Raw genomic sequence first — 72,089 nt, 5'->3', positions numbered from 1 at the left:
GATAGCGAGTGGGTCAGGCATGTCCACATGGTTCCCAAGAAGTCCGGGATTCAAGTGGTTCAAAATGAGAGGAATGAGCTGATACCAACAAGGCTATTCACTGGTTGGCGGATGTGCATAGAATACCGAAAGCTGAACGCCGCAACCAGGAAAGACCACTTCCCACTACCGTTCATCGATCAGATGTTGGAGCGACTGGCTAGGAAGAAGTACTTTTATTTTTTGAATGGGTATAGCGGGTATTTTCAAATCTACATGGACCCTGAAGATCAGGATAAGACCACCTTCACTTGCCCATTTGGAACCTACGCGTACAGACGCATGCCGTTCGGTCTTTGCAACGCTCCGGGAACATTTCAGCGATGCATGATGAGCATATTTTCCGATCTAATTGAGGAATGCATAGAGATATTCATGGATGACTTCACAGTCTACGAAGACTATTTCGACTCATGCCTTCATCATTTGGATATAGTCTTGGAGAGATGTCAAGCGAAGAGCCTAGTCTTGAATTTTGAGAAGTGTCATTTCATGGTCACAGAAGGTATCATCCTAGGGCACGTGGTGTCAGAGATAGGTATCCAGGTGGATCAAGCCAAATTGGACGTCATTTCCAAACTACCTTTCCCTACTGACCAGAAGGAAATAAGGGGTTTTCTGGGGCATGCAGGATTTTATCGACGATTTATAAAGCACTTCGCCAAAATTGCCCAACCTCTTACCAGACTTCTTCAAAACAGGTGGAGTTCAATTTTGATGAACAATGCAAGGCTTCTTTCAACCTTCTCAAAGAAAAGTTGGTATCTGCACCAATTATCCGAGCTTCTGACTGGGAGCATCCTTTCGAAATTATGTGCGACGCCAGTGATTACGCAGTGGGCGCTGTTCTAGGCCAGAAGATCGAAGGGAAAAGGTATGTGATTTTTTATGCATCTAAGACATTGAATCAGGCCCAAAGGAATTACGACACCACGGAGAAGGAGATGCTGGCCGTGGTGTATTCATTCGAGAAGTTTCAACAATACTTGTTGGGATTCAAGGTCATTGTCTATACTGACCATGCAGCCATTAAGTATCTGGTTGCCAAGAAGGAATCCAAACCCCGCTTGATCCGATGGTACTCCTGTTACAAGAATTCGATTGGGAGGTGGAGGACAAGAAAGGGGTCGAGAACAAGGTTCCGGACCATTTGAGAAGAATAGTGCAAGATGAAACAGCGAGTACGTATACGACAGGTTTCCAGAGGAACACTTGTGTGAGGTGATTTTTACTGTTAGAAAGATAGATTGGGAGGAAGTGATGAAGCTTACTGGCCATGATAGTACAGGAAAAGGAAAGGAAAAGGTAGGGCAGGAGCCATGATATTCGAACCTAGATAACTACCTAGTTTCAGGAGAACTTCCAGAAGTGCCAAACATCACCAAGGCCCCAAGAATCAAGATCAAAACTGAAGCAAAGTACTACTTTTGGGATGACCCATACCTTTGGAAGGTGGGGGTAGATCAAGTAATAAGAAGATGCGTTCCTGAATGGGAGCAGTGGGACGTATTAACCCATTGTCACTCCTTAGCATGTGGAGGACACTTCGGTCCCAAGAAGACGGCAAGGAAGATTCTGGACAGCAGGTTTTATTGGACAACCCTCAACAGAGATGCCTATGAATTCTGTAGAAGTTGTGAGCGTTGTCAACTGACCGGTGGGATCTCTGCACGAGATGAAATGCCACAAGTACCGGTAATTGTTTGCGAGCTGTTCGACATATGGAGGATGGATTTCATGGGTCCATTTCCTTCATCTTATGGAAACTTGTATATCCTAGCTGCAGTTGACTACGTCTCCAAGTGGGTAGAAGCCAAGGCCACAAGTACGTGTGAAGCAGGAGAGGTAGCCAAGTTCCTCAAAAGTAATATTTTCAGTCGGTTCGGAGTACCAAGGGCCATCATATCAGATCAGGGAACCTACTTCTATAACTGCACAATCGAAGCCTTGATGAAGAAGTACGGTGTGCACCACCGATTATCCAATCCCTACCACCCGCAAGTGAACAGTCAGGCAGAGATCTCTAACCGAGATAAAGAAAATTCTGAAAAAAACCGTCAACCCTTCGAGGAAGGACTGGAGTGTGAGATTAGAGGATGCTCTGTGGGCGTATAGGACAGCCTACAAAACTCCCATAGGAATGTCCCCATACAGAAGCATTTTTGGGAAGATGTGCCACTTACCAGTTGGGATCGAACATCGAGCGAACTGGGCAGTACAGAAAGTTAATATGGATTGTTACAAAACTGATTCCGAAACTAAGAATTGAAGAACACTTTTGATTTGAGAGAAAAATTGTGGAAATCTTATTGAAACGCTCTTGGAATCGAGCTGAACAAGAAAGTGAGAAAGGAATGAATTGAACTAACTAACTAACAGCCTATATATGAAAAGCTAACGGCTAGTACAATCAACGGTCCAGATTAGAACTAACTAATCTAAGGAGATCCAACGGCTGCTGAACCTCGACGGCTTCATCATTCCATTTCCAGCTCTTGAGCTCAAACAAGCTCAGTAACTCGACGATTAATCACACATATCACAATCCTCCACCTTGATTGATCAAAGCTTACTCAGACTTCAGCCAGCAAACACTCACCAACTTCTTGCATAGATCAAACTTCTCTCTCGGTAGAGGCTTTGTTAACATATCTGCTGGATTGTCATCTGTGTGAACCTTGAACACCCTCACGCTTCCTTTCTCTATCCCTTCTCTGATAAAGTGTAAACGGACATCTATATGTTTACTCCTTTCATGATATACCTTGTGTTTTGCCAAGCATATCGCGCTGTTGTTATCACAACCGATTGAGATGGCATCTATTTCACAACCAAAATCTCCAGCAATCCCCTTTATCCAATAGCTTTCCTTCACCGCTGCAGTCAGCGCCATGAATTCAGCTTCAGTAGTCGACAAAGCAACTACACTTTGGAGACTTGATTTCCAGCTAATGGCTGCTCCAAACATAGTGAAGATGTATCCGGATTGTGACCTTCTATTATCAAGATTCCCTGCAAAATCAGAGTCACAAAAACCAACTATAACATCTCCCTCATACTCACCATCTCCTCTGAACAGAATGCCAAAGTTCCCAGCTCCTTTCAAGTATCTTATTAGCCATTTCAATGCGCACCAATGCTCCCTTCTATGATTGGACATGTATCTATTGGTCACACTCACAGCTTGAGCCACATCCGGCCTTGTTGATATCATAGCATACATTATTCCCCCAATGATGTTAGCATATGGAATCTTTTACATCTCTGCGGCTTCAGCCTCTGTTTTGGGACACTGATCTTTAGATAACTTGAAGTGTTGGGCTAGTGGAGTTGCAACTTCCTTAACATTGCTCATGTTGAACTTCTGTAGTAATCTTGATACATAGTCATGTTGTGAGAGCCATATCAACTTCCTTCTTCTGTCTCTGATCAAGTTCATGCCCAGAATCCTCTTGGCTGGACCAAGATCTTTCATCTCAAAAGCAGCCTTCAAGTCATCTTTAACTGATTGGATTTCATTCTTGCAAGATCCTGCCAGCAGCATATCGTCCACATACAACAAGAGATAGGCAACAGGAACACCATCTCTCCTCTTAATATACACACACTCATCATAGAGTGACTTCACAAAACCGCAGCTCAGCACATGATCATCAAAACGCTTATGCCACTGCCTACTTGCTTGCTTCAGTCCATAAAGACTTCTTTTGAGTAAACAAACCTTCCCTTCATCTCCTGGATTGACAAACCCCTCGGGCTGTGTCATATATATAGTTTCCTCCAACTCACCATGTAGAAAAGCCGTTTTAACATCTAGTTGCTCCAACTCCCAATCCCTCTTGGCACCTACAGCAAGCAAAATTCTTATGGAAGTGTGTTTCACAACGGGGCTGAATACTTCATTGAAATCTACCCCATGTTCTTGAGTGAATCCTCTAGCAACTACCCTTGCTTTAAATCTGATATGCTCTCCATCGACTGACTCTATTTTCTTCTTAAAGATCCATCTACAACTCACAATCTTTCTGCCTTAGACCCTATCAACCAGTATCCAAGTCCCATTCTTAAGGAGAGACTCTATCTCCTCTATCATAGCAAGCATCCACTTGTCTGCCTCCTTGCTCTCAACAGCTTCTCTGTAGTTGGCTGGCTCAGAATACTCCACCTCCTCAGCCACACACAGAGCATAAAACAACATCTCAGCATCTGCATATCTTGAAGGTGGCTTTATATTCTTCCTTCTTACTCTATCTCTAGCAAGCTGATAGTTATCTAGATTTTCTGATTCTTCAACCTGCTGATCTGTGTTGGTATTTCCTGGACTCTGAGCAGAACCAGGATCAGCATCATCAGCCACTACACCTTCAGTCTCCACCTCAAACTCAGCAATCTTATCAGCATGATCAGGTTTTGGAGATTCATTGAGAAATGGCATCTGATCCTCCCAGAAAACCACATCTCTAGAGATCACAATCTTTGAATTCCCAAGTTCTACACACCATAACCTGTAACCCTTTACCCCAGATTGATATCCAAGCATCACACATCTCTGAGCTCTTGCTTCTAATTTCCCTTGCCTGATGTGAGCAAAGGCTTTACAGCCAAAACCTCTCAGCCCAGAGTAATCTCCATGAGCCCCATACCACCTAAAATCCGGTGTATCACCATCGATGCTTGAAGATGGACATTTATTCATCATTTTTACAGCCGTAGAAGCAGCCTCTGCCCAGAACTTCATTCCCATGCCCGCTGACAAAAGCATGCATCTAACCATTTCAATGATAGTTCTATTGGCCCTCTCTTCCACACCATTTTGCTGAGGGTTGAGTGGGACTGTTCTGTGCCTTTTTACACCTTTGCTCCTGCAAAACTCATCAAACTCCTTTGATAGATACTCCAAGCCATTATCAGTGCTGAGACACTTCAGCACTGCCCCTTTCTCTAGCTCAGTTTCAGTGCACCAGTCCCTGAATTTAATGAATGCTTGTGACTTCTCCTTCAATATGTAAATCCAGATCTTTCTTGAGTAATCATCTATGATACTCATATAGTATCTGCCACCACCAATAGAACTAACTTGGGCAGGCCCCCACAAATCAGAGTGGGCTTAATCCAATGGCTTGGCTGATGTGTGCTTGCCCTTTGATAGGTGAGCTTCTTAGATTTCCCAAGCATACACTCCTCACATCTGAGATGCTCCACCTCCAGCTGAGCCTTCATGACCCCAGATTTCACCAATTCTCTGATACTCCCCTCAGCTGGATGGCCCAATCGTTTATGCCATAACTCCAAGCCCTCAGACACTGAGTTGATCTCTGCCTTGAGTGGCACCTGGACCTCAGCTAGCAGATAATATAGGCTAGCTATTCTTTCTGCCTCCATCACAACCTTGTTGTTCTTAGACACCACCATTTTCCCTCCAGCAGAAGAGAACACACAGCCTTTCCTTTCAAGAAGGCCAAGAGAAATCAGATTTCTCTTAACTTGAGGTATGTATCTTACCTCTGTCAAGACTCTAACACAACCATCCTGCATTTTTAGCCTTATGGTGCCAATTCCTTTAACATAGCATACCTGGTTGTTTCCAAGAATGACAGTGCCTGAGTGCTCCACCAGCTCCTCAAACCACATCAGATTAGAGCTCATGTGAAAGCTGCAACCTGAATCCATTATCCAAGATCCACCTATACCACCATCAGCCACAGTCAGAATTTGATTCTCCTCACTATCTTCCACACAATCTGTTGCATTAACCATTTTCTCCCTAGCCTGTGCCTGCTTCCTCTTCCAAGCATGGCAATCCTTCTTCAAATGGCCAGGTTTCTTGACCCAATAGCAAGACCGAGTCTCTCTTTTATCAACATGACCAGCCTTAGACATATCCTGATCATTCTTGAAGGCTTTCTTGAACTTGTGGTGCCTTATATTTAAGCTCTCCGCAACAGCAGAGCTGGAACCCGAACCAATTGCAAACCCACTATTATGGAGTTCCTTTGCTCGAATTGCGTTTTGAACCTCCACAAAGGTGATAGCTCTGTCCCTCCCATACAAAATAACATCACGAAGTTGATCAAAGGATCTTGGGAGAGCATTTAATAGTAGGATCGCTTTATCCTCATCCCCAATCTTAGCATCAATATTTTCAAGATCATCAATAGCTTTACTAAAATCCTCCAACTGCTCCAACACCCCTTTTCCCTCCAAGAATTTATAGGAATACAGTCTCTGCTTCATATATAAACGATTCGACAACGATTTCGTAAGATAGAGATCCTCTAACCTGGTCAGAATGCCCGCAGCAGTCGTCTCCTTTGCCACCTCCCGCAAAACCTTGTCGGCGAGGCACAATACGATCGTGTTGTGTGCTTTGGCCTCGATCTCAGCTTGCTTTAACATAGCTTTTTCATCGAGAACCCCCTTTTCTTTCTGATCTTTTGGCTTCGGATCCAGAGCTGATGCGAGTCCTTGCTGCGTCAACATCGCCTTCATCTTCATCCTCCATTATCCGAAATCGTTGTTGCCCGTGAATTTCTCGGCCTCAAGACGCGCTGCCATTATCAAGAAATCGTAAGGAAAAACTCTACTTCAATCTTGAGCTCAGAATTTGAAAATTGCTATCGGTGGAAGAAATCGCTCGTCGCCTCTCTTCCCACAGACGGCGCCAATTGTTACAAAACTGATTCCGAAACTAAGAATTGAAGAACACTTTTGATTTGAGAGAAAAATTGTGGAAATCTTATTGAAACGCTCTTGGAATCGAGCTGAACAAGAAAGTGAGAAAGGAATGAATTGAACTAACTAACTAACAGCCTATATATGAAAAGCTAACGGCTAGTACAATCAATGGTCCAGATTAGAACTAACTAATCTAAGGAGATCCAACGGCTGCTGAACCTCGACGGCTTCATCATTCCATTTCCAGCTCTTGAGCTCAAACAAGCTCAGTAACTCGACGATTAATCACACATATCACATGGATGTTAAAGCCTATGAGGAGGAAAGGAAGCTGCAGCTACAGGAGTTAGAGGAACTTAGATTGGAGTCATTTGATTCAGCCATGTGGTATAAGGAGAGAACTAAATTGTGGCACGACAAAAATCTAAGGACCAAGGACCTACACGTTGGCCAGAAAGTACTACTCTTCCAGTCGAGATTGAAGCTAATGTTTGGGAAACTCAAGTCGAAGTGGACATGACCTTATGTCATAACCGCAATCCGCTCTAATGGAGCAGTGGAGATTTCAGGGAGTCTTTCTAACTCTGTACCTTTTATCGTAAATGGACATAGGCTGAAGGTGTTTAGGGAGAATAGTGAGGTGGGTGTAGTGGATGAGATTCCACTACAACCACATACTGGGGATGAATACTGACCGGTAGGATAGGAATTTGGAGTTACACTGGGCTCGCCTCTTTTAGCGTAATTTATATATGCTAGCCTAGTAGAATTCCAATTTTCCTAAAGGAAGATGTAAATATTGTAAATACGTGGTAGTTAATTTAATCTTTTCATGCAAGCTAAATTTTTTAAAACCCAAAAAAATATTTTTCGGACCTCAAATATTAATTTGGAGTACGTACTGATCACCAGAATGCCAATTTGGTGAAACTCCCAATTTTATTTAAGTGTCCTCTTTACTTTGTTACTAATCTAGGAAAATATAGGGTGAAATCATTAAGAGACGAAATTTGAATTTGGAGGCTTGTTGCAACTTTGCAGGCGGACAGCGACTGGGAAGGCGCGTGTGCAGAAAAAGATAGACAACGTCCAATCAGGAGGCAGAGCTCTCAACCGTCTCCCACACGAATCGCCGCGACCTGGAAACCGCCTATAACCGGTTACAAACCCTCAACTGCCCTTTTTCCATCCTCATAACCAAACCGTCTCTCCTATTTCACTTCACAAACCTTACCTCCATCACTCTCTCCAAAATTTTCACCATTCCCATCCCAAAAGCCAACACCCGCATTACCACCAGAAATTCACCAAATTAAGCCATGGGAAAGAAGAGATGGGCGAAGAAAATCACCGGTGAGAAACCTACTGCAACCCGCAGGGAAGAAACCCCAGAATCGCAACCACCACTGGAAGAGCGCCTGCCGAACCCGTAACCACCGGAGCTGACTCCTCAGGCTCCGACGATGGTTTCTTTAGACGTAATGACGGAGTTCCTTCTACACCAGGACCCGAATCGAGATTGGACGGCTGAGTTGGCTGGTTTAAGCCGAGTCGGGGGCAAATGAAGCATGACCGGAGAATCCCCGGCAGTACCTGCAGCAGAACCGATCGTGCAGCCCACAGTACAACCACCCACTTCTATTTCTGAATTGTTGGCAGCGGAAACGTGCAGAGATTATCCGATCACATGAATTTGATCTATTTAGCAGGTTATTCAGACAAATTCTATTCGCGCAATTATCACATGTATCATGCTCATAACTTGAATTAAAACATGCTTTAGCATATAAAATCCCTAAAACATGCTTACTACGGAATTAGCCAATTTACCTCGTTGATTCAATAAAGAATCGATGATGGCTTGCTCCGTCTCCACGTTAAGATCTTCAATACAAGACCTCGGATCTTCTGACTGGCGTCCCAGACTATACGCTGATATTTGTGTGGGCAAATCTCACCAACGTACTAGGACTCGAATAATGGAAGACAGAAACTGCTCACGGAGGAGACACAAATTTCGAACTCTCTCTCTCTAGAGGGGGACGAATTTTTTTTTTATGCAGAAAAAAGTATTTTCTGTCTCCTTTATTCTCCTATTTATATTAAGTCACAAATTGGGCCCAGTCAGGGATCTAAGGAAGAATTGGATCATGCCTCACCCAATTAGCTTTTTACTAATTAAATTGAACCCACAATTTAATATGAGCTTATATTGGAATATTACAAGCAGCCACTACAGAACTAATATTGCACTGCCTTTCAAAATCCGAAATTACAAGTATTCCAAGTTTCCTTAGAAATAAGGCTTAGAAATAATCGGAATGACATTGCAACCTTTCACGATAGGTTGTCTAGGCCTATCTGGGTTGTGAAATTCTTTTTTTTCATTGTTCAGAACTGACCGTGTTACCTTAAAGTGGACGACGCCCACAACCGGTCTACTAGAACAAAGACTTAGACTTTGTTACGTTCTTATACATTTAAATATGCAATAAACAACCATTGAATGTAAAACATAACAACATTATGACAAAAATAATCTGTTTTATTCATTGGAAAATAACAAGTAGAGTTTTACAGTATCCAATCACTCGAAAGGTGATTTCTAGTATACAAAACCCTAACAATCTCCCACTTATACTCAAAACAGCTTTCGAGTATACAAAAAAATAGTGCACACATCTAAATTTCTCCCACTTATACTGAAAGCGAGTTGAGGTCTTGAATGAGTCGAACTCCCATCCCTTCAACGTGGCATTCGAACGGTTTCACCGCCAAAGCCTTTGTAAAAGGATCTGCCAGGTTGTTCTCTGACGCAATCTTGACCACTTGTATGTCTCCTCTCTGCACTATATCTCTAACGATATGATACTTCCGCTCTATTTGTTTGCTCGCTTTGTGAGCTCTTGGTTCTTTCGAGTTTTCCACAGCATCAGAATTGTCACAATAAATGGTGATGATCTTGGGCAGATTCGAAACCATACCTAAATCCATAAGGAAGTGCTTGAACCATACTGCCTCTTTTGCAGCCTCTGAAGCGGCCACATACTCAGCTTTCATGGTCGAGTCCGCGATGCATTTCTGCTTCACACTCTTCCAAATTACGGCTCCACCTCCTAAGGTGAACACATATCCTGAAGTAGATTTGCTCGAGTCCTGATCAGCTTGAAAGTCTGAGTCAGTATATCCCAAAGGACAGAGCTCGACTGCATTGTAAACTAGAGCATAGTCCTTAGTCCGTTTAAGGTACTTGAGTATGTTCTTTACGACAGTCCAATGTCCTTGGCCCGGATTCGACTGATATCTTGCCACCATGCCAACAACAAAGCAAATATCAGGTCTAGTACAAAGCATAGCATACATGAGACTTCCAACTGCCGAAGCATATGGAATCCTTCTCATTTCTTGTACATCAGACGGCGTTTTAGGGCACATCTCTTGAGATAAATGGATGCCGTGTCTAAAAGGTACGAAACCTTTCTTGGCGTCCTGCATGCTAAAATGACTAAGTACTGTTTTGATGTAAGGTTCTTGAGATAAGCACAACATCTTCTTTTCTCGATTTCGAAGAACCTTGATCCCGAGGATGTGTCCCGCGTCTCCCATATCCTTCATCTCAAACTGGTTCGACAACCATGTTCGTACTGATGACAACATCTTTTTATTGTTTTCAATTAGAATAATGTCATCTACATATAAAACTAAGAACACCACATTCCCCTAATCAACTTTCTTATATACGCAGCTTTCACTTGGGCACTTTTTGAATCCAAACTTGCGAACTAGATGGTCTCCTCAAGACCGCCGTTTAGAAACGTAGTCTTAACGTCCATTTGCCATACATCCCAATCCATATAAGTTGCAATAGACAATAGTATCCGGATCGATTTGAGCATGGCCACTGGGGAGAAGGTCTCGTCATAATCGACGCCTTCCTTTTTGGGTATACCCCTTGGCCACTAGTCTTGCCTTAAAGACTTTAACTTGTCCATCGGGTCCACGTTTACGCTTATATATCCACTTGCTCCCAATGGCAGTACAGCCTTCGGGTAGGACGGACAAATCGTAGACGTCTTTGTCTATCATAGATTGTAGTTCCGAATCCATTGCTTTCACCCATTCGCAATGATCGACATCTGCATGCGCCTCCGCAAAGTTCCAGGGATCTAATACATTGCTGTCCGAGGAGTGATCCATAGATTCTCCCATACCAATGTATCTATCGGGCTCATGCGAAACCCTCCCACTGCGGCGCGACACTACAATATTTTGAGTAGAAGTTGAAGTTTCGAGAATTGTTTGTACACTTGGTACTTGTTCTTGGTTAATGGAACTTGTGACAGAAGTTAGCTCATCAAGAGCCACTTCACTGCTGGGTTTATGATTCATTACATAGTCTTCCTCAAAGAATGTCGCGTGAGTACTCACAATGACTTTCTTGTCTCGGAGACTAAAGAATTTATAACATTTCGTCCCTTTGGGGTATCCTATAAACAAACATACCTCCGTCCTTGATCCTAGCTTAGTTGGATCCTTTTCCAATACATGAGCCGGGAAACCCCAAATCTTGAGATGTGCTAGATTGGGCTTGCGCCCAGTCCACAACTCATAAAGAGTAGTAGGTACGGATTTTGATGGTAAATTGTCTAAAATATGGCTTGCAGAAAGCAAGGCATGTCCTCAAAATAAAATAGGCAGACGTGCATAACTCATCATCGATCGAACCATATTTAACAAGGTCTTGTTCCTTCTTTCAGCCATGTCGTTCTGCTAGGGCGTGCCCGGCGCAGTCAGTTGGGATTCAATACCCGACTCCGATAAGTAGTCCAAAAATTAGGCACTGAGGTATTCGCCTCCACGATCAGATGGTAGGCTTTTGATATTCTTTCCATGATACTTCTCCACAAGAGTCTTAAAGTCTTTAAACTTGTCAAAAGACTCTGACTTGTGACACATCAAATAGACATATCCAATTTTCGAGAAGTCATCAATAAATGTGATGAAGTATCGAAAACCACCTCTTGCCTCCGTAAACATTGGTTTACATACATCGGAATGAACAAGCTCAAGTACTTCCTTGGCCCTATTGCCCTTAGCCTTAAAAGGCCTCTTGGTCATCTTGCCTTCTAAGCATGACTCACACTTATGAAAAGGTTCCTCCTCTAGACCTTTAATAAGATCTTGTTGAACAAGAGAATGGATCCTCCTTTCATTTGCATGACCAAGTCTAAGGTGCCATAATTACGTTTCGTTCATTGAACTTGAAGGTCCCTTTCGTTTCTTTGAAATTTTTGATGTTGTATTGAGTTCTGATTTGCGATTATTAAACTGTGTACAAGTGATTATGTACAGATTGTTTTCCATGATACCACGACAGATATAAGAACCATCTTTCTTAATAACACAGTTGTCATAAAAAGAAATCGAATATCCATCAAAAACCAATTTGGAAACTGAAATTAAATTTCTTCTAAAAGAAGGTATCAACAAAACATTCTACAAAATTAAAAATCTATCACTACTAAAATGCAAATAAATGTCTCCCACTGCAACGGCCGCCACTTTGGTAGCGTCGCCCAGCTGGACTTCGATCTCACGATCATGTAGCCGTCTTGTCACCTGCATTAAGTCAGGATCAAAATAAATATGATCAGTGGCTTCTGTGTCAATAACCCAAGTGCAAGTAGATGTCAAAGTCAAACATGACTCAACTACTAAAGCTTGGTGCATACCTGTAGCCTTGCCCCTTTTAGGGCAGTCTGGCTTCCAATGCCCCTTTTTCCGCACTTGAAACACTTCCCCGAGGGCTTCTTATTAGCCCTTTTCTTCTTCTTTCCCTTAGCCACTTTGCCCGATTCTGAGTTCGGTGCCTTCCTTGTTCCTTTGCTAGGCTTGAAGCCAGAGGAACGAGGTGCCGAAGTCATCATGGCAGCCTTAGCCTGGACCATAAGGTCCTCTGCTGACTGAAGTTCAGTCAATAGTTCTGCCAAGGTCTAATTCCTTTTGTTCATCTCAAAGTTGAGCTTGAACTGCTGGAAGCTAAGGGGAAGACTTTGAAGGATGATTGTTACCTGGGACTCGGGATCGATCGTCCCTCCCAATACCTTAATCTGGTTGAGGTGGCCCATCATCTCGAGGACATGGTCCCTCACAGACGAGCCTTCCTTCATTGTCTTTGACATGATACTCCGAAAGGCTTGAGACTTAGCCGTTCGATTCTGAGTACCAAAAAGATTCTTGAGATTCTGCATAATCTCGGCGGCAGTTTCCATGGCAGAATCCTGATGCTTGAGTACTGATGACATAGATGCCAACATGTAGCACTTAGCCATCTCATTCGCCTTATGCCACCGTCTATGTGCATCTCTGAGTCCTACCGCAGCGTTAGCCGCTGGCACTGGAGGTCGCGGGGTTGTGAGAACAAAGTTGTACTCTTCAGCTGTAAGAACGATGTCCAAATTTTATTTCCATTCTATGTAATTTCGGCCCTCGAGTTTGTTTTCTTTGAGAATTGCAGAAAGAGGATTGAACGACATATTGACGATTTGGTTTGCACTGCAAAACATATTATTTACCATTTGTCATAAACTTATGTAAGAAGTTTGATTAGATTAACCATAAAACTTTTCAAAATCTTACAACTGTAAAATTAAAATTTTGTACCCTCTTGAGGAAGTCAATACGCATTAAAATCTTACAATTTTACTGGTCACAATACCGACGAATAGTCCAAAGACCACAGAATTGCATGGCAGCCTAATGTTGCCTAAGCAAGACCATCTCGTTAGCATTACAGAATCTCATTTCTACAACACACTCCCATAACAATGTTCATATGATGCTAACAAGATCAAGCTATCTCATAAATCCTGTGTGAACTTCTGAATCTCGTAGTTTCTTAGGATTATTGTCTCCACAGGGCAGGTGGCGATAATATTGGAAACTACATTCTAGTTCATACTATTTATATTTGAGAAGTCCTCCCTCATGAACTTGCTATTTTCTTTAGGATTTTTGTCCCCACAGAGCAGATGGCGATAATATTAGAAAAAAGCTTCATAAATTGCAGACCAATTGATGGAGACCATATACAAACGTTGAGTTCGTAATTATAGCTTAGATATTTGTGTTATGGTTTTTCTTTAATTATCCTTAGCCTTAAGGCAGAGAAAGGCTTGATTAAATTTTGTTGGTATTTAATTTGCTGGATAATTACATCTTTAGATTAATGTTGTTATCTTCTTTTAGGAAATTGTTGTTCAAGAATTTAATTCTTATTCATGTCTACTATAAGGTATATCTAAAATAAACAAATTATTTAATCCTTAATAAGACATGAAAAATAAATTCAAATTATTTCCTGGTTCAAGATTAGGAAGAGATATTTTATTATTTAATGTATTCATACATATCTATCCTTATTTGGATCTTAGATATATAAATATTAGGAAACTATTAAATTATTCTTATCCATATCATCTAGGAATCAAAATAATATTATTTATTTCCATAGATATAGAAATTAATAAAAATATTCCTTAAATCTAGATTAATATTAGGAAATTATTAAATTATTCTCATCCATATCATCTAGGAATCAAAATAATATTATTTATTTCCATAGATATAGAAAATAATAAAAATATTACTAAAATCTAGGCAAATCTTCCATGAAGATTTTATTTCCATTAAATAATAATATTTTAATGATATCTTTTAATAAAATAATTAAATAATCATTAAAATAATCCTTCATCGTTACCTCATCGTACGAGGTTCGCACGAACGATGAACGACGAAGATCCGACGAGTTCGTCGTCGGAACACGATGCACGCAGCGTCTCGGCCACCGGCGCGCCAGCGTCTCGGCCCGTCGAGCCATCGGGTGTCGCCGCATCTCGGCCAGCGGCGAGCGCCCGTCTCGGTCTTGTCGTCCGTCGGGTGCCAACGCGTCTCGGCCAGCTGCGAGCGCCCGTCTCGGTCGTGTCGACCGTCGGGTGCCGATGCTCCTAGGCCGTCTCGGCACGTCGGGTGACGCGGTCCTCGGCCAGTAGCGAACACGACGGTGGTGCTGCTCTCAGCCAGTTGCTGTCGCCCGTCTCGGCCTATCCGAGCGACGATGCTCCCATCCCAGCGGCACACGGAGTGCGACTCGGCGAGTCCGTCTCGGCCAGTGGCTCAGGACTCCGTCTCGGACCTTCCGCCTAGGGATGGAGTTCCCTCGCGTCTCCGTGTCTCGGCCGGTTCTCGGTCGAACCGCCGCACCACGCCAGCATCCATGTCGGTCTTGACGCGGGTGCGTCTGGGGCGTGCGATCTCGGCCTGCGACGCACACGAGCCCTCGCTCGTCCGCGCGTCGCCCCGTTATCGCGAGTCCCCGGCTCCCACTGTCTCGACATCCCTACCTCGATCGCATGTGGTGCGATCCGTCTCGGTGCAAGCACCGACGGATTGCACGTGTCGTACGATCGAGCAATTCAAGTTCTTTGATTCGAGAGTTCTTGAGTTCATCATGCATAATAAATTAAACAAAACACCAAGAACATGCTTTGCAATCAAATTGGACATGCATACATGAATTTCGCAAAATTTAAATCAAAATAATCAGATCCAAAGACTGGCTCTGATACCAATTGAAGGGGTTGGCAGCGGAAGCGTGTACAGATTATCCGATCACATGAATTTGATCTATTTAGCAGGTTATTCAGACAAATTCTATTCGCGCAATTATCACATGTATCATGCTCATAACTTGAATTAAAACATGCTTTAGCATATAAAATCCCTAAAACATGCTTACTTCGGAATTAGCCAATTTACCTCGTTGATTCAATCAAGAATCGATGGTGGCTTGCTCCGTCTCCACGTGAAGATCTTCAATACAAGACCTCGTATCTTCTGACTGGCGTCCCAGACTATACGCTGATATTTGTGTGGGCAAATCTCACCAACGTACTAGGACTCGAATAATGGAAGACAGAAACTGCTCACGGAGGAGGCACAAATTTCGAACTCTCTCTCTAGAGGGGGACGATTTTTTTTGTGTAGAAAAAAGTATTTTCTGTCTCCTTTATTCTCCTATTTATATTAAGTCACAAATTGGGCCCAGTCAGGGATCTAAGAAAGAATTGGATCAGGTCTCACCCAATTAGCTTTTTACTAATTAAATTGACCACAATGTAATATAAGCTTATATTGGAATAATACAAGCAGGCACTACAGAAGTAATATTGCACTGCCTTTCCAAATCCGAAATTACAAGTATTCCAAGTTTCCTTTATTTGCGTACAATTCATTTCCCGCGCTTAAGATAGAAACATCCATTAATTAATTAATGTCTGCTATGGACATAATTAATCAATAATATTTAATCTCTAAGAGTGGACTTAGCAAGAAACTATTATTTATTATTCATAGAGTAATCAAACTTCAACTAGCTAGGTTCCGAATAATAAAACCTTGTTTCGAGCTCCTCTTGTGGATATTATCAAACGAGACTCTCCTCGCGCACGATTCAACGTAATAACAATCCTAGCACCGCTAGATAATGATCACCACTACCCAATATACCTGGATCGTTGGGTTACGAAAAACCCGGCACCTTTGGTAAGTCAAAATAGTAGATACTCAATATCGTATGCTCAATGCTAACGTACATTGATTAAGAAATTATTATTAAGACCTCGTCTTTCAGTAGATAGCATAAAGACTCGTCTTGCTGTTAGATCCATTCAGTGCTATACCACACCAACGTCATCTTATTTCAATAAGGCTTAGAAATAATCGGACTGACATTGCAACCTTTCACGATAGGTAGTCTAGGCATATCTGGGTTGTGAAATTCTTCTTTTTCTTTGTTCAGAACTGACCGTGTTACCTTAAAGTGGACGACGCCCACAACCGGTCTACTAGAACAAAGACTTAGACTTTGTTACGTTCTTATACATTTAAATATGCAATAAACAACCATTAAATGTAAAACATAACAACATTATGACAAAAATAATCTGTTTTATTCATTGGAAAATAACAAGTAGAGTTTTACAGTATCCAATCACTTGAAAGGTGATTTCTAGTATACAAAACCCTAACAATTTCCTCAGCAATTCCACCAGAAAGGGAATCTCCCTCGCGACCACACCGCTAGAGCCATCGGAACCCTCCCAAACTCCGCAACAAAGCGACTCGATGGATATTGACCCCGCTTCCGCCTATTACGACTAGGACTCAGAGGAACGTGCTGAGAGGAGAAGGAAGGAGCAGAAGAGCCGGGAGGAAGGAGATGAACCAGAAAGGACGCCGGTAGCGAAAACTATCCCCCAAGAAATGGCGAGAGAAAAAATAGATCTGAATGAAACGGCCAGAAAGCAAGGCCTTATGACCGATGAGGAATTTGAAGCGCTTTTGAGCGAAGTGACTCGGATGGACGATGACACTGCCACGATGGCTGAGGGTCTGGACCTTGCATCAGGGGCAGTAGGAGAGGGTGGAGAAGCAAATACAGGAAACAACTCGGAAGACCAAGTCAACCAACCAGAAGACGAGAGAGAAGAAGAGCTAGAGTCAGTGACCCCCCAGCCAGAAGCAGGGGAGAGTGATGCGCACATTGAAAAGGAGGAGACAGTAGCAAGAACAGAGGTACCAGAACCGGTGGCACCTCAAGTGACGAAACCGAAACCAGTAAAAAGGAAGTTGGTGTTAAAAGGCGACCCTAGGGCAGAACAGCCAAAGCCGACGAGGGTGTCGCAAAGGTGCCTAGGGAAGTGGGCATCTAGCAAGATGAAGGCAAACACGGTAGCAGATCCAGTGGAGGTTCTAAGTGAAGAGGAAAGGACCACTCCCACAAAACCTGGGGAGGAATCCTTATCAGCTACTGACATGGAGGATGCTGCGATGGCAACCGACAAGGTCTCACCAATGCCGAGTGACTGAAGAGAGAAGACTGATCAGATTGCTGAGGGTCAAGACCTCGCATCTGCACCAGTCGGTCACGACGAGCCAAGAAATGAAAGTACCCGCATCCGTGTAGAAACCAACCTTCCTGCCCAGGACCAGCCTTCAACACAAACGGAAGAGGAGAAGAGGATGAAGATAGAGATGAGGACATGTACCAAGAAGAGAGGAAAAGGAAGGGGAAAGCCCCTGTTACAAGGAAACCAAGCCACAAGAAGCAACGCACAGTAAACATAGGCATCGTCATCACAGACCCAGCTCAGAGAACCCCACCGCACCGTCAGGAGACAAACGACAACGACTATGCTCCTAGTGAAGAGGAGACATCCGACAGCTACGTCTCCCTGGAGGATGAAGTGTATAGTGAACCACAGCATCCACTGAACCATCAGGAACTAGTACATCCCCAGGTGGAGAGATTGAAGTATAGACGTTGGACAGTGGAACTCACTGATAAGTTGGTGGAGGAGATGAAGTTGTTCGACTCCAAAAAGCTACAAGATGCTTTCAATAATAAGGATGACGGTAGCAAGCAAGTTAAGTGTGGAAAGGTACTCCATTTCCCTTCCCTCGATGAGTTGGACGCCCGTGAACCTTTTCTATCTTATGTGCGTGCGTTAGGATTTGATTGGTTATTGGAGAAGAGGGATCCGAATATACCTATTAGGCTAGCGAAGGAGTTTTTCACTACATTCAGATTTAGGGTCACCTCAGACTTGGACGAGGAGTCAATAAGCTTTAGATTGTTTGGAGGAGAGATAAGCATGCGTTTGATTAAGTGGACAGTCTGTTTGGGGATGTGTAGCTTGGAGGAGGCCATAGGGCCAGAGTGGAGAAGCAGGGAACAGGGGATTCCCCGTAGGCACGTAAGCTTCGAGCCCCAGGAGGCATGGGAGGAATTAACTCACCCGGCCGCTGGGCAGTTTGCATCCACTATCTCTCGCTCCATCCACTTCAACAACCCGATTTTACGTCTGGTACAACTCTACTTGGATTTTAACTTGCTGGGGCAGTCGAATTCAGCCGTCCGAACATCAATGACAGAGCTATACCTTCTTTGGTGCGCCAAGCGCGGGAGGAAAATACATCTGGGATTCTAGATAGCTTACCAGTGCCATCTCATTGCCACCCATCCTGCGAGAAACCTCTCCCTCTGCCATATCTTGGGAGCATTCGTAAGAAACAACATCATCATCTCGGAGGCTGAAGGCTTATCCCCCTAATCATGGTGGACCCCCCTGGTCTGTTTGATACACTATTCTTTGTCCGAATGAATACTGTTTACATGAGGCAGGGAGTCCCGCGTTTCTACGCTATGGGAGAAGAAGCTATTCCAGCTGGAAGAGCTGCAACAAGCCAGGGAACATAAGCTCAAGCGCAGAGGCAAGAGAGATTGGAGAAAGCAGTGGAAGAGCTAGCGGAGGAAAATCGGCAAGCTCGGGCAGAGTTAACTCGCCTGACAAGTGTAATGGAAGGAATTCTGAAGGAGTTAGCGGCAGGGAAGTTTGTACGAGGAGTTGGAACGAGTGGCCACGGAGGCCAGACTGATGAACCAAGGGTAGCCGAGACAGAAGAAGAAGCAGCAGAGGAGGAAGGTGCCGGGGAACAGGCAGAATCCGAGGGAAGCGAATCCGAATCCAAGAGAGAGGAGTCAGAAGAACCACCTACACCAGCCCCTGCCCCGCGGAGGAGCAGGAGAAACATGTGACCACAACACCACCTGACCAGTTAGTTTTCTTTTTCTTTTCAGTTTTAGTTTTCGTATTTTATTTGTTTTTCTAGTGCTTTTAGATAGTATAAGTTGTGTAGTATGTGAGCAAACCTCATTCATAACACTTAGCCTATTCAATAGTCTAAGTGTGATGAGTTAAGGGTTTGCTATTTTGGCGCATGTGTTTTTGTTTATGTGTTTTATTTTTGAGCGCATGTTAGCTCACACTTAGCCTACTGCGTAGCCTAAGTGTGAGGAGTTTTTGTACATATGTGTTTGTGTTTGTTGGGTTCTGTTAGGTTTTAAACTCCCACTTAGCCTATTATATAGTCTAAGTGTGAGAAGTTTTTAGAAACAACATGTGTTTTCTTATTTGGTATGTCTGTGTGTCAGTCATACTAGCCATTACCTTTTCCACTTCACAGCCTTATCTGAGGGCAGACACTTGTGAAGTGGGAGGGGGGATGCAATGGCCAGTATGGCATATGTATATATTGTGTTTAATGTTTGTGTTAGTGTCTTTCTAGGTCTAGTTTTTAGGTATGTTATACGTGTTGATTGGGCTTAAAACTCAACTGTCTCGAGGTGACGGTGAGGGGAATTGAAGGAGATAAGACATGCTGGAAAATGGAAACCACCCCCTTTAGTATCTCCTAGTCAGTATAGATAATGCGAGTATGAGAGAAAAGCCCATCTTTAGAGCCAAACACAAAAGCCCTCTTAAAATGTGATTTAAAAGCCTAAAGTGGAACCACTTTCCACCAATTCAGAAAAGAAAAGAGTGGCTACCACAAGATGCCTAGGGTAAAGTGACCGCGTGTAGCAAGACTGAAGGCAGTAGGAAACCCCCCCCTAAAAAAACCCACCTTTAGAACCCACTTTCTAGCCGTATATACCCAGATATAACCCACTAGCCACTGGGACTGTGCGTATGCAAGGCATAAAGCAAGGAGGCGACTGGCCAGAAGGACATACAAGAAAGAAACCAACTAGAGAAAGAAATTGAGATGCAAGGAGAAAATCGACCAGGAAGTCATTCCAGGTCCAAAAAATAATAAATAAGAAGGAATAAGCAACAAAAAGAAATGAGAAAAATGGAAAGAAAATGGCCGAAAATACTTGACCACAAAAAAATTTCAGAAGGAATAAGGGTGGCAAAGCCACAAGACGCTACTGACCAGTTGGAGACCAATATCAGAAAATGTCCAGCCGTGAGAAGTATCAGCCAAAGGCTCAACTGCACACAGTTCTCCCACATCAAAATAAGTAGTAGTTTTGAACCTTAGAGCCTTAGGAACAACTACCCCAAACACTATAAACCAATAGCCCTGTTACAAGCCTTGAAGACCTTCAGTAGCCACACGTGAAAACGAAGTCCGAAGCATCCGTGGTTCAGCGCTATGAGAGAATACAGTCCTAACATCCCCGGTGAGGAATGAGTGACTGAGAGAATCTGGTGTTAGGCCGCGAGTTTGGGTGATCTTGACGAGCAGATGTACTGACTGGGAAGGAAAAGGGGGGCGGCGGAAGTTCAAGGCTGTCTAAGGCCGGATTACACCTGATCCCAACGGGAGGGATGGTTGAAAATATAGCCCGATTAATGTGTTTAAATGTTCCTTGTGTATGTTTTGTGTGTTTGTGTTGTTTTTGTGTTTTTCTTTGCGTCATAGTTAGAGTCCAGGTTAGGATAGAGTCGGTCAGGGGTGTAACCAGGCTAGAATACGACTTATTGCTTTTTTTTGTTCTTCACGCTTGAGGACAAGCATGTGGTAAGTGTGAGCAGTTTGATAAGTTGTATTTTAGGCCTTGGTTACTGGTCAGTATGATGTGCATAATTGGAATATATCTGCAAAACAGTTGCTAAAGTGTGCAGGGAAAGTGTTCTAGTCAGTATGGAAAAGCTCGGACAACTCAAGTGAAAAGGGCATTAGAATGTTGCTATACTGACCAGTATGCATGCCAAAAAGGCTCGAGATGGAGAAGAAGGATTGCTGGGAAGATCAGCCACAAGTAAGGGCAAAAGGGTCATTTCGCGAAGAGAGTCTACCCTAAAAATCAAGGGCAGGCCTCCATATAAAAGGGAGCCACTTGGAGAGAGAATGGAGGATCGATAATAGGAATTTTTAGGAAAAACAGTCTTAGTTAGAGTAGTTCTCTCTCGGCAGATCAGTCCTTCAGCCTAGTCTTTCATATTCTCGTTCCTCGCCACAGCCATGGTCACCTGAGAGTTTCATCATTTCGTCGGAGTTCCGCATTCTCTCATTCTGGTCAGCGAGTTGTGTAGTGTCAGCAGTTCCATCGCCCGGAGTGGCAAAACAATCTTTAATTGCTTTCTTAGTTAATCGCACTTTGTTTTCTTACGTTGGATCGGTTACATTTCCAATATTTGCTTACTTTGAAGTCTTAGTTGTGATCCAAACGTTTTTATGATATGAAGTCGTTTTTGTGCATCGGTTCCTGTTTGATTCTGTTTCTTTCTGCCTAGATAGCTTAGATCTAGTTGTTACGGTAATTTTCAAGTGTTGCGAGCATGTTTCATTTCCGAATTGATAGATCTGAGTTCATGAGTTTAGATAGCTGTTAGCTTTTAGATCTGAAATGGTTAAGTGTGAAAGTCTAGTTCACGTGATTTCTGCCACCTTGCATGTTACCCAGTAAGCGTAATTTCAGTTTCGTTAGTTTAATCTTTTGATTTGGAGTTTAGATTGTAGATCTGTTTTGGAGGAGTTTGTTAACCTGAAATTCTCGTTCATGGAATCTGAGTTGTTTGAGTTGTGTTCATACTTGTTGGAGAAGACAATGTCCACATCTAAATTTGGGACCACTTTTACTTTTTAGTTACTTTTTGCTTTTGTCCTTTACTTTTCTCTACTTTTTCTGCTGGTACCCTGCAGATCTGTCAGCCTAGTCACCTAACTACCACTTATTCTCTGATATTCCGTTTAGCCTTTTATAGTAACCCCGTACCTTTCACATATTTTCTGAAACATAATGTTCCCCCACTCTCACGTACACAGCTGCGTATCAATCATCTTTTACACCTCCTAGTCAGTAGAGTACCACCATAATTTCTAGTCTAGTTAGAATCTCAACCCAAAGCGTGGTAGCTAACCAACCTTTTCAGAATATCACCACAATTACCAAAGCGCATTCATCTCTGTGGGATTCGACCCTTACATCCACTATACAAGTCAGTAGAAGCGGGTTGAGGAATTATTGATATCAGGTTAAGGCTTAGCTGGGACGTCCATCCTGATCAATAGGACACATCATTTGCTTGACGCGACACCTGCACAAACCTGGCACTTATCATCAGTCCTAACATCTCTGGTGAGAAATGAGCGACTGAGTGAATCCAACAGTGGTTTAAAATGAGAAATCTTGACAAACTGACACCTTGATCAAGCAAACGTGAAAAAGGAGAAACAAGAGCTACTGGCAAATAGATTGACCTCGACCTCGGGTATGATTGTTGGAAATTTATTCGGTCTAATGCATACATGTAAATATGTGTTTTTAGTTTCGAGTCTTGTTTTTCTTTTCATCTTTTTTTACTTTCTTGAAATGAGCAAACCATGCCTGAAATTTGTCTTATCTTTTCTTTTTCTTTATACTTGATGACAAGCATGTTTTAAGTGTGAGCAGTTTGATAAGGCCTATTTCATGCATTGGTTTATGGGTAAAATGTGTGCTATTTGATCGGTTTATCGCGCAAAACAAGTATTAATGGTGCAGAAATGCCGCTTGACCAAGGTAGCAAGGCCGAACTGATCAAGTAAGTACAAAAGGCGATAAAAGGAAAAATTCGGGGGGAGTTGATCAAGGGGGATTAATCAAGCAGTTAGCTGGGGACCGCAGGCTTCTAGAAGAAAAACACGTGAGGAAATGAGCTGGATGAGGCGCACCATTCTGTTATCAAGGACGACGTTCTAGAAGGGGACACGTGCTAGCATATGAGTCGCAAGGACGGGACTGAGTCACGAATTTGTTACTGAAAAGCGTCGTCATTCTAGAAGGGAAGCACATAGCAATCAATGAGTCGCTCACTCTCAGCATAAGCGAATATTCCCTGTCAAGATCGTTATCCAGCTGGAGGTCGAAGTCGAGCCTATAAATAGATGATGTGCCACCACAAGAAAAGGATCCGATCTTTTACTTTCCGTCTAGTTTAGCTTAGTTTAGTTCTCTAGCTTAGTCCAGTTCTCTAGAATAGCTTAGCTTAGATAAAGTAATGCATAGTTATAAAGGGGGGAACTCGCAATAGATGATGTGCCACCACAAGAAAAGAAGCGCTGCAGAATACTTGTTATCTGACGGCGTATTCCTAAATTACCCGCCGAGATTCTTCTCGGTTTTACTTGCTTTCTTATTTTCTGAAGTGTTAGCTTAGTTTCAATTTCACGTTGTACTGCTCTCAGTTTAGTTTAATCAAAGTTATTACGTTTTCATCCTCGCATTTACTGTTACGTTTTCACCTGCAATTCACTTGACTCAGTAGTTAACTTTACCTTGATCAAGTTAGCAAGTTTAATTCTGCCTAGAGTAAAAACAGTAGTTAAAAACTCCCAAGTTAAAGCGTGGCAGCAGCCAACCCCCTGTTCACTACACACACTCTCGACACACCAATCCAATTGGTTCAGTTATTTTCAATATAACTTGGTCTGAATTCGTGCCCCTCACGAGGCCTTCCAAAATGGCGTTGTTGTCGGGGAAGCATGGTGTTACTTTATGTTTGTGCATAGTGCGTAGGTGTATATAGTCTTATTTCCTTGTTTTCTCATTTTGTTTTTCACGGTTGATGAGAAGGTCCCAACGCGGTGGACACTAGAATCACCCCTTTTTATACAGAGAAACTAACGCTCATTGGAGAGTCCAGGAAGCCGGCGTGGTCACCACTCGTTACAGAGCAGCATTAGAAGCTGCGGCAGCCGCTGAACAGAACACACAACCACCACCAGCAGAGATGGCCCTTGTCGCTGACGACTCCGGGATTGGCTCTCTGCACGCTCATGATGAGAAGGAGCCCACATATGCCATTGCCGCTACTCCTGGGATGCGGATCATCGCGATCAAATCGGGAGTGTTGGCCGTTTTATCCCACTTCTACGGTCTTTCGAAGGAGTGTCCGTACGCCTTCCTAGAGGAGTTCTGCCGATACTATAATATTCAGCCCGTGCCGGCTGGATCCACATCCGAAGATTACATGCTCAAATCTATTCCCTTCATTTTGAAGGGCGATGCAGGTGTCTGGTTGTCAAGGCTGCCAAAAGGATCCATCAAAGACGAGTGCCCTGAAAAGAGAGATTACAGAAGCCAGACAGGAGTACGATGAACCCCTCGGCCAATATGACAGATTTCAAGGGCTGCTTCAAGCATGCCCCAATCACAAGCTGTGGGAGTGGGAGATCTACTCGATCTTTTATGGCGGACTCACTGTGGATAGCAAGAATGATCTCAACCTCGCAGCCCAAGGGGGTTTCTCAAAAACCCAATTCAGCCAAGCCAAAAACATCCTGGAGCGGCTTATTGAAGCCAAGCGGTCGTACGAGACATCCCGAGGACAGTATAGAAGAGGGGCAGTGCACGCAGCAGAGGTGAGCAATGATGAAAAGTTTGAGGCTCGGTTTGAGCAGATGGAAAAGAAACTGCTGGAGGCAGTAGAGAAAGCCAGACCACCTCCACCACCTGCACCAAAGGAAACGCAGTATGTGCCGCAACCGTCCTCACCAGAAGAGCATCACTACTTCTATTGCAAGTTCCCCCCTGAGGTAGAGCCGTAAGCCCAAGTAAATGTCGTTGGCCACTGGAATGCAAATGGCAACTGGATCCAGGGAAAACAGAGAGATGCCCCATGGAGAGACCACCCAAATTTCAGATGGACTGATCAGAATCAGAGCCAACCACCACGACCCTCGACACAGCAGATACAACCCTCTGACGGGCAGCTAAACTAGCCTGCTTGAATCCAGGAGAGGCCAAACATTGGAAGGAACAGAATGCAGGGAGGTCAGGCAGGTTGGTCAAGTGGACCTCAAGGGAACTGGTCAAGTGGAGGACAGTCTAACTGGTCAAGTCGACAACAGGAAGGAGACTGGGGGTACCAGCACCAAGTCCCTCAGTTTAGCAATCAGGGAAGGCAGTCGAACAATCAAATGGTGAATTATGTCCCGAAGTACCAAAGAGGAAACCAGCAACCCCAAGGGAACTCACCGTACTTCCAAGGGAGCCAGCAAAATCATTTCCCCCAGAACCAACCGGAGCAGTATGGACCTTCCGGCTACTACCAGCAAGGCCATGGAGGAGGCCAATTTAATCAGAGGTATAACAAACAGCAAAATGAAGGTTCAGAAGATGTGATGATCCCGCATTAACCACAGGATGCAATGCGAGAGATACAAGAAACCCAGAAGGAACATAGGGCTGCACTCGAGATGCTTACAAAGCAGTTATCTCAGGTTGCTTTGTCACTAGGCGAACTGAGAGGCAATGAAGGAAATATTCCGGCTACAGTGCAGCCAACCACTGGGCGGGAGAATGTCATTGCAATTGCTCTGAGATCGGAAGGGGTTATTCAAAACTCAACTGCAAGTTTCCTAGCACCCAAACCCAGTCATAACGAAAGCCTTGAGTCTAGCACCCTTGATCAAGTCACAAAAGAAGAAGAGTCTTACACCCGTGAGAAGGACACTGAAAAGGGAAGGATGGTCGAAGTAGAAAAAGTGACCGGTGTGATCCAACCTAGTGATCTTCCACCAAAGAAGACTGACCCAGGGGTATTTACGCTTCCAATCTCCATCAGAGAAGTCCTAATGGAGGATGCAATGTGCGACCTAGGGGCTTCCATCAATTTTATGCCATATTCTATGTATGAAAAGCTGGGTGAAGAAAAGCTAGTCGAAACCTATATGGTGATACAGCTGGCAAATGGATCTTGCATTTACCCCGAGGGAATTCTGGAGAATGAAATCGTCAAAGTGAACAAATTTATGTACCTCGCCGACTTCTTTGTCATAAAAATGACAGAGCCAGAAGCAGGGGAGCCCATTGGAATCCTCTTGGGAAGACCCTTCCTATCCACCGCCAACACAGTCATTGATGTCTGCCATGGGACGATGAATCTGGAGTTTAATGGAGAGCGACTTAGAGTCGACATTAATGAAGCTGCAAGGAAGCCACAGGACAACGAGAACATACAATCAATAAATACTGTTAGACCTCTGGAGCAAGAGTGTCTGAAAAAGGAACTCCTCATTAAACCACCCTCTGATTCCACTAATGATGAAAAGCTTAAAAAGGAAGCAGCTGACTGGCTCGAAGCAACAATAATTGGGGAAATGGATGATCAGGACATTGAAGAAACAATGACGGATTTCTGCAAACCAACACGACCAGCAAAGACAAAAGAGATCACTCAATCAAGAAGAGTCGAAAAACCACCAGACCAAGCTGGCCCGTTAAGAAGAAAGCTGAAGGAGAACTCCGCACCTACGAGGCAACTGCTGCCCTTACCTGGATCGTCTGTTACCTTTAAAGACTTGTTCGATCAGACGTATCACAAGCCAGTCAAACCAAATCTGCAAGAACAAGGAGGGCAACTGATTGAAGAGCTAAGGCTGCGTCAAGAGGTAATCAGGTGGAAGGCAGCAGACCTGATGGAGATGAACCCAAAACGGTGCATACATCCAGCCACGGTGGAGAAAGGAGTGACCAACCTCTCTTCAAGGGAGAAAGAGCCCATCGGTGAACAGGAGGAGCTACCATCCCAGTGTCAAATCAAACTGATATCCAGGAAGCGGAAATCAGAATGGGCGAACCCTAATGCTACCATGACGACATGCACACTGGAGGCAAAGATGCACAAAGGAGACTCCCCCAATTTTCTCTCCTTCATAGGAAAGAGTCATCGGGTTGAACCCTACAGAGACAAGACTGAAGCAGGCCTGGTGGAAGAAGTTCCACTAGCCCTGCCCAATCATAACCAGTGACCAGGTAGAGGGAGTGATCGGGTAATCCTGTGTAGTCTGCTTGATCAAGCAACAAATTCTAAAACTATTAAACTAACCAAGTGACATCCTAGGGGAACCCGGTCATATCCTTATAGTTAGTGTAAATATTTCTTGAAGAGGTAGTTTTTTTATGTCTTAGAAAATTAAAAGTCGGGAATAGAGACAAGAAACTGATCAAGTGGAATTATAGAGTTTGCATCTAGATTTAACTTACCACTTGATCAGTGCAACGAAGGCTAACCAATGGCCACAGTGATTTAATTGATCACGAACAGGTGGTAATAGGACATATGCAGTCATTGGAGAGGTGTCAGGCTGCGCCAACTGTCGCAATGCATGAACGTCCCAGGGAGAAGGAGAAAGCGTATTAGAGAAGCTAAGACAGTTGACACTCTGAAAAGGCGCGCCCGTACATGAACAGTCGCAGAGATCTCAACCATCAGAGATCTCAACAGTCGTGATACCAATATAATAGGCAGATCTCAGAGTCGTGTTTCACTTTCAACTAAAAGCGACTACAGTGCATTCCTTTTACTCTCCCCACACCGCTCCAAATTTCGAACTCTCGCCTAGAACATTTTCTCCACCAGCACTCATCACCACTACTAGCAAATATGTTGATAGAGCAAATTCCTACTCCTTCATCATCCTCTAGTGCCGGCGCCGACGGAGGCGACCAAGAAACTTCATCCCTTCATCAAGGAAATCCTAACCCTTCTACGCCAACCACCGCCACTCCACGGCCCGAGGTAAATAAGGAGACTCTATGGCACCTTGACAAAATCCTTCGAAGTATACCCCGCGAATTGGGCGATGCAGCAGCATACGCCGAACTCAAAGCTAGACTTGGGATTTCCCGGTCTAAAAACCCGGCTTCATCCTCTAAACCAAAGACCCCACCTAGCCCTCCTACATCAACTCCACCATCTACTATCCAACCTTCGCCGCCATCTCTTCCCAAAACCACATCCCCCATCCAGACTTTACCCATGTCCCCTCTTCCTAGCTCTCCTATATCACCCTCACCTGAGTCCCCCGTCCAGCCAATGTAACACAGCGAATCTACCTCTGACAGGGAAGGATTGGGGAAGGACTATGGGCAGCCGTTTGGTATTTCGTCGCCAACAAGCAGTGGCGGCTCCGCTTCAGTCCATGAGCCGCATTTGACTGGGGCGGTGACATTAACGATGGAGAGGTGGAGGAGTTCCGCCCATTGTTCGAATATGAGGGAACAGAAAAGGAGAAGGAGGAGCCGCTACGCCGTCAGACGCGGCGTATGACAACGGACCGGCTCCTGGAGGTAGCTGAAAACCTGAAAACACAGGGTGAGGAGGGAACGGTGGTGCAGAGGCAACGCACAGTACGGAGGCTGGTGGATGAAGAAGAACCAGAAGAACCTCAGATCCAGGAGGCTGGAGAGGAGAGAGAGGCTACCGAGGGCAGCCTGGAGAGGAAGAGAAAGAGGAAGGAGAAGGAAAGTGTTCTCCCTGCTCCCAAGAGAAGCCGCCCCGCTAACATAGAGGGCGCCATTGCAGATGCTTCCGCACCCGTTTCCCTACGGCCCGGAGATGAGAGCAGTGATTCGACGGGACAGGAGTTGCCTTGGACCCGAACGTCCAGAAGATAAAAAGGAAGGCCTGTGACCTCTCCCTCCACCGCCTACTCTCCTCAGCATGTGGTGTTGACCCCAGCTCTTCGCCAACAGATGTTGGAATTCGATGATCCTAAAATGAAGAAGGAGGTGCATCAAAGGGTGACCTCCTAGAAGAAGTTAAAGGCAGGGAAGATGCTGCTCCAGCCTTCCTTGGAGAAGATAGAGATGACGGAGAGGTTTTCTGCCTACATTGCCGGCATCGGTTTTGAATGGTTGCTAGAGGTCGATGAGACCCCTATGCCGGAGGACCTGGCCAAGGAGTTTTTCACATCCTTCCACTTCACCGGAAGTGCAGACCTGAACGACAAGAGTGTTTCCTTCAGGGTCTTTGGCCAGGAACAACTGATGAGCCTAAACGACTTCTCCATCCAGATGGGCCTCTACACGAAACAACAGGTGGCTGACGGGGTCTGGGTTGGGCAGAATATCGGTCTCCATCAGAGGAAAACCGAATTCGATCAGCAGGCCGTCTGGAAGGCAATTTGCGGAGGACGTGCCTCTACATTCAGAATTTCTGAATCCAGAGGACATCTTATTGCTAATCCTGCCCTCCGCCTAGCCCAGGTTTACCTGGCCTCCAATCTCCTCGGACAAGCCAACACACCGGCGATCCTCACTCTGGCTGAGCTCTATTTTATGTGGAGCATGAGAGAACAGAGGAAAGTCCACCTTGGGTTTTGGCTAGCGTATTCCATGAACCAAATGGCTACCCATGCTGCCCGCCATTTGAACATCTGCCACCTCCTCGGGGCTTACCTGAGGAGGAACTGGATCGTGAAAAAAGTCGGACGCCCAGTCTTTTGCCCTAGTCCTGAAATGTTTGACCTTGACTTCTTTGTTAGAGTTCAGGTTTTAGAGAAGACGAAGGGAGGGAATTTCTAGTTTTACGCAGCACGTCAGCGGGAGCAGCAAAGAAGCCAGCCCCAGAGGAGAAGAAGGCTAGAGGAGACCTCAACAACCGTTGCCGATGGAGAAGAGGAGGATACACACCAGGCACCCACTCCAAGGATGGAGGAGGAGGAGGTTGCAAGCACTGACAGTGCATGGAAGCTCCGAGTGGAGCAGACATTGATGCAGCTGGTGGATAATTCAAATGCTCAACCGGTCCTGCTGGCCAGGTTGTTGGGAACCACCCAAGACCAGACCCCTGCCAGACGACCACCACCTCCCTCTACAAGCTCTCCGTCTTGGTGCCTGTCATCCTCCAAGCATACCTCAGCCTCTCCCAGTAATCCTCCCGGAAAGCATTGAGTACAACCCCCCCCCATCTCAGCTCACGTTAATTTTAAAAAAAATTTAGTTTTAATTTGTTTTTGGTATGTGCAACTGTTATTCTATTCCGCATCACTTAGACCTATGTTAGGTCTAAGTGTGAGAAGTATGCATGCCATTTTTGTCAGTTTGTTTCCTTTGTGTTATTCTATTTTTGATAGCATGTTTTGATTGTTGGCACTATCTCACACTTAGCCCAGTATCTGGACTAAGTGTGAGAAGTTTCCCTTGTTCGTTGTTGTGTCGTTGCCTGTGCCTAACCCTTGTTTCCACTGCATCCAGTCCCTCGAGGACGAGTTCATATGCAATGGGGAGGGGGACGGGTTAGTTATAGTAGAATCATACATGCTCAAAATCTTCAAAAAAAATCAAATTCCAGTTAGTAATAAATAGGCAATATGCATGAAATCGGATGAATGGAAGACTTGATTATTTTTTGGAAGAGTTAGAAAAAGGATTCAGTACGCTCACATGTAAAAACTTGATTGCAACAACTTGATCAGTTTGAACGACGCAAGTATGATGGAAACGCTCAATTTTTCAACCAATTGTGAAAGCCTCTCTATATGTGAGTTATAATCCAAGAGTAGAACACTTTCTACTATTTTTACAAAAGAAAATTTTACGAGAGGCTGACTTTTAATATTGAGATGAAAATTGCACAAGTAGTAAGGACTAAAGGCACTAGGACTTAGCCTTTTAAACCGTTTTTCTTCCTTCGTTCCGCAAACCCGCCTCATTAATCAAGGCACCCCTTAGTTAACCACTTTTGAGCCCATACACTCTTACCATCCCTTGAAGCCTTAAAACCAAATTCAAAGTTTCATATCACATGAGGAAAGAGGGTCAAAGAGATGAAGTTTGTCAAGGGAAACAAAAGGGGATAGCAATAGAATGGTCGAAATAAAGGGTAGCTGGGTTGATCGAGTTAGACAATCGGGTTGATCATATTAAAAAAATCGAGAAAAGGTTTGAGAAAAAAGGGCAGGAAAAAGTTGTAATCTGACCTAGAAAATCAAAAGTCAGGAAATAAGCCAAAAATTTAAAAGGTTAAAGGTCGAACTCTGACCAAATATCCAGTAAGAAAATAAACATCCCACTCTGATCCAGCAAGTTTAGTCGAATCTTTGGCCTTTTGACTCATGTGATTTTCTTTTTACAATTTAAAATTTTTATTTTAAACTTAGAACCCCTAGGACCCTACCTTAATACGTTACTACCCTTGAGCTCCGTTACGACCCAAAACAAAGACCTTAAGGAACTATCTTGTGCAGTTCGATTCAAGGTATTAAATTTGTTGCAACACTGAGTGAACAGTCCTAACATCTCTGGTGAGAAATGAGCGACTGAGTGAATCCAAAAGTGGTTTAAATTGAGCAATCTTGACAAACTGACACCTTGATCAAGCAAACACGAAAAATGAGAAACAAGAGCTACTGGCAAATAGATTGACCTCGACCTCGGGTATGATTGTTGGAAATTTATTCGGTCTAATGCATACATGTAAATATGTGTTTTTGGTTTTGAGTCTTGTTTTTCTTTTCGTCTTCTTTTTACTTTGTTGAAATGAGCAAACCATGCCTGAAATTTGCCTTATCTTTTCTTTTCTTTTTCTTTATACTTGAGGACAAGTATGTTTTAAGTGTGAGCAGTTTGATAAGGCCTATTTCATGCATCGGTTTATGGGTAAAATGTGTGCTATTTGATCGGTTTATCACGCAAAACAAGTGTTAATGGTGCAGAAATACCGCTTGACCAAGGTAGCAAGGCCGAACTGATCAAGTAAGTACAAAAGGCGATAAAAGGACAAAAATCGAGGGGAGTTGATCAAGGAAGAGTAATCAAGCAGTTAGGCGGGGGCCACTGGCTTCTAGAAGAAGAACACGTGAGGAAATGAGCTGGATGAGGCGCACCATTCTGTTATCAAGGACGACGTTCTAGAAGGGGACACGTGCTGGCATATGAGACGCAAGGACGGGACTGAGTCACGAATTTGTTACTGAAAAGCGTTGTCATTCTAGAAGGGAAGCACGTAGCAATCAATGAGTCGCTGCAGAATACTTGTTATCTGACGGCGTATTCCTAAATTACCCGCCGAGATTCTTCTCGGTTTTACTTGCTTTCTTATTTTCTGAAGTGTTAGATTAGTTTCAATTTCACGCTGTACTGCTCTCAGTTTAGTTTAATCAAAGTTATTACGTTTTCATCCTCGCATTTACTGTTACGTTTTCACCTGCAATTCACTTGACTCAGTAGTTAACTTTGCCTTGATCAAGTTAGCAAGTTTAATTCTGCCTAGAGTAAAAACAGTAGTTAAAAACTCCCAAGTTAAAGCGTGGCAGCAGCCAACCCCCTGTTCACTACACACACTCTCGACACACCAACTTCTCTGTGGGACCGACCCCGAACTTGCCGCTTTACTATTAAAGTAGTGCAAAATTGGGAGTTTACAAATTACATTGGTAGGAAACGAGCGAGAGCGAGTTTGAATCGATCAAGTACCAACGATATTTGCTAACTAATCAAATCGGTTAAATTATTTTCAATATAACTTGGTCTGAATTCGCGCCCCTCTCGAGGCCTTCCAATCTTTATCTTAGCAATAGGATCACACCAGAATAAATGCATCAGTCGACTACGAGAATCAACTTCATACTCGTACGTGAAGGCGTCACAATTTTCCTTCTTCTTCTTCATCTCATCTATTATCATTTGGGCGTCATATCCTTCAGCATATCTTCTAATGTCCCGTGTGTAGTTACAGATGTCCAACACAGCACACCCAACAGACTCATATCTGCCCATCAATTCAGTCAACAACTTAAAAGTGAGAGAAGGACCTATATTAGCACCAGCACAATCCGAAATAAATTTTTGGTGAACTGGTTCAAGTTAACGATTTAATCTCATGATCTTCTGGTGTTGTATCTCAACCATTGGGTGGTCGTGTTCTTCGTTCAAATGTTGAATGACGTAACCACGATCAGAATTGAATTTGAATGCAACACCAGAATTACATCCACATTTTTTCGATTTACGTCGTCGTTTGGGTTGTTGATCGCTAAATTTCTGTTCACCTTCTCTGTTACACACCATGTAAAACTATATGGTGATATCATCAACCTTCTTTGAACCGTTCTTCCTTGTATCAAAACCAACACGTCGCCCATAGTTCTCGTAAAATTCAATTGCGTTGTCCAATGTGGGGAAGCTACGACCAACAAATGGTTTAAGTTCTATTGGGCATTCTGGTGTATTTAAATCTGTAATAATTCATAATCAGAAAACACCCAAAAAAATTATTAATTAAAGACAAGATTCCATCTACTGGATGTATAATGATAATAGGTCATAATAGGATAAAATTGCGGCATACAACTCATACCACTATCTTCTTCGAAAATGGGTCATACTATACACAAATCGAAACATAGCGGACAAATCGGTCATACTTAGTGGATATAAACGGTCGTACAATAACATGTCATATTAGCACCACAACTAAGTCATACTTACATCATTAATGATACTGATACAGAATCAAGAATAAAAATAATTGATGATAAAGTTATGTCATACTAAGTGCGGATTGAGGTCATACGTAATAATGTCAAAAATAATAATAATTCATGATTGTAAAATTACTAAAACAAAATGACGAGATTGTCATGGTTGTAACATTACTAAAATTACAGTCACAAAGTTAAAATCATAACTTGTATTCTCAACAATGTCATTGAAGCATGATTGATTATCTACATGCGAAGTACATGGCGTTTCAGATTCTATTTCCGAAAATCTATACCATAACATAAACCAACAGATCTAGATATCAAAACATTAAACAATATCAACGAAAATTCGGATACTTAAATTCTAGGTTAAATAAAAAATGCCCGCCGAAATGATAAATGAGATGAAAAACTGAAGTACATTGTATTAACTTACAGTATATATTGGATCGAGCAACAAGAAACACAAAAGTAACAAATTGATGCAAAACGTAATGTTAACAGAAATAGTTAGTTTTCGAGAATTTGTAATGCAAACTCAAAGGTTGGCTGTAAAGAAGTCTATACCGCCCCAATCAAATTGTTAAAGGATATTAGCAAATCTATAAATGTGGAAACTTAGTATAAGGGAAAATGAATGGAAGATCGTCAGAATTTTCATGGAAGATAGGAAGGAGATGAAATTATGGATTGTTAAATAACATAACTAACGCTGATGATTAGTTAGTGGAAAAATGAATATGCAACATTATAGGAATGTCTATAACCAATGTAATCATGGATTGACATAATTAACCTTTTAAGAATATTAGTGAATAAATTAATAATATCTGACAAATTAATCTATCCGTTAGATAATCTAATCTTAAGATGAGATTGGCTAATCCTATGGACAAAAAAGGGTCTGTATTTCTTGATTTAAGGCCATACTTGTTTTGATCAAAAACCTATATATATATATATATATATATATATATATATATATATATATATATATATATATTATATAATATAATATATTAAATAAATAGAATATATATAATATTATATTTAAAATATAATTTGGTTATTCTGTTTTTTTTCTCCTAAACCGAATCGAACCGAAAAATCAAAAAAATCGAACCGAATTTCAAAATTTCGGTTTGGTTCGGTTCGGATATTCGATTTTTTTGCTCACCCCTATTTCCTAGTGTTTTTATTTGTTTTCAAAGCTTGATTCATGCATTTTTTAGGTACTTCTTTTACATTAATTTATATCTTTATCACTTCACTTTTTTACTACACCAGTTCACAATTAATAAACATGAGTTGACTCAGATTGAATTTTAAGAAATATAAAGAAATGATATTTATTAATTTTTTTATCACTTCACTTTTTTTACTACACATGTCCACGCCAAAATGACTTGAGTTACTCAATTGATATTAAGAAGCATAACAAATGAATGGTAAAGTTAATGAAATATGAGTACTAATTTTATAATGAGTGAACTACATCAAATATCCCTAACGTTTCCGAAAGTTTCGTTGCAGGCCACTAACAAAAAATATATCTCCACATAACCCTAACCTTCAAGGTAATCACAAATCGTGTTTTTGTAGCCAATTTTCGGACCATTTTGCCCAAATGCCTTCAGGGGCTTTTCAGTAAACTTCCACATAATAGGAGGACATGCACCGCAGACCTAATCTGGCGTTGCAGAGCTACCCTATGTACTACCACTGTTCACAATCATTTCATTCCCACTCATTCGACCTATACATCTGTAATGCACAAATAGTATGATTCTTAATTCCCCATTTTCACTCCTGCACTCATTCACTCATTCTTGCACTCTTTCCTTCAGGCATCCATATCGCTGAGTTTGACATCGCAATTTTTAGGTGAGTTATTCCACTGTTCTGTGACCGGTTAAAATGTAGGATGTTTTTAGTTCACATTTGGGGGTTTTTGTTCAATTGGCGGCTGATTTCGGTTTTGTTCAATTGGGGTTTTTTTTCCTATTGTTGAGTTTCACACCGCAATTTAGGTAATTTATTGGGTTGTGACCGACCGGTAAAAGGTAGGGTGTTTTTAGTGAGTTCATGCGGCTGATTTGGTTTTTTTCAATTGGGGTATTTTTTCCCTATCGCTGAGTTTCACATCACAATTTAGGTAATGCATTGCCTTGTGACCGGTAAAAGGTATGGTGTTTTTTCCGAGTTCATGCGGCTGACGTTGGTTGTGTCTTAGGGTGTGTCATTCCAATTTTTGGGCATTCGTTTGTCAAACATTGTTGGTTAATGAAGTGTGACAACATTGTTGGTTAACATTTTCAAATCAGGTCCTTACTGCAATGTCTGCCTCTAGTTCACAATCTTTCGGCTCAAGTTTCAATTGGGATTGGCCGCTTCCTCAGACTGTGTACTGTCAGCATGATCTTGAGGCTGAGCTCATGATATCAAGGTCGGCTGCTAATCCTGGGCGACGTTACTATCGTTGTCCAATATAGAAGGAAGACAATTGCAGATTCTTTCGTTGGTTTGATTCGGATCTATCGCCAAGCCAGGACACGTACTTTCAAAGAATCAAGCTCGAACGAGACAGGTTTGAAGAACAACTCCGATGCAAGAATAATGAGGTGTGTGATCTTGAAGAAAAATTGCGCAAGAATAGTGAGGAATGTGAAGAGTTGAAGTTAACTTTGAGCATGAAGACTGATGAGTGTCAACGTGTTAGTGTAGAAGTTGTTAAAATCACCAAAATGTGTCAAAAAATGAAGATCTTAATATTATTTTTATGTGTTGTAATTTTTTTCCTAATGTAATGGTACCACTTGTGCATCACCGAACTTATATGGGGAATTTTGATAAGAGATTATTGTACACAATTGAAGTAGGTTCCCACTTGAAATTTAAATTATAATAACAACTTACGTACCCCGCTTTTTCGCGAAATACCACCGTAAGTACCCAGCTTTTGTTGAATACCACCCGATGGACAAAACTTCCTATGAAATAACATTTTGGGTACATAGTTAGACTATATGTACTACTCAATCAATTACTCTTTTTTGAGAAATACCACCTTAAGTACCCAGCTTTTGTTGAATACCACCCGATGGACAAAACTTCCTATGAAATAACATTTTAGGTACATAGTTAGACTATATGCAGTACTCAATCAATTACTGAACACAGAAGAAGGTTCTAAACCAAAAGCATACACAAAACTATACACTTAATTAATAGAACAAAAATATTGCTTGTCAAAAACAACCATACTTGATCCCACAGTTAAACCAACACTTAAACCATACTGTTTGTCAAAACAACCACACTTAAACTAACACCATTTTGAGACATTTCAGGTTCCCACACTTGATCTCCGCTAACATTCAATCCTGATCCCCGCGATGGCCACATCGTTGCGGCTGAGTCGTAGCGCGACGTGTGTTGGCCCTTGTACCAGTGGGATTGCTCTGCAACCAACAACAACACGGCCAAATTGGCTACCAATGGATAGGAAACGAAAAGCAAAAAATTGATAATGGAAACTACCTCTTGGGTTGGACGCGTAGACTGACGTGTGCGAGGTAGTCCCAGACGAGGTTGATTGGTCTGTAACAAACAAGCCATTAACATACATGGCAACGGTTAGGGCATTAATATAACTAACGACATAATTGTACCTCTTGGTTTGGAGCAATGGTAGATGACTCAGCCCTGACACCGCCATCCGTCATGGGAGGCTCACTTGGATGTGAACTCTCTCCAACTTCGGTTCGAGCATCAACACGGGGATCATTGGTGCATGTCCTCCTGTTAAGACCCTCTTGTCCACACCGACGACATCTGAGTACAAATGTTCGTCGGGGTGACTCAAATCCATCCGCATGATGACGAACCTGGGGCTCTTCACGCCTCACTTTCTTTGGCCGTCCACGCTGTCGCTTCGTCCGTGGGGGTGCCAGTACAAATCCAACCTCAGTATTCTTGGGCCAGTTATCAATCCCATTAATTGGGAACAGGACATTCTCGTATAGAATCAACATTGTTGACCGCAAATAATAGCGGGAGAAGTAATCTGATACATCCTTCCCATTCTTGTTAATTGTAGCAATGGCATGAGTGCACGGGATCCCAGTCAGCTGCCATGATCTGCACGAGCAAGTAAATTCATGCATGTTTACTACATACTGTCCTGCCGATCCAGACACTTGGTACGCATCCTGCCCGTTCCATATGGATCTCCAGGAAGACGCCCTCGCGTACAACTTATCGACGATCTCTTTGATAACTGGCGGTAGTGCGTGATCGTATGCTTTGATCCACTGGCCTCTGATCTGAATCCTCTCCATCTGACTCGTCCGGATATCCTCTAGCATTGTGATAATGGCCAGCTCGCGTGCAATTGATATCTTCGAACTAAATGTCTCGCAGATGTTGTTAAGGATTATATCACAGCAAACATGTGACGCGAAATATGCTTTCACCCACTTTTCTTTTGGAGCAACACCGAGTAGGTATTGATGCGCTTGCGGATATATAATCCGTAATGCATCCATCCTCTCCCCGCATTGTTTGGTGGTTGTGCTCGATGCAAGCTCCCACAGTAATTCCTTAAAATTTTCCCCAATGAACCTCTTCTTGAAATTGTTGTAGATGTGCTGAACACAGAAGCGATGCTCGCTGTGTGGGAAATCCTCCACTATGGCTTTTGCAAGACCCTACCAAATTCATGCAACACATGAGCACATGTTTAGGCCATATCACAACATCTATAATTCATGCAACACATTAATATTTAGTGCTAAATCACAGATAATGTACGTTTATTCAATTAATCACATTTACAGTATGCACTATTTGCTGAAATCACATTAGTAGTACCCTTTGCTGATCAGACATGAAGACGTATCTTGGGGCATTATCCTGTATTCGAAGGTCCTCCGAGAGGTATGTAAGGAACCATTTCCAATGTTCGTAGCTCTCGGACTCAGTCACTGCCCACGCAATAGGCCACCAACCGTTGTTTGGATCAATTCCCATGGCAGTCATAAGTTGTCCTCGGTACATACCTCTCAAGAAACATGAATCCAAGAAAATAATTGGACGGCAAAAATGCATCCACCCAGTTTTCAACGGTCCTAGGCAACAGTAAAACCTCAGGAATCGCGGACCATCCACTTCAGGATCCCTGAAGTTTTCGTAGTGTATATGCACACTCGACCCAGGATGTGTTCATTCCAATTCAGATTTATAGTCGAACAATTTCCGGTATTGGCGTCCGGCCTTGCCAAAAATACCTTCCAATGCAGTGTCTCTTGCGTGGTATGCCTTCATTCTACCAACTTTCAGCCCGAACTCTTCATCCACACACTGTCGTATCGCTGACAATGGAATGTGGGGATTCGCTTTGATTTTCTCCAAGTATCGCTCAGCTAGCCACTTTGACGTGAGCCATCTCTGATCCAACACTTGCGAACACGTGTGAGCATGATCTCTCTGCATAGTTATTACCATATAATCGGTATTGTTGTGGGATTCTATCTTCCTTGCATACACATACCATTCACATGCCTTGCCTCTACATATGGCACGAAGTCGCTTGCCATCATTTTTTGCTACATGGACAGGTCGTCTGGTCATTATCGCGTACTGGCGAATGACCTTATAGAAGAAATCTTGATCCTTAAAAATATCACCAAGCTTCCAAACTGGAAGCTCTCTGGTCAGTTTGAATGGGTGTACTTTATACCATTCTTTTCTAACCCCTCCAAATCTTCTAGATCCTGCAGATCTTGTAGCTCATCAACTGTTTCTTGATCGTGTAATGGGTTTGCATCTGTCTTGCTCCTTTGTTCTACAACACGAGAATACTTGCGCCGTTTCTTCGACCCTCCACTACCATCACTAGTCGACTGTCCAGACCCCTGTCCTTCGGGCTCCATTTTCGCCGACCGTTGTTGTTCCCCAACTTCATCTGGTTGTTGCTGATGTAGGGGTCGTAATAGGATGTAAATAGTTGCTCATCCCGACACATGTTCGCCAAAGAGATAAAATGGCCAACCTCGTCCTCATCATCATCATCACTCGGAGAACCCTCGTTATGAAGATGGCATCCGTCCGGCACATACTCCACAGTAGGGAAATTTTCCTCATCGTGGGGTAATTGTCCTGCATTTGGTTCGGGAATAGGAGTTGCATCAAACAAAACAGAACAAAATCACAAATGGGGTACTAAATCATTCATGTAAATCACAACTCACAAACGTGGGTAATATATCCATACAAGTTTATTTGGCTTCACAAGTAATTACCTCATGCACGTGTGCATGGAAGTCTTCTCCTCCAACTTCCTCGACATCAGCCACAGCTTCACCTTCATCTGGTATTGGTTGTGGTATAGCTTCAATAATGTCTGGGACTATTTCGACTTGTGGCATAACTTCATTTGGTATGGGGACTGTTTGAACTTGTGGCATAACTTCGATAAATTCTGGGACTGGTTCAACTTGTTGTGGCATAATTTCGATGAATGTTGGTATATCATCTGATACTTTTCCATCCTTGGCTGCTACAACTTCAAAGGCTTTCTGCAGATTTTGACGGGCTACCTCGGCGTTCCTTTTCCTCCTAGTACGGTCAGTTTCTAGACTATTTATAAGAAATTCCTCAAACTCTACATCTTTTTCATACCACCCAATCATCAAAGGCTGCTTATTTTGCACAACCACAGGCTCCTGCATTCTCTTCCTTCTCGGTGGACGCACTGGGGCAGTTGGCTGAGGTTCGTCAATCTCTTCAATAATCACTCATGCGGATTTCGCAGGCCAGAATTTGAGAACCTCTTGCACTTCATCTTTCATCTTTTTTAGTATAGCGTCTGCCCGGGTAATCTCCACCACGTATATGTGAACTAACTTTGTGCTCGTCGCAGCAACTTTGAGGAATTCAACTAGGTGTTCATCCTCAACAATGGGCGTCAACGGGCTTCCTACGGCCTTGGCCCCGCATCCAGGACTGTACTTAGGATGACAGTAATAAAACTCGCATATTGTCTTCCTGTCATACTTCAACTTAAGTAACATACTAGACAAGTCTATCAGCCCGAAGTGGTTAACGTCGCACTCATCGAAGTAAGTCAGTCCACCCCCAACATACTTCTTCTCTTCTTTGGTTTCGAAGAACGCACCACCATGATGGAACGCAACGGAAAACTTACCAGGAGCGTCCCCTGTGAAGTATATTCAAAATCAGACAAACTATGAAATGGAATTAAATCAAACCAAGACATATTTCTGAATTAACAATATTTACAAATTTCGGAGCCTTAAATCACAAACTGAGCCTATCTACAAGTGAGAATATCACATACCGAGCCAATCTACGTGTGAATTTGAAAATTGGGTTTTTCAATTTTATTTCACTTACTGTATTCTTCTTCGGGATAGAAAAAATCCAATTCAGGATCTCGAACATCCCAGGTTTCTGCGTCCACATCGATTACCTCCGGTCGACGTCTGTGTGGTCGTGGTGGCGATGATGATGATGATGGCGATGGCGGTGGTGGTAGTGCCGGATGTTTTTTACACCGAGGCCCATTGCGTGAGGAGGAAGCACCAGACGACCCAGTCCGCTTTCGTTTTGGGGCCATTCATGCAAGAACCGTCAGAGGCGAATGAGAGGTTACTGAGAGGGGTATGGGAGAGGTTAAGTGGTGTGGAGGCGAAGGATTTTACTCGTGAATAATTTGAAAATGTTTCAAATACCCGCCCCGTGCCTTTTTTTTAATCTCAAACGAGTCCTACGTAATGGCTGCACAATATGTCACATCGCCGGCGAACCCAACCATCCCCTACATCAGCCACAGTGACCGTGACAGCAGGGCAGTCCAGGCTCATGTCAGCCAATGGACGGAATTGACGGTAATGCCCTTTAAGGCCTAAAGGGCAATATAGTCACAGAAAACACGATTTATGATTACCTTGAAGGTTAGGGTTATGTGGAGATATTTTTTTTGTTAGGGGCCTGCAATGAAACTTTCGGAAACGTTAGGGATATTTGATGTAGTTCACTCTTTTATAAAAAAATGTAAATGGGATAAGTTAGTAGAATTTGGAGTTCATTACTCAAAATAATAAATGTGCTAAGTAATTTTGGACGGATGGAAAAAAATGCCAATTAGTCATAGACGAAAGTTTTATATCCTTAACATCCCTTTTTATTAGTGGTTAAATATTTTCGAATATCAACTCAGCCAAAATAGGCCACATGGCCCTGAAGCTAGAAGCTTGGTATTACACAGTGTTTTAAAAACCGGACTGAACTGGTCGACTTGATCGGTTTGAACCGCTGCGAACCGTTTGAACCAACCGTGAACCGGAAACCGATTTTTACCATTACATGTCAAATTTTTAAAAATTTGTTACTTGGTAGGTTTGAAACTCAAGACCTTCCCTCGAGAAGAGGGACACTTGTACCACTCCACCACATGAACTTTTGATGGTATCGTACTCATTATATATTATTATATATTAAACATATTATTTTATCCACACAAATTTATAATTCATGTGTAACTTTATGTTTTCTTTTAAGTATAAAATAGAATAGTATTTAATTGAGTAAAGGTCAAAAGTGGTCCTAAATATATAGCAATTTTATGATTTTGGTCCAAAAAATTATCTTTTGAATTTTTTCGTCCATCACAATTGAAAACGGGTCGGATTTAGTCCTTTTTTAACGGTGCCGTTTAAAATTGACGGTCAACGACTGAATTAAGAATTTTGATTGGATTATGAGCTTAAATTAGAATATTTAATTTTTTTCTTGATTTTTAAGGACAATTAATTTTTACTCTCTCTCAACAGAAGAAAGGCGGTGTACCTTAAATCCACCCTAATCTAATTCCTCCATTAAAACATAAGAAAAAAAATTAATTATTCTAATCTAATTTCTAATTCAGTCAAAATATCTTAAACAGACGTTTACCGTCAATTTTAAATGATGTAGTCCAAAAAGGACTAAATCCGGCCCATTTTCAATTGTGATGGACGAAATAATTCAAAAGAAAATGTTCTGGACTAAAATCGTAAAATCGTCATATGTTTACGACCACTTTTGGGCCCTTACTCTGTTTAATTATAGACTATTTATTGATACTGATAAAGTATTTTTTTACCAAAACTAATTAATTTTACTAAAAAAATTATTTATATTTTATCATTCACTATGTTTAATATTTTTATATTTTATAATTTCGCATATATAACAAATTATAGTTAAGATTTAATGTATTTTTGATGCATTTGTAATTATAATTTGTCATTGCAAAATTTAATATATTTAATATATTATATTTAATTTTATATATTTATAAAATTACACAAAATTAACTAAAACAAAAATGCAAAGGCTAATAAAACCATTTCATACCTCACTTAGACTTGCCCACGGTTCGAAAACCGGCGGTTCCGGTTCGGAACCGCCGGTTCCGGTTTTGGCGGAAGCGGAACCGGAACCGGACCGTGAGGCTATTTCACGGTTCCGGTTCCGGTTTGAAAACCGGGCGGTTCCGGTTCCGGTTCCGGTTTGAAAACCGGGCGGTTCCGGTTCCGGTTCCGGTTTGAAAACCGGGCGGTTCCGGTTCCGGTTCGGAACCGCCGGTTTTCCGGCGGTTTTGGCGGTTCCGGTTTTTGAACCGGCGGTTTCGCCGGTTCAATTATTATTATTATTTTTTTTAAAAAATTTGAAATTTGGCTTTATACAACAAATCGGAACAAGACAATGCATAATTCAAGCACAAATAAGACGAATAAGGAGAAAATGAAATAAATTTTATTGATTTTGAGTTGTAACGGACAACGATACATTACAATTTACAATACATAAGTATACAATACAACAACATACAACAATGTAATATAAGAGAAATTGGAGACAAAGAGAGAGAATTGGGAGATTGAAGAGAGAAACTCTTATTAACACAAGAGTGGGGTGAATGTAAATGAGGATAGAGGGGGGTATTTATAGAAAAAAATGAGGGGGAAAATGGAAGAATTCGAATTTGAAATTTAAAAAAAAAAAAAATTGAAATTTCACAAAACCGGCGGTTTTGGCAAAAAACCGCCGGAACCGCCGGTTTCCGGGCCAAAACCGCCGGTTTCCGAAATAAAACCGCCGGTTCGGTCAACGAACCGTCTGCAAAAGCTGCTCCATTGTCGCCTCGTGCTCCGCGCCGCCTCGAAAGCCACTAAACCGGCGGTTAACCGCCGGTTAACCGCCGAAAAACCGGCGGTTCCGACCGGTTTGGAAGATCAGCACCGGCCCCCATCCCTCTGCCTCGATTTAAGCGCCGGAACCGGCGGTTCCACGGTTAACTGCCGGTTCCGAACCGTCCCAAACCGCCGGTTCGGTGACGGTTCCGGTTCGAAATATCTTGAACCTGAACCGGACCGCGAACCGAATTGCGACGGTTCCGGTTCGGGAATATTGCGCCGGTTCCGGTTCCGGAACCGGAACCGCCGGTTCCGGTTCGGCGGTTAACCGCCGGAACCGGAACCGGTGGGCATGTCTAACCTCACTACACCTTCACGAGATGCCAACTTGAATTTTAAATTCAAGATGTGTAGGGTTTTTCATTAAGAGAAACGTTCAGAATAACCCCCAATCACCAATCACCCACCTTTTTTTTCTTTTTTTTTCCCACACACAAAATATGACATTCAATTAGAATCTCTTTTTCAATTAGCTATCATTTATAGTAACCTTTTCACAATGCCAATCATTAATGAGTTTATGGTTGATAATTTGTGTTATACTATCAATGTTAATTAATTACAGTAAGTCTAAATTGTATGCTTAACCAATTCACACCCCGTTGTAAATATACCTCTCTATCTACCGTTAAAGGCCACATTTTGCCATTTCAAAATATTCATTATTACACATCTTATTTACTACTCTCCCGCCCGCCATTAGGATTTCCATGTGAGTTCAACACGGGTTTTAAGAAATACACATTCATGTCTCAAAAAGCAGATTAGTTTTCTCATTTTGAGCTGTTCCCCAAATTAGACAAAGTTTACCTATAGAAAGTTTTTAACCAATTATACACCACTAAAAAAGTGGATCTAACAATCCACTAACACTACTTCCAAAATATTTTCCCTTTATCTTTTTCACTTTTTTCAATCTCTCCCTTACTTTACTAATTACACATTAAAACCCGTGCCATATACAAGTTTATCTATTTTTAGAGGACGGATGGAGTATAAAGAAAAATGGATGCGAAAAGATAGTATAATGTGTGACCCATTTTTATATACTGTGTTAGTTTTATAATAGAATGCAAGTGAAATGAGTTAGTGGAAAGTGATGTGTACTACCATCTCTTTTTAGTAAAAGTGAATCGGGACTCCTAATAGCGGTCAAACTAAAATGATAAACCGAAACTCCATATGACAGACAAAGGAGATATTTTCATTCATAGAGTTTCATCCCTAAATGAATTATCCACTCTATAACTCATATTTAACTTATAGTCCTAGTATATTTATCAAAAAGTTAATATATAAATATAAACCTAGTATATTTATCAAAAAGTTAATATATAAATATAAAATTTATATTTGAGCAATTCTTTCATACTGTATTTACTTGGATTCGATAAAAATCGATTCAAGTAATAGGGATAGGATAGAGAGACTGAAAGAGGAATCTATCCCAACTATCCCTTCTCTACTCTTCTCTCCCCTGCAAAGTTGCTCTGTAGCAGGAATCTTTTCTGAAACGTCACTCACACAAGCTCTGTAGCAAAAAACCTCAGCCGCTATGGATGCCTGCGAAGCAATGAAAATAGTGATGCCGAGAATCAAGAACTTGGACACCGAAAACTCCTCCAGAATCATAGGATACATTCTGATGCAGGATCAAGGGGAGAAGGAGATGATTAGGTTAGCCCTAGCTCCCGATGCCGTTCTCCTATCCAGCGTCAATCAAGCAAAGGCCAGTTTAGGGCTCGTTTTCCCCAATTCACTTTCGAATTCGAACACTCTGCCGCTCAATTCCGGAATCCGGCCTACCGCATTTCCGAATTCACCCCGCTACGGCTACTTCGGCGGCAGCCTCTCTCCCCCACCTCCAATTTCGCCCAATTCTAATTTTGGCGGGAATGAGTTGAGTGATGAGTTGTTGAGCCCTAGTGGCCGGAGTGATTCTCTCATTTTCCAATTGAGTGAGGAGGGCGGCGTCGGTGGGTCCCCTCACCCTCTCCCTCACTCTCACCATCCGTTTCATCGGCGGAGCTATTCGGTGAATGATGTATTTCTGTCTCGTGTTGAGGAAGGGGGTGGTGTTGGATGTAGGCCGTGTACCTATTTGGGGAAAGGGTTTTGCAGGAATGGTGATTTTGTTGGCGCTGGTGATGAATTGGGGTCTTTTCAGCAGCAGAGGTTTGGAGTCAGGGCTCCGTTTGCTAATTACAACAAATCCAGCAACTCTTTGAATGCGAATCAGAGGTAAATTTTTGGCAATCTTTGCTTTTTGTGGACATTTTCTTTCTTCATGCTTTGTAGTTTCTTGAGCAAGTTATAGTATGTTAATTTATCTGATTTTTCCCGCTTGTAATTCTTGCATATTATGTGTGTCCGTGTATATTTCAACATCGTGTCTCTCCAATTTTGGAAATTGATGCTCTAAATCTGTGTGTGGATGCTTACTGTCGTGCATATTAGGGTATTTATGCGTGATATCCTGTTTGAATGCGATGCATTTGTTAGATAAAGGTAATAACTTCCACTAATTCAATAGGTGTGGTCCTAGGAATGAGCTTTCACGAGTGGGAATGGGAATGAGTGCTGCTATGGCTTCTAGCTCACGGCAGATTTACTTGACCTTTCCGGCTGACAGTACATTCAAAGAAGAGGATGTTGCCGGCTACTTTAGGTAAATGCCCAGTAATGGTAGCTTCAGTGATCTTATAAATGCAAATGGTATGATACTTTATGCTTTTTTTTTCTTCATGGTTTATAGTATGTTTGGACCCGTGCAAGATGTTAGAATTCCATATCAACAAAAGCGGATGTTCGGGTTCGTTACATTTGTGTACCCAGATACTGTAAAACACATCTTGGCGAAAGGGAACCCTCACTATGTGTGTGATTCTCGAGTGCTGGTAAAGCCATACATGGAAAAAGGAAAAGCTCCAGACAAGTATGAATATTTTGCTTTACTTTCTCTCCTGTTGATTTTATCCCGGTAATGACATCTGTGCATTGAATGATTGTTGGTAGGAAACAATTCCAACAGCAATATCAAAATCTAGAGAGGTCTGAGTATTCACCAAACATAAGCCCTTCTACAATGGATTCAAAAGAACTCTTTGATGTTCCGATTGGTGAGCATGCGCAGCTGGCTGCAGGACCCGGAATGTTATTCAATAGACAGGAGATGCTGAGGAGACAGTTGGAGAACGAGGCTGAATTACATAATGTCATTGAACTTCAAGGTCGAAGGATGGGGAATTTACAGCTGATGGACGTAGGATATCAGCAGCATAATAATCGCTTTCTGCCATGCTTTCCAGCTGGTCTCTTGGTTTCCTCCCCGAGACAGTCGCAGCCAGTAGAAAACATGATTGTTTCTTCTGGTCGTGCTAATCCAAATGTTTTGCAAGGTTAGGATTACATTTTGCAGGTGTTCATCTTGTATTTTCTTCTTTTGAACTCAGTTATATTCATTTCTGCAGAACTCGATGACTGGCAAGAATCATCGAAAGCTGATTATGAGAATTCATTGCTGGAAGAAACTGAATCTCCCTTGGATAACAATGTTTCGAATGGCAATAGAAACCGACATGTAAATGATGACGACTCTTATCTCCCTGCAAGGTACATCATTTTGTCTCCCCAATACAAATATTGTAAGGTTCAAAGTATGCTAATCTGCTTTTCACCTGATTTTGACGTGACACAGTTTGGAGCATTTCCTACCCGGCACTCTTTTCTGCTCGTCAACAAAACCAGCTTCGGAGGATTAATTTGCATCCTCACCAGCTCATCAGAAGACAATAGTCCTCTAATTAGGACATCCTTCTAACTATGCTCCAAACGACAAGGTACACTAGTTAATTCAACTCCATCACTTTGCCATTTTAAAGAATTTGCGCTTAGGAACAAGGATGACTTGCCAACGACAATGAAGGTGTTTCTACCAGTCGTCGTTTGTGAAATGGGAATGAATAGCCTAGCTTGGTAAGTAGGTCAGAAGTCCTGAAACAGTAGTTCTGAAAATTAGTACATGTTTGCTTTAGATGGCTCATTTTGCAATCCAGTTAGCTGTGTATAATGATCAATGAACAGATAATGTGAGTTGGAACAATATAGAGTGTAGTATGCAAGAACTGATTTATGGGAGTGGGGTCTCTCCTTTGCTTTATTTTGCGACCCTTTCATGTGATGGTATGGACCACAGATGAATTGTAGCACATCACTAGACAAATGAAGGTTAGTAGCTTTATATCTTTTGACTGCTGTCCTTTTCTTTTACTCTTTTTTTTCCATTATCAATTTGTAAAAATGTTAGGAAATTTGAAAAGAAAAGGGAATGGGCATTTAGTTCTTAGATGTATAGTATCTGGTGTCCTTCCTTCCTGTCATTTCCTTTGTTCCGTTTGAGGCATTTATTATTCATGATCAGTTAAGTACAAGGATTAGTTAAATAAAAATAAGATACTCCCTCTGTTCCACGTTACTTGAGACATTTTTTTTTTTTTTTGCGGTCGTTTTAGAAAAATGATAAATAAATAGTTAAAGTAGAGAAAAAGTAAAAGAAGAATAATATAGAGAAGATTCTTTTCTGCATTATTCTCTCTCGTACATTACCCTCTCTCCGCTTTAACTATTTATTAGTATCATTTTTTTCAAAACAAGCGCAAAAAAAGAAGTAACTCAAGTAATGTAGGACGGAGGGAATACGTGGTAAGCATTGAAAATATTTTCCCCTTAAGGGGTTATTAGTGGCAAGATTGAACAAGAAAATCTATAAGCATTGATATTTTAGATTGTCGGTGGTGTTTGGTTAGTTAGACAAGCTAAAAGTGGGACATAATATGGGATAAGTCATAAAGGATTTGTTTAGAATTAAATTAGTCGTAGAGGTGAAAGTGAACTGATTAATCATAAGATACAATCTAATCTTGATATTATAGAGAAGGGCTAAGTTACATTATCACGTGAGAAAAGCGTAACTAAACAAAAGATAACATTAGTCATGACTTTTAATCATAAGAATCATGACAACCGAACAACCCTGAAGTCTACTGGTCTAGGCTATGTTAGCATTTAGTTTTTTAAGGCAAAAGCTTCGATGCCTTCGTTTTTATTTGTTGCTGGCAAGGAATTATTAAAAACGAGAACTTAAAATGTTGGTGTAATTACACAATTTATATAAAATGTCTCACCTTAGTTTCGTATTATCAAAAAAGTTTGAAGTTTATAAAAATAATACAAAAAGTTTCACTAGTATTTCACTTTAATACATTCCGTAAATTTATGTTTGCATGTTGTTAACTCTTTTTCGATGTGGAATATAAAAGGTTTCATTATTGTTTCATATTGATACAAAAAGGTTCTATCACTATTTATATCGGTATATAAAATTTCATCATTGTTTCTTGTTTTATACGCGACGTAGTTAAAGGCTTCCAAGCGGAATGTATTAAATTGAAATGCTGATGACATTTTTTGTATAATTTATGCAAAATTTTGAACAATTTTTACTAATATGAAACAAAGTTAAAAAAATTTGTATGAAATATGCAACTTACTCCTAAAATGTTTAATCCCATTGTTGAAAACTATTGAAAACAATTTAAGTTATAACTTAACTTTTATTACATTTGATACTAAGAATTTGTGATTTCGTCATCAGAGCTGTAGATTGTTTTTGGAGGTATAAGCGCTTAGCGACTTTTTAAACAAGCGTTTTTCGAAATATTCCCTCCGTCCATGATTAATTATCTTAAGTTGATTTGACACAAGTTTTAAGAAATGTAATAAAGTGGGTAGAAAAAAGTTCGTAGAGTGTGAGTCCTATTTTTATACGCTTCCTCTGGACTATGTTACTCCCACTTTTCTATTTCGGCTCGTTCCAAATTACTTAAACTATTTCTATTTCAAGTGGAATAAGAATCAAGGTATTTAATTAAAATATTAGAGTTAATTAAGTGTTCCCTTATTAAGTGATATCTCATTACACTTAAAATACTAATTTAATTACTAAAAGATCAATCCTAGATTGACCTCAAATTAAAAGTGTGAGTAACATAGGAAGGATGGAGTATTAATTTTAAATTAAAATGAAGGTGTGCTAAGTTAGTGGAATATAAGGTCTACTATCAAAAGTAAAAAAGTAAAAAAGATATTTAATTGTGGATGGACGAAACAGGAAACTTGAGACACTTAATCGTGGACGGAGGGAGTAATTATTATTGGATTTTGAATTGAAAATTCGAAAGTGTTTGTCAAAGGGGAAAATTTTTGAGACACAGAAATACATAAGCCAAGACATTTCTTATAAGAAAGTCTAATTTTGGTTGGATCTCATAACATGAATGAAATCGGAATTTCGAAATGAAATTGATACTATATCAAATTTTTACGGTACATCAAATACGGTATGGTGTATCGAAAAAATCTTATGGTATCAATATTTATAATCAGTCATATAGAAATGTCGATATACTAAAAAAATTGGTAAATCAACGTTATGATATTGAATTTACTATTGTTTCGTCTTTACAAGGTTCTCAAATGTATACTGATTCATGTTGTGGTTGGCGCAATGTGTCTCTATATGCAAACAAGTGATGTACTACTTCAATTAGCCAAGATGCGTTATGATATTAAATTTACTAATTGTTTTGTCTTTACAAGGTTGTCAAATGTTATAGTATTCTTATTACTCTGTCTCTCCGGAACCAACTGCACTGCTCATGCGAGCTATTGTCAAATGTATACATAAATTAATGTTTGTGGTGGGTGCAAGGTGTGTCTATATAGCTTAAACAAGTGATGTACTAGCCAATCTAGTTCATGTCCGTACTACTTGAATTAGCCAAGATGTGTTATGGTATTAAATTTACTACTCCATTGTTTCGTCTTTACAAGGTTGTCAAATGTGTACTTAATGTTGTGGTGGGTCTATATGACTTTAAATAGGTGATTTATTAACCACTATAGTTCATGTCTGTACCACTTCCAGTTAGCCGCATGTCTATACTACTTTAATTAGCAAAGATGTGTTATAATATTAAGTTTACTAATTGTATGTGTTATAATATTAAGTTTACTAATTGTATGTGTTATAATATTAAGTTTACTAATTGTATGTGTTATAATATTAAATTTACTAATTGTTTCATCTACACAAGATAAATGTATACTCCCTTCGTTCTGTCGTAGTTGACACATTTCTTTTCGGCACGTAATTCAAGAAAAATTGTATTAAGTGAGTTAAAGTAAAGGAATAATAAAGTAGAAAATGAAAAAAGGGTAGAGAGATAAAGAGATAATAATGTAAGAGAGAGTAATGTAAATAAAAACAATGTGTTAACTTTTACTAAAAATGAAAATGACTCAAGTACTATGGAACGTATCAAAATGTCAAAATGACTCTACTACTATTGAACGAAGGGAGTACTGATTATTGTTTGTGGTGGGCACAAGGTTTGTTTATATGGCTTAAACAAGTGATGTATTAATCAATATAGTTCATGTTTGTGTTACTTCAATTAGCCACAGGTCTGTACTACTTTAATTAGCCAAGATGAGTTATGATATTTAATTTACTAAATGTTTCGTCTTTACAAGGTTGTCAAATGTATATTAATTCATGTCGTGGTTGGCGCAAGATGTCTATATGGTTAAAACAGGTGATGTATTAATCAATATAGTTCATGTCTGTACTACTTCAATTAGCCAAGATGATATTAATTAGATATTTCATTTCTCTAAATAAATTTTAATTTGTCTAAAACTGATAATAATATAATAAATATATAATTGAAATTTATAAATGTGAAGATGAAATGTTTAGTTCATATAATCATTAAAACTTGTGTATTCATTTCTGGAAATCCAGAATGTATTCTGGATGATAATCAAACTATAATACTCCATATAACAAATTAATAACTCTTAATATCCATTGGATTTGAAGATCTTACGATATAATTTGACACATGGCGATAAATAAATTTAAAGCAAAAGGATAAATATGTAATGTAGCACAATTTTCAATTATGGTATTACCTATTTTTTGCCACTTTAATTATGTTAACATAATTAACATTATTTTTTGTTATTGTCGTCAAGATGAATTTTAGATGAATAATTCACACGATTATCATATATTCATATTTGTCATTATAGTCAAGATGAATTTTTATCACAATGTTAACAAATCTTCATTTCATGCATAATGTCTTCCATTCTAAATTTTTTTTTCATTACTCAATTAAGTGAATGCATTTTAGACAATGATACTCTTATAATGGAAACCTTTACTTCTCATAATCCAACTCGTATCCTTCAATCTCGTCCATCACTCTATTAGACAATGAAAACGACACATAAAAATATACTTAAGCTAATTAAAGTTCATGGACCATTTGCGGTGCGAAACGTATACTTCAGGGACCATTTGGGTAGTTCACTCCTACGAATAAAAGTGAAGCAAAAGAAGTAAAAATTCGAGGGCTCAAATTTGTCTATTTTCAATTCAAAAATAAATAAGTATATCGGCATATGAACCTTAAATATACTTTAATTAAGTATATCGGTATATGAACCTTAAACCCCTGCCTTCAATCTTAAGCTAACGATCCTTCAATTAGCTTCAAAAAAAATGGCAGCAAAATGCAGTCTTCTTTGTCTTGTAGTTCTGGTAGCGACATCGATCTTGAACATTGCGGATTTTTTTATCCGAGCATTGCGGATTCAAATAAGAATTGGGGCAATGGTATCTGTTACTATTTTTAGGATGTAAATTAAGTTCATAGAACAAGTTATAAATTCATAAAATTATCACTTTTGCAAGTATTCAGACATGCAAAGTACTCCCCCGCCCCACTCAAGATATCCACATATTTAGCTGCACAGAATTTTAGGAGGTGTTGATAGCAGCGATAGAACTAAACTTCTAAATAAGCCGGTGTTGAATTTTAAAAAACATAATAATAATATTAAAATACTAAATTTTTATATAATATCTATACAATTTTTACGAGTCTCTAGATGACAATTGTTTTCGACGAGTCGTCAATTCTTGAAACCTTATATAGCGACCAAAATCTTGGCTATTGGAGAACTCGAGTTTATCAACTAGTATATCACTAATAAAAGTTTTAAGTTTATTGGGAAGAGTGATACATTTAGTGCACAAGAAGTCATTTGGATAAAGTTCTGCGAGACGGACCAACTTATTTATATTGAAGCTAGCTAAGGATTTTTTGGACTAAGACAACTTATACAAGTAAGCAATTTTGTATTCGTTTTTGGGAAATAATTATTCATCTCTTGAATAAGTAACAAGAACCTAACAATTATGAGAAAATATGAATTTAAAATCTAATAAATTTTCCTTGATTTTTTAAGATAATATCGATGCATAATGAATAAAATAATGAATAACTACTTCCTGCACAAGAAAGAGGAAACTACATTAATAAAATATTGCAGCCAAGTACTCGAGCATTACTACATAATTTTATAATCAAATCTCAAATTATAGTATTTCACAATTATAAATATTGGTACAGTATAGTGTTTTTATGCAGTGAATGCAGATTAGATGTATTTTGCGTAGGAGAGCTGCTCTACTTGGGCTTAAAAAATCAACTATAAAGGGCTTTTCTATTTCCTTCCATTATTTTACAAATTTACTAATAAAAAAATTCTTAAAGGCCTAAGGCACAAGACCAAAAGTCCACAACATAATAAAATTAATACCCCACTTAAAAATCCAATTGAGTTTCTTCGCGCATAGATACAGAGGTAGTCTTCAAATTCTGGCCATCCGAGGCGCCGGGGCAGAAATAAGGCGGGGGAGGGTCTGGCAGCGTCCACCGCTCTCGGCTGGAGCGGTGGCTTGGCCGCCGGTGTCTCCGTCCCTTGTTGTTAGGTGGAGTAAGTAGAGAGTAAAAAATAGTTCAATATTTTAATGAAGAGAGATGCGAGATGAATTTATTTCCAAATATATAAAATGGAGATCTTGAGTGTTGAGTGGGCGTGTTCAAGTTGTTTTATATGGGAAGATGGGAAATAAATATATATCAGATTTGTCACTGTTCGACATAGTATATGCAAATACGTCTATGAGTGTTCATTTTATAGAAATAAACCAAGAAATGGAATGAGCAATTTTTTAATCAAATTATTGACTTAGTCAACTGTGTTGTATGGCCATAATACCCTGTGATGCAATGAAAAGAAAAAGAGTTGGGGGCTGCGATTTTGGGAGAAGACCAATTTTTCAGGGGTAAATTAGGTTTTTGATCTTCATTTCTTGACACACAAATCCAAGCAGAAATAAAAACCAAGGAATGCCACAGAATTGTTTTAGGTGTATTAGAGTGTCCACTATAAGGTGGACACGCCCAATAGCCCCGCCCCAGTTTTTTGTCCATAGCCCCAATTTTTTGTCTATAGCCCCAAAATTTTGTGTCCGGCACTATAGTGGACACATCCAATAGCCCCCAAATTTTATAATCAACTTTCATTTTATAATGTTTCAAGTATTTATGTACAAATTTATCGAGCTATACGTAATTAGAAGAAGCCGACTATACGAATAATTGGAAGCCGACTATAACAAATTCATGTCTTTTTCCTTTTCCTTTTTTTTGATTATTATTCAAAGAATTAAATCTCCCATACACTACAATGCTACAGTGTGTTTTCGTCGCCAATTCTCACTTCTCTCTCCATTCGGTTGCAATCTCCTTGGCAGCAGAAACCGCCGCGGCCTCCATCCCCCACTATAGGCGCGGCTATAGCCCCCCCCCCCCCCCCGCCGCGTCCTCGCCCCGCACCCGGCTATCGAGCGTCCGCCGCCTCCCTCCCCCTTCGCCGCGTCCGCCCCCGGGGCGGACACCCTTCCCACTATAAGCCGCCCCGCTTTCGCCCCAAACGCGGCGTCCGCCGCGTCCTCATTATAGTGGACGCTCTTACATAGGCAAACAGTTCGAGCCTACTTTTCAAACTCGGGCTCTCCATAAATGGACATTGAAACATGAACGGTGAATAATGCCGAGAATTACACCTATTTCTTATTATTCCTTGAAACTTGAACACGCCCTAAAAAGGAAGGTGAACATCTTGATTGGACGGGTAGTAGTACTTAAGGTGTCGAATTCAAAGGAAGGAGCTTAATTGTTAAAACTAATTAAAACTACTAAAAAGCGGTCAATTTGTTGTTTTATAGGTTTAAGGACCGTGTTGATTTTACACTCGCTCGCAGCTGGTCACTGATTGAGGAATTATATACCTAAGGAAGGCTGATGACGTCTTTTAGGCTACACTCACTAACCTATCACCCTTACAAGACGCATAGTAAGCTTTAGATTAACTTCGGTCACAGTTCAACATACAAAGATCCACCCCCGGTTTATCCCTTAATAAGTTCTAGCCTGAAAGGTCCTTATCTTTATTTGATGCTTATTCAAAGTTAAAGAGACATTAGATAGGTTAGAATTAAGGCAATTCCAAAATTATGTATTCTTGCTAGACTCAACATGGATAAAAATAATCTCCAAAGATAATGCTAATAAGCAAAGAAAATCATACAAGTTCAATTAAAGGAGTTCATACTGAAAATATCGATATGGAATTTCGTCATACTAAAAATAAGGTATACCGAAAATTTTGATAAGGTAAAAGTATGATATTTTTGCTTACCGAATTTACGGTAAGGTATATAGTATGGTGGTTTCGGTAAGGCATATCGTACCCACCCACCCCTAGTCTACGTACCTAAACTTACTTTACTACTCAGTGTTTCCTTTTTTTCTTTTAGGAATAGGTACATTTACTTATTTCAATGTAGAGATTTAGCCAAATATTTCATTCGTCATTCTCCAAGTGGAACATTTTTTGTTCGACAGAGAATTTTATGTAATGTTGTTATGTGAGTTAAGTGAAGAGAATAAAGTAAAATAGGAAAAATAAGAGAGATTGATGTTTCTATTTTTATAAATGTATCATTTAGAGTGAGATATTTTAAAAAGGAAAACATATGAGTTAGAATGAGATGAGAGTAAAGGCATATATAGTCACCAATGTGCTTGTACGTATATAAATGATGTGAATGCTATTTTAAAAATCAATTTACATTCGTTCTGAATTACAAATGCTTGAATAGAATTTCTGTCTACATCGATCGATCAGAACAAGAAATGAAAGTTGTACGAATTTGAATACAACATGAACTAACTGTCGCCGCCTCTAGCAAAATCTCTCACAAGATGAACTAGTTGTACGAAAGTTGTACCCTTCTAACATTTCTCACGGACACCTTAAAACACCAAAATGCATAAATCACAGTATAGCATTTGAAACTGCATATTACAATATCCAATAATGCAATAGTTGGATACCACTAACTCATGCCCAATATCTCATATAATCTCGGAACAATATAACCATATAAATTTTAAATATTTGAATACTACCACAATCATGTATGAAATCACACAACACTAAGTTGTGAAGTTTATGTCAAACCAACTTATACGTCACAACTTGGAACACACGATATGACAATAGTCAACTAATTAGTAATAATAGTAATAATAGCATAGCACTACACACGATGGGGAAGAATGGTGATCATAATTATGTTAGGAAATAAACACAGACAATCACGAATATGAAAGAGAATGAACACCAGAAATTGTTTACCCAGTTCGATACAATGTGTATCTACGTCTGGGGCGATGTCAAGCCAGGGATTTCACTATATAATTTCAGAATAAGCATAATTTAACAATGAGGGAGCACCTCTATTTATAAGCAACTAGAGAGCCCTAATTCTAGTCAAACTAGGAAACATATATCACAAGGAAAAAATATTTCAAGGAAACAAATCCTAAACATGGTAGGAGATAAATTAGGCTCCATAATTAACAATCTTCTACTTGGAGACTAACAACTCCTAAACAACCATTTCCTCGTGATCTCATCCCTTCATCCGCTTAGCATCGCCTAACCTTCTCTTCAAGTTCTAAGGCCAATTGAAGCTATGCATAGCTTCAATTTCTCTAAGGTCACCACCTTAGTAAACATGTCTGCAGGATTCTCACTTCCAAGTATCTTCACAAGTTGCAGGATTTTCATCTCTACTAGGTGTCGGATGTAATGATACTTCAACTCCACATGCTTTGTCCTAGAATGAAACGCTGGATTCTTCGCCAAGAAAATAGCAATCTGACTATCACTGTAGAGTATGCTACTCTTGTTCTCCTTCCCAAGTTTATCTAAGAAACTCTGCAATCACACCATCTCTTTGCTTGCCTCTGTCGCAGCTACATATTCAGCCTCCGTAGTAGACAAAGCAACGGTCTTCTGCAACTTAGAAGTCCATGAAATAGCAGTACCACCATAAGTAAATACATACCCGGTTGTGCTTCTTCTCCCATCAAGATCATTGGACGCCAAGTCTGCATCCACATAACCTGCCAGCTCGACATTCTTGCCATTGAAACATAAGACACTTTCTGTAGTACCTCTCAAGTATCGAAGGATCCATTTAACTGCTTCCCAATGTTGCTTGCCCGGATCACCTGTAATATCCGAAAAAAAAAAATATATAGAATTTTATTCTTTTAAGTAAGGTTTGAATTTTTGTGAATATCTTGTTTAAGATATGGTTGGTAAATCTTATTTGTTTATTTTATTTTTTTTTTGTGGATATGTTTTTACCTAAGCATTTGTTAGTTGGGATAATTAATTAATCAATGAATTAAACATCCTAATTAACTAATTGTTTTCTCTCCCTCTCCCTCTCTCTTTTTCGAAAACCCCTCCCCCTCTCCCACTAATTTCTCAACCTCTCCCCACTCCTCACAACCGATCCAAAATAGAAAAAAAACTATCTACTCTCTCTCAACCTTTCCCTCTCACCGTCGCTCATTTCTCTCTCTCTCGAAGTTGTTCTCTCACCGGTAAGGCTTCTCTCTTTCTCCCCCTCGGTTCTCACCTTTTTCCTTTCACTCCCTCTCATCGAATCTTGGATTCTTCAAGGTGTTACTCTCTCTCGTTGTGAATCGGAGTCGGAAGAGGAAGTAAAGCGTTTGAACTACGTTTGAACTATCCGGGAAAGGTAACCCAAGACCCTAACTCATGATAATTTCGAAAACACATGCATTTAGGACGTTTTGAATGTTTTAGATGCTGTATAGGCTTTGTGATTATGTGTTTGTGTGGGGTATGTCTTCGGTGGTGACTGACAGTGGGTTCCGACCCCTTTTTGACTGAGCAAACGATCTCCTTTTAGTACGAAATTTTAACTGTTTAAACATTGGATGTCGGATGATTTTATAATGATTTTTGTAAGTGAACTGCGTTTTTCTGATGGATGTATGTTTTTGGGGGATGTAGTTGTGTGCAATGGGGGTGATTCTGGGTGCTTCGATAGTGTGAGGTATGTGGATGTGTTTGGCCAGGGGATGGCTCGGGGAAAACAGCGTTTGGTTCGGGTGGTTTGTGTGTGTTGGCCGAGAGTTTTGGGGTTCGGCCTAGGGCAGTGTTGTGGAGAGTTTTGAAGGGTTGATCCCATGGGTTTGGGTGTGTTTTGGGATGTAGGATGTATGGTGGGAATGTCGTATAAGGTTTGAGAATCGTGGGTTGGGGGAAAACGGGTGTACACTTGATCGGGCCAGGTGCCGAGCTAGTGCCGAGACAGGTGCCGCGCCAGGTGCCGAGCCAGATGCCGAGACAGACGCCGAGCCAGTGCCGAGCCAGGCGGCCGAGACGGTCGGCCGAGGTGCCGAGCCAGGCGGCCGAGACAGTCGGCCGAGGTGCCGAGCCAGGCGGCCGAGACGGTCGGCCGAGGTGCCGAGCCAGGCGGCCGAGACGGTCGGCCGAGGTGCCGAGCCAGGCGGCCGAGACGGTCGGCCGAGGTGCCGAGCCAGGCGGCCGAGACAGTCGGCCGAGGTGCCGAGCCAGGCAGCCGAGACGGTCGGCCGAGACACCGAGCCAGGCGGCGAGACAGCCGGCCGAGGTGCCGAGCCAGGCGGCCGAGACACCGAGCCAGGCCGAGACGCCGATCCTTTTTCCGAACCTTTTCCGAGCCAAGTGAGCCGTTTGCACAGTGAGGGTATGCCGGGAGTATGAGTGTTGCGTGTGTGTCGTGTGCGCGTCTTGAGTACGTTGTATGCGTGTCGGGTGCGTGCGTGGTGTGTTCCGGACGTGTGATTTTGTGTGATTGGCTTATAAGATGTTGTTAAGTGTGTGTACGTGTAACGTGCTAGATGTTGAAGTCATCCACGTAGGAATCATGCATTGTCGTTTAAAACCTCGTCTTTCCTGACTCTAATTATGATATTTATTTATCTTTCAAAAGGGTGATCTTTTACGAGGAAATTGTGGTTGAAGAAGGGAACTATTTAAAAGCTAAGCAATTGAGGTGGGCTTTTCTACCCTACTATTTTGTGGGTTATCTTTAATACGGACGCTGTTCCGGAAATGTTTATGGAGATGAACTGTTTGTCTTGCCAACTGTTTTGTTTTGAAACCTATCTGAAGTGGTTTACCACATATGTTTAATCGAATTCGGGTCTGTTGGGCTGCGAACCCTCAGGCTAGTGTACACGAGATCGGGAGCCATCTGAGAGCAAGTTGGCCGGTCTAGTTGACCTGGGGTGTGGCCACGCCCCTTGTCACCCGTTGGATCAGATAGTGTATGATGGTGGGAATAAGGGTGGCAATATCTGAAAATGACTGCGCAGTCGAATTTATGAAATATGTTTTAGTGTACTTGGGTTATTTTCTTACACTTAAAACCCCAAGGTTACACTGATATGGCATGACAAACTATGATTTTGGCGTGTGTCCACTGAGTGCAATAAGTACTCAGCCCTGCATGTTGTTTTCTTAATGTGCAGGTTGAGCGACGATGGGGATGACGGATGTTGAGCAATTAAAGTCAAAATTGTGTTTTTACTTTGCCTTTTGGATGGTGTCGTGTCGTCATACCCGGCATTATCTATCTCTTGGTCTTTTCCGCTGCTTTGTAATCCGATACAATGTTTTCATTTAAACTCTGTTTACTTTAACTTTAGAAATGTCGCTACAGTACATTGTTTAGAAGTGAACTTCCTCTAATTAAACATTTTCGGGTCAAGTATTCTTGTTCTCCCCTTTCTTCCCCGCTTCTTTATTCCTCCCCTAGTCGCGGTCCACCGTACTTCCTATCCTTAGGAAATGCGGGCGTGACAGAGTGGTATCAGAGCCTAGGTTTTCTTTCTGCTCTGGATCCAAGAGTCTTTTTCTGTTTTGAGTAAGTTTTCAAAAGTGTCATTGGCTAAACATCCGACTCATCGCACTCAACCTGAAATGAGGTAATGAAAATTTTGAATTTTTGGAAAGTATATGGAAGTGGAGGAAATTGTGATTTTGGGTTTTGAAAATGATTGTTGGAAAGTTTAAGTAAATATTGATGCATGTGGAAGGGTACAAAGTGATGTGAAAAGTTGGAAATTATGAGAGTTATGAACTGTTATTGTGTGTTGAATTTATATGAAAGCATGTGGCTGATGTGTGATGCTATGATGACGTGAATGTTGATGTGAGCTTTTACGTGTGAATGTGTTGGCCTTTTGAATGATTGAACTTAGACGTGAGAGGTTTCACTAGTGCTTCTTGGACCTATAGTAGATAAGGACTTATGGCCTTTGAACACCAGCGGGCTTGAAATTAGAACAGCGATACGTCTGCATACACATATCTCTCTCTTCTTCGGTTATGCACCCTGTTTTTATATGCGAGGCGATTGTTTCTATTTTTCTATAGATGGCGCGTATGTTCCGAACCCCGCGACGGAGTGATCGTGATAGACTTAGGGCACAGAGGGTGCTCAGGGAGTATAGAGTGTACCGGAAGAAGGATCACATACCGTTGATTGAGTTCGTAGCGCACTTCGATACCCTCTGGAGGGCAGCTCAGGAGTTCGGAGTGACAGAGCATGACGGCATTGAGAAGCTAATAGAATTGCTCCCTGACAGCTGGAAGGAGTGGGCTGAAAGAACGGCGAGGAGGTACACGTGGCATGAGCCCGTTACCGATGACATGGTGGGCGACATGGCTGGCTTTCGGAAGGCCGTGTATTGTGCACTGGTAGACTCTCGCGAGGAGCAGCCCCCACAGGATGTGCAAGAGAGGATCGTGTATCAGGACAAGTACGTGAGTATGTACGAGGATGAGCAAGGGTTTGAAGATGACTATGAGGAGGAACCCGAGGTGGCTCCGCAAGGGAATTCCGAGGAGGACGATGACGAAGACCCGGAGGAAGGGCCTATGGATGAGGATGATCGAGTCGTAGTCTAGAAATAGAATAGTTGATGTCTTTTTAGTTTTGTTTTTAGTACGATCTGCTCTTGGGAAACAACGTTTGACCTCCTTTCTTTTAATGAGAATTTGATTTTGATATATATCCTATGTGTTGCATCTTACTACATGAAGATTATGAGAAAATTTTGAGAAAGTGGTAATTTTGGATGAGAATTGTAGTAACACTTTTTGGATATTGAATCAGAATGCCGCCAAGACGTGTACGCCAACCACGACAAGGACCCAACGTGGAGGCACCACCTCCACCACCACCTCCACCCCCGCCTCAGCAAGAAAGATTCATAGTTACGTTCTCCAGGCAGAATCCCCCTAAATTCGATGGACAGGGAGATCCCTCAAAAGCCGAAGAGTGGATACGCGGCCTCGAGCGTATTTTCAGGGTCATGGAGTGCACAGATAGGGAGCGCATTGCTTGCGCCACCTTTCAACTATCAGGTGATGCCGATTACTGGTGGGAGACTCGGCAAAGAACTATGAATCCTGCACGCTTGGAAGCGTTAACATGGGAGGAGTTTAAAATGGAGATTGATAACAAGTATGTCCCAAAGACGTACAGACGGGCCAAGGTGGTAGAATTCCACACGCTGAGCCAAGGCCGAATGACTGTAACTGAGTACGACCGAGCCCTCGCACAGATGGCACGATATGCGCCCGAGTTGATGGACACCGACGAGAAATGGGCGGTGAAGTTCCGGGCCGGGCTCAAGGATGAGATAAAGGCCGCATTGGCTTGTCGAGGAGAACTCTCCTACTCGGAGATCTTGACTTGTGCACTGGACGTGGAAGATGCACTCCCTAAACCAAAAGTGGTGGCGACAACAAACGCGACACCCCTACAAGCTCAGTCAGGTCATCAAGAGAAGAGGAGGTGGGATGGTGATCAAACTCAGTATGGTGGCAAGAGGCCACAACACATGAAGAACCCACCCTACAATGGCGGGAGACAGAATACCTATCACCCGAGGGCAAGCTTTCCGCCGAGGAACCCTCAATGTGGAAGATGCTTCAAGTACCACACCGGAGAGTGTCGAGACCCCAGATGCTTCAGCTGTGGTGGAAGTGGCCATTACCTCCGAAATTGCCCGAGTAAGAACATGGGAACGGGAATGAGGCAGAACCAGTTAGGTTTCCGTCCACCATCCCAGGCACTACCTGCACCTCAACCGCCACAACGCCGCCAAGGACTGCCGTCGCAAGCAAGAGCCTACGCCTTGAAGGGGAAGCAGCCGGCAAACGGGAAAGAAACCTTTGGGCAAGGAAACTTGGCAGGTATGGGCACCCTTCACAACATGCCTATAGTTGTCTTGTTTGATACGGGTGCATCGCATTCCTTTATATCAACTTCTTGTGTGGATACATTAGGATTACCTACTGTTAAGACCGAACCCACTATGAGTGTGACCTCACCGGTAGGCGGGACTATAGATATATCCCGATCTTGTGCGTGTGTGAACTTTGGAATAGGTGAACTCAGTTTGTTGGCTCATAATTTACAAGTAATGACGATGGGTAGCGTAGACATAATCTTGGGTATGGATTGGTTAGCGGAGAACCACGTTACCCTTCATTGTAGAGAAAGGGAAATTTCGTTTGAAACCCCAGGAAAAGAGCCGACGAGGTTTTACGGAATCTCAATGAACCGACGCAAGTCCATTGTCTCCGCGCTGCAAGCCACTACAATGATGAGGAAGGGATGTCCAGCGTACCTTGTTTATTTGAATGGGGAGGAGAAGAAAGACAGGAAGATAGAAGATGTGGCGATAGTGAGTGAATATCCCGATGTCTTCCCCGATGCATTGCCGGGACCCCCACCCGACAGGCAAGTAGAATTCACGATCGATCTGGAGCCCGGATCGGCACCAATATCCAAGGCACCTTATAGGATGGCGCCAAAAGAGTTGGAGGAGCTTAAGGTGCAACTACAAGAGCTACTGGAATTGGGATTCATTAGACCTAGCGTGTCGCCATGGGGAGCACCAGTGTTGTTTGTGAAGAAGAAGGATGGAACGATGAGGATGTGCATCGACTATCGAGAGCTAAACAAACTGACGCTGAAGAACAAGTATCCACTACCAAGGATAGACGACTTGTTTGACCAACTTTGAGGGGCAGGAGTCTTCTCTAAGATGGACTTGAGGTCTGGGTACCATCAGCTGAGGGTTCGGCGAGAAGATGTACCCAAGACGGCTTTTCGAACAAGATATGGTCACTATGAGTTCGTTGTGATGCCTTTTGGACTGACGAACGCCCCGGCAGTGTTCATGGACCTTATGAACCGCGTGTTCCAACCGTATTTGGATCGGTTTGTCCTAGTTTTCATCGATGATGTGCTCGTTTACTCGAAGAACGTGGAGGAGCACAAAGAGCACTTGAGAACCGTCCTAGCAACTCTAAGGGACGAGAAACTATATGCCAAGTTCAGTAAATGCGAGTTTTGGCTCAAGGAAGTGAATTTTCTTGGACATGTAGTAACTTCAGATGGAATTCGTGTAGATCCGGCCAAGGTGGAAGCGGTGCAGGAATGGAAGTCGCCTTCTACACAAAATGAAATTCGAAGCTTCTTAGGACTGGCGGGCTATTATCGAAGATTCATTGAGGGATTCTCGAAGATAGCCAGGCCAATGACACAGCAACTGAAAAAGGGAGTCAAGATGATTTGGACACCAGAATGTGAGGCGAGCTTTCAGTTGTTGAAGGAGAAATTGACCACCGCACCAATTCTAGTTGTACCGGAGTCAGGGACTGACTATGCGGTGTACACGGATGCGTCGAAGGTGGGACTTGGATGTGTACTTATGCAGAAGGCGAAAGTGATTGCATATGCATCGAGGCAATTGAAGCCCCACGAGCTGAATTATCCGACACATGACTTAGAACTGGCAGCCGTGGTACATGCACTGAAGATCTGGAGACATCATCTCTATGGAGTCCGTTGTGAGATATATACGGACCATAAGAGTCTAAAGTACTTCTTTGAGCAAAAGGAGTTGAACATGCGCCAACGTAGGTGGCTCGAGTTGGTGAAGGACTACGATTGTGGTATAAATTACCATCCGGGAAAAGCAAACGTAGTGGCCGATGCTCTTAGTAGGAAGTCTCAATCACAGCTGGCCACCTTTCTTACTATCGAGGAGAGTCTAATCCAAGAGTTCAGTAAGATGCGGTTGGAAGTAGTGAGAATGCCCGAGACTGTGGAAGGAATAGTAGCCACGTTGGTGATGGAACCCGACTTAAGAGCCAGAATTGTGGAAGCTCAACGGCGAGATACGTTACTAGAGAAGATTCGCTCAGAAGTGAGGACGGGTGAACCCGGAAACTTTCGTGAGGCAGCGGATAATGGTCTCACATACAAGGGAAGGTTGTGTGTGCCTAAGGATGAAGGCCTGAGGATCGAAATCATGAGAGAAGCACATGAAACCCCATACGCTGCTCACCCAGGAAGTACCAAGATGTATCAAGACATGAAGAGGCAATTTTGGTGGAACGGTATGAAAAAGCATGTTGCAGCATTTGTGGAGAGATGCCTGGCATGTCAACAAGTAAAGGCGCTACACCAACGGCCCTATGGGAGATTGCAACCCCTTGAGATTCCAGAATGGAAGTGGGAACATATTGCAATGGACTTTGTGATAGGACTGCCAAAATCCCAGCGAGGAAACACTGTGATTTGGGTGATTATAGATCGTCTCACCAATTCTGCTCATTTTGTACCGGTTCGTGCTACTTATGGATCCAACGAGTTGGCTAAAATATATGTGCGGGAGATTATACGCTTGCATGGAGTACCAGCGACAATTACATCCGATCGCGATGCCAAATTTACTTCTAGGTTTTGGACGAGCCTGCAGCGCGAGTTGGGGACTAAATTGAATTTTAGTACTGCCTTCCACCCACAAACCGATGGGCAGTCAGAGAGAACGATTCAAGCCTTAGAGGATATGCTGCGAGCCGTGGTGCTAGATCGAGGTTGGGGTTGGGAAGAAGTGTTGCCTTTGGTTGAGTTCGCTTACAATAATAGTTACCAGGCGACGATCAAGATGGCTCCATATGAGGCATTGTATGGAAAGAAGTGTAGGTCGCCACTTTATTGGGATGAAGTGGGTGAGAGAAGAATTCTCGGACCAGACTCTGTAGAAGAGATGATAGAGATTGTCCGACAAATCCGTGGGAGGATCAAGGAGGCACAGGATCGACAGAAATCATATGCGGATGTTCGAAGGACCGATTTACAATTCGAGGTCGGAGAAAAGGTCTTTCTGAAAGTTTCCCCTTCTAAGGGAATAACTCGTTTTGGTGTGAAAGGAAAGCTGAGACCCCGATTTATCGGTCCGTACGAGATTTTGGATAGAGTCGGCGCGGTAGCATACAGATTGGCCCTACCACCAAACTTTGGAAATGTGCACAACGTCTTCCATGTGTCACAATTGAGGAAGTACGTGTTTGACCCCACACACATAGTTCACCAAGAAGAGATGATGGTCCTAAATCCCGATCTAAGTTATGAGGAGAAGCCCGAGGCCATTTTGGATCGAAGGGTGCAAGAATTGAGGAATAAGTCAATTGTTTCGGTGAAAGTACGGTGGAGGAATCATGGGGTCGAAGAAGCAACATGGGAATTAGAAGATAAGATGAGAGAGAAGTTTCCGGAGCTGTTTGAGTAATCTAGGCAAATTTCGAGACGAAATTTCTTTAAGGTGGGAGGAATGTAATATCCGAAAAAAAAAATATAGAATTTTATTCTTTTAAGTAAGGTTTGAATTTTTGTGAATATCTTGTTTAAGATATGGTTGGTAAATCTTATTTGTTTATTTTTTTTTTTTTTTGTGGATATGTTTTTACCTAAGCATTTGTTAGTTGGGATAATTAATTAATCAATGAATTAAACATCCTAATTAACTAATTGTTTTCTCTCCCTCTCCCTCTCTCTTTTTCGAAAACCCCTCCCCCTCTCCCACTAATTTCTCAACCTCTCCCCACTCCTCACAACCGATCCAAAATAGAAAAAAAACTATCTACTCTCTCTCAACCTTTCCCTCTCACCGTCGCTCATTTCTCTCTCTCTCGAAGTTGTTCTCTCACCGGTAAGGCTTCTCTCTTTCTCCCCCTCGGTTCTCACCTTTTTCCTATCACTCCCTCTCATCGAATCTTGGATTCTTCAAGGTGTTACTCTCTCTCGTTGTGAATCGGAGTCGGAAGAGGAAGTAAAGCGTTTGAACTACGTTTGAACTATCCGGGAAAGGTAACCCAAGACCCTAACTCATGATAATTTCGAAAACACATGCATTTAGGACGTTTTGAATGTTTTAGATCCTGTATAGGCTTTGTGATTATGTGTTTGTGTGGGGTATGTCTTCGGTGGTGACTGACAGTGGGTTCCGACCCCTTTTTGACTGAGCAAACAATCTCCTTTTAGTACGAAATTTTAAATGTTTAAACTTTGGTGTGTCTTCTGTGTGGTGTGTAAATTTCAGCTTCATTGGATGTCGGATGATTTTATAATGATTTTTGTAAGTGAACTGCGCTTTTCTGATGGATGTATGTTTTTGGGGGATGTAGTTGTGTGCAATGGGGGTGATTCTGGGTGCTTCGATAGTGTGAGGTATGTGGATGTGTTTGGCCAGGGGATGGCTCGGGGAAAACAGCGTTTGGTTCGGGTGGTTTGTGTGTGTTGGCCGAGAGTTTTGGGGTTCGGCCTAGGGCAGTGTTGTGGAGAGTTTTGAAGGGTTGATCCCATGGGTTTGGGTGTGTTTTGGGATGTAGGATGTATGGTGGGAATGTCGTATAAGGTTTGAGAATCGTGGGTTGGGGGAAAACGGGTGTACACTTGATCGGGCCAGGTGCCGAGCTAGTGCCGAGACAGGTGCCGCGCCAGGTGCCGAGCCAGATGCCGAGACAGACGCCGAGCCAGTGCCGAGCCAGGCGGCCGAGACGGTCGGCCGAGGTGCCGAGCCAGGCGGCCGAGACGGTCGGCCGAGGTGCCGAGCCAGGCGGCCGAGACAGTCGGCCGAGGTGCCGAGCCAGGCAGCCGAGACACTGAGCCAGGCGGCGAGACAGCCGGCCGAGGTGCCGAGCCAGGCGGTCGAGACACCGAGCCAGGCCGAGACGCAGATCCTTTTTCCGAACCTTTTCCGAGCCAAGTGAGCCGTTTGCACAGTGAGGGTATGCCGGGAGTATGAGTGTTGCGTGTGTGTCGTGTGCGCGTCTTGAGTACGTTGTATGCGTGTCGGGTGCGTGCGTGGTGTGTTCCGGACGTGTGATTTTGTGTGATTGGCTTATAAGATGTTGTTAAGTGTGTGTACGTGTAACGTGCTAGATGTTGAAGTCATCCACGTAGGAATCATGCATTGTCGTTTAAACCTCGTCTTTCCTGACTCTAATTATGATATTTATTTATCTTTCAAAAGGGTGATCTTTTACGAGGAAATTGTGGTTGAAGAAGGGAACTATTTAAAAGCTAAGCAATTGAGGTGGGCTTTTCTACCCTACTATTTTGTGGGTTATCTTTAATACGGACGCTGTTCCGGAAATGTTTATGGAGATGAACTGTTTGTCTTGCCAACTGTTTTGTTTTGAAACCTATCTGAAGTGGTTTACCACATATGTTTAATCGAATTCGGGTCTGTTGGGCTGCGAACCCTCAGGCTAGTGTACACGAGATCGGGAGCCATCTGAGAGCAAGTTGGCCGGTCTAGTTGACCTGGGGTGTGGCCACGCCCCTTGTCACCCGTTGGATCAGATAGTGTATGATGGTGGGAATAAGGGTGGCAATATCTGAAAATGACTGCGCAGTCGAATTTATGAAATATGTTTTAGTGTACTTGGGTTATTTTCTTACACTTAAAACCCCAAGGTTACACTGATATGGCATGACAAACTATGATTTTGGCGTGTGTCCACTGAGTGCAATAAGTACTCAGCCTTGCATGTTGTTTTCTTAATGTGCAGGTTGAGCGACGATGGGGATGACGGATGTTGAGCAATTAAAGTCAAAATTGTGTTTTTACTTTGCCTTTTGGATTGTGTCGTGTCGTCATACCCGGCATTATCTATCTCTTGGTCTTTTCCGCTGCTTTGTAATCCGATACAATGTTTTCATTTAAACTCTGTTTACTTTAACTTTAGAAATGTCGCTACAGTACATTGTTTTGAAGTGAACTTCCTCTAATTAAACGTTTTCGGGTCAAGTATTCTTGTTCTCCCCTTTCTTCCCCGCTTCTTTATTCCTCCCCTAGTCGCGGTCCACCGTACTTCCTATCCTTAGGAAATGCGGGCGTGACATCACCCATGAACCGGCTCACTACTCCCACTGCTTGTGCAATATCAGGCCTCGTACACACCATTGCATACATAATACTGCCAATTGCTGAAGCATAAGGAATTTTCTTCATTTCAGCACGTTCTTCTTTTGTACTCGGCGACTCCTTCTTTGACAGCTTAAAGTGATTGCCTAAAGGCACACTTACTAGCTTCGAATTATCCATGTTGAATCTTTCCAAAACCTTACCAATGTAAGCAGCTTGCGAAAGATACAATTTTCCTGCCGCCTTGTCACGCTCGATTCTCATGCCTAAAATTTGATTAGCCTCTCCAAGATCTTTCATGGAGAATCGTTCAGACAATTGCCTTTTCCACTTATCCATCTCCTTTTGATCACCTCCTGCGATCAACATATCATCAACATATAATAACAGAATAAGATAGCTCTTGTCAAACCTCTTGTAGTAACAACAATGGTCAGCGTAGCATCTTTTATAGCCAATCTCCATCATGAATCCATCAAACTTCTTGTACCACTGCTTTGGAGCTTGCTTTAAACCATACAAGCTCTTCTTCAACTTGCACACAAGATTTTCCATTCCTTTTACTACGAATCCTTCAGGCTGTGTCATGTACAACTCATCCTCCAAATCACCATGAAGGAATGCCGTCTTTACATCCATCTGATGTAACAATAGATTTTCTGCAACTACCATACTCAACACTAAACGAATCACAACAGGAGTGAACACATCTGTATAATCAATACCGTATCGTTGCTCAAATCCCTTGACAACCAGCCTAGCCTTGTAGCGCTTGCTACCATCAGCTTCACATTTGATTCGATAGACCCACTTGCAATGCAATGCCTTTTTCCCTTTAGGAAGTTCCACAAGCTCCCATGTGCCATTCAGGAGAAGAGAGGAAAACTCATCATCCATGGAAATTTTCCATCTTCGTTTATCATGGCCTTCTCCTGCCTCTGCATAACACTCGGCCTCACCACCATCAGTAAGTAACAAATAGAAATTAGAGGGCGAGTACCTATCAGGTGCACGTCGGTTTAGGCAGCGGAATAGTCGGTGGTGGAGTGCTTGGTTCTTCTTCAAGCACCTCTTCAGCATTCTGACTCTCCTTGCTCCCACTCGAGTTTGAGATGTCTAGCTCGACCACTTGTGGCTCAGAACTGCTGGGACTCGACGCCTCCCATCTATCATTGTACAATACCTGTTCATTGAAAATGACATCTCTACTGCGAATAACCTTACGGTTCTGCTCATCCCAGAGTCTATAACCGAACTCATCGCCTCCATAACCAATGAACGTACACTTAATAGATTTAGCATCCAACTTGCTTCTCTCAACGGAACTAACATGAGCATAAGCAACACAACCAAAGATGCGTAGGAAAGATAGATTTACCTCTTTTCCTGTCCAAACCTCCTCGGGTATCCGAAACTCCAAGGGAACTGATGGACCTCTATTAATTAGGAATGCAGCTGTGTTGACTGGATCTGCCCAAAAACTCTTTGGCAATCCACTTTTCAATCTCATGCATCTTGCTCGCTCGTTCAACGTTCTGTTCATGCACTTTGCGATTCCATTCTGCTGTGGAGTTCCTTTCACAGTTTTCTCCATGCGGATTCCATTCTCGGGTCAGAACTCCTTGAACTTTGCAAGTTCATATTCTCCTCCATTATCGGATCTTAGACACTTCACCTTCAGCCCGGTTTCAGTTTCAACAAGGGCTTTCCACTTCCTAAAAGCGTCAAACGCATCGGATTTACTCTTCAGAAAATAAACCCATAGCTTTCGAGTAGAGTCGTCGACGAAAGTCATATAATATTCAGAGCCTCCTAGGAACTTCACAGGTGCTGGTCCCCATAGATCCGTGTGGACCATCTCCAACTTCTGTGTCTTCAATTTTCTGCCTCCTCTTGAGAAACTCACCCTTTTCTGTTTCCCAAACACGCAATCCTCGCACAGGCCAACTTCAACAGTTTTCAGGCCAGGCAGTAAACCTCTTGAGCACATTATCTTCATCCCTTTCTCGCTCATGTGGCCAAGACGACAGTGCCACAAATCTGCATTATTTTCCTCACTTGCAATATCAATGCAATCTTTGGAGTTAGTTGTGGTATACAACGTACCCTCCTTCTTACCTCGAGCTACTATCATAGCTCCCTTGGTAATCTTCCAATTGTTGCAGCCAAACGTCACGGTGTACCCTTCTGCATCAAGCTGCCCAATCGAAATCAAACTTCTCTGCAATCCAGGAATGTGTCTGACTCCATTCAGTTTTATCACGGATCCATTGGATGTCACTACCTTCACGTTTCCCTTTCCCACGATATCTAAGGGCTCGTCATCAGCCAGATGTACCTTCCCAAAATCGCCAGAAACGTAGTCTTCCATTATCTCCACATTGCTGCAGGAGTGGAACGACGCTCCAGAATCCAATACCCACGATTCCATCGGACTACTGACACTCAAGACCAACGCCTCGCCATCGTCATCAGACATGGTAGAGTTTGCTGTCTTCTTGTTCTTCTGATCCTTATTCTTATACTTCTTCGGTGCCTCACACTGATTTCTAAAATGCCCAAACTCATCACAATTCCAGCATTTAACTTTATCCAAATCCTTCTTGGATTGGCTCCTCCCTCTGGAATTTGATCTTCCACGATTTTGCTTTCCCTTCGATCTGCCTCTTTGTTCTGTATTCAGTGCTGATCCCGAAGTAGAAGAGTCTGATTCTCTCCGGCGAACTTCCTCACCAATCATCAGATCTCTTACTCTGTCAACTGTTAGGTTTGTCTCTGCAGCAGTAACTGCTGTCACTGTGCCAGTCCAACTCTCAGCCAGAGATGATAGCAAATCAGGGCAGGAATTTCATCATCGAATTTTATATCAACCGAGTTCAGTTGCGAAGTAATCATGTTGAACTCGTTGAGATGTTGTTGCACCAGCTTTCCCTCTTGCATTCTAAAATTAAACAATCGTCTAATCAGATGTACCTTGTTTGCCGTTGATGGTTTCTGATACATGTCCTCCAAGATCTTCATCATCTCCTTTGTCGACTTTGCTGCAGTCGTGTGACAAGCCACATCCTTGGACAACGATAGCCTAATCGCGCTCATCGCTTTTCTGTCCAGCAGCTCCCACTCCTCATGTTCCATCTTTTCGGGTTTGGTTTTTAAAGGCTTCCAGAGATCTTTACCGTACAAGTAATCCTCAATCTGCATCTTCCAAAATCCGAAATCAGATCCGTCGAACTTCTCTACAACAATTTTCTCGTCGATCCCCATCGTGATTTCTGCCTCTTAAACCCTAGGCTCTTGATACCAGTTGTTGGGAAATAAACACGGGCAATCACGAATATGAAAGAGAATGAACACC

The 72,089-nt window shown here is 42.0% G+C and overlaps 2 protein-coding genes across 3 annotated transcripts; one reads left to right on the top strand and one right to left on the bottom strand.

Moving 5' to 3' along the window:
* Positions 1–37,475: 37,475 nt before the first annotated feature.
* Positions 37,476–38,853, bottom strand: LOC121742786. The gene is made up of 2 exons (XM_042136001.1): positions 38,695–38,853; positions 37,476–38,531 (listed from the first exon to the last, which is right to left on the bottom strand). Exons 1-2 carry the CDS (start codon positions 38,851–38,853, stop codon positions 37,476–37,478), a joined length of 1,215 nt encoding a protein of 404 aa, XP_041991935.1.
* Positions 38,854–45,476: 6,623 nt separating this feature from the next.
* LOC121796964 (zinc finger CCCH domain-containing protein 55-like) lies at positions 45,477–48,331 on the top strand. Of its 2 annotated transcripts, none has more exons than XM_042195722.1 (6): positions 45,477–46,325; positions 46,630–46,752; positions 46,840–47,019; positions 47,100–47,482; positions 47,555–47,696; positions 47,782–48,331. In XM_042195722.1, the coding sequence occupies exons 1-6, from the start codon at positions 45,640–45,642 to the stop codon at positions 47,843–47,845; spliced, it is 1,578 nt and encodes a 525-aa protein (XP_042051656.1). In that variant the 5' UTR covers positions 45,477–45,639; the 3' UTR covers positions 47,846–48,331. The 2 variants fall into 2 exon arrangements, with proteins under 2 accessions (XP_042051656.1, XP_042051652.1); XM_042195718.1 differs by having other exon boundaries at positions 45,478–46,325; positions 46,618–46,752.
* The last annotated feature ends 23,758 nt before the right edge of the window (positions 48,332–72,089 follow it).

The sequence above is a fragment of the Salvia splendens genome, chromosome 1, assembly GCF_004379255.2.
Source record: "Salvia splendens isolate huo1 chromosome 1, SspV2, whole genome shotgun sequence".
Lineage (NCBI taxonomy): Eukaryota > Viridiplantae > Streptophyta > Magnoliopsida > Lamiales > Lamiaceae > Salvia > Salvia splendens.
Note: the sequence above shows the minus strand (reverse complement) of the source record. Positions and strands in the feature narration are given on the sequence as shown.

Excerpts from the sequence above, each read along its gene's own strand:
- LOC121742786 (XM_042136001.1), bottom strand. The coding sequence starts at position 38,853 with ATGGGAATTGATCCAAACAACGGTTGGTGGCCTATTGCGTGGGCAGTG. Across the intron at positions 38,532-38,694 it reads TCATGTCTGATCAGCAAAGG|GGTCTTGCAAAAGCCATAGT; the intron begins GTACTACTAATG and ends TGAATTTGGTAG.
- LOC121796964 (XM_042195718.1), top strand. The coding sequence starts at position 45,640 with ATGGATGCCTGCGAAGCAATGAAAATAGTGATGCCGAGAATCAAGAAC. Across the intron at positions 46,326-46,617 it reads TCTTTGAATGCGAATCAGAG|GTGTGGTCCTAGGAATGAGC; the intron begins GTAAATTTTTGG and ends CTAATTCAATAG. Across the intron at positions 47,020-47,099 it reads AAAGGAAAAGCTCCAGACAA|GAAACAATTCCAACAGCAAT; the intron begins GTATGAATATTT and ends GATTGTTGGTAG.